General features: G+C 39.9%; 1 protein-coding gene across 1 annotated transcript; it reads left to right on the plus strand.

Moving 5' to 3' along the window:
* Positions 1-3,250: 3,250 nt before the first annotated feature.
* BMERB1 (bMERB domain containing 1) lies at positions 3,251-54,034 on the plus strand. The gene is made up of 6 exons (XM_030484322.1): positions 3,251-3,543; positions 27,694-27,817; positions 44,741-44,814; positions 47,577-47,691; positions 49,290-49,372; positions 50,574-54,034. The coding sequence occupies exons 1-6, from the start codon at positions 3,438-3,440 to the stop codon at positions 50,684-50,686; spliced, it is 615 nt and encodes a 204-aa protein (XP_030340182.1). The 5' UTR covers positions 3,251-3,437; the 3' UTR covers positions 50,687-54,034.
* The last annotated feature ends 5,584 nt before the right edge of the window (positions 54,035-59,618 follow it).

Raw genomic sequence — 59,618 nt, forward strand, 5'->3', positions numbered from 1 at the left:
CAAGCACTGTGCTGAGTGAAGCTTTGTCTGTTTACCCACAGTGCTCACCCTGACCATGTGGCCCACCAATATGTAGGGGGGATCCTGGCTGCAGCAGCCTCAGGCGAGCCCTATGCTACGTTATGACACTCTCATTTCTACCCATGCCATAGGATGAAGTAAGTTCCTTGAAAAAGTTGTTAGTTGGCTGAATTTCAAGCACAGATAAATCCCATTATTGCAGATATTATTTTATGTGAATGGTGCCCTAAAACAACACTATGTTAAGGGCTTGTGTAGATTCTTTAGTGTAATTGTGGCCCACTGTCTTCATCCCACAGCAACACTGCTGCATGGGATCCTGCAGGGGAAGAAGCATTACGAAGCTAAATGTGTGCCTTCTAAAATCTGGTTGACTATCAGGTTTGCCAGCAGACGGGCATTTTCCTTGAATGCTCTATCACAGCCTTTCATTTTTGTGCCATGGATATTTTTGTGCCATGCATATGCCTGACAACTGAGGTCTGGAGGTGGCAGAGAGGCTGTAGCACAGTGGTGTGAAGGTGTGGAGGCTGCAGCCCACCAGGCTCCTAATGCATTGCTGAAACACTTTCTGGGATGCAGGGTCAGAGGTACCACAGGGTACCAGGAGTAACTGGGGAAATTGTAAGGATCTGGAACTGGAGAACCCTAATGGGAGGTGAAGAATCAAGAGGAGGTATTGACATAGGAAGTAAGATTAGCCATGACATCACATATTAAGGAACGTGGTAATTCCTCCAACATAGAGATGTTCTGAAACAAGATTTGTTGCTTAAAAAAATATTATAGGACAGATTCACAGAAATCCCACAATTTATGTTATGCAAGCAGTCAACTTACATGAGCACAGTGCCCCTTATGGATCTGGGAATTAATGCATACAAAATGGAGTAACTGTGCATAATCCACTTAATCTCATTTTGTTTCATCAGCTGAGTTGCTTTTGTTGTAATGATAAATCCATGAAAACCCTGGGCAGAAGTTTAACGCTTTGTTATTTTTGGGTTAGAACGACTATACTGCCTGACAAAGAACGACCCTAACTCTTACCTTCACTGCAGTCGGGGGAAGTGACCACAAGAGCAAAGTGCACCTCTGTTTTCCTACCAGGCATTATCTTATGAGCAGTGAAGAGAGACCTGAATTTTTATATTTTCTTCCTTAACAGTGCTTTCAGCAGAAGAAAACCAACTTTTGTGAGTAAATGAATGCATATATATTGCTGAGGTACACTGAAGGGCATCATCAATAGGGGAGAAATTGAATTGCACTTGCAAATGCAGCAGTGACAATGCTCCAAAGTCACAACAGCAAAAATACTAATCTTAGAGCATTAGCAAAATAATTGGTACAGACTTAGGCCTTATTATTGCAAAAACAACAGTGCAAATGAACTCAGCAGGATGGCTTCCACATACCTGCTCTTATGTTTAACAGTGCAGGACTGGGCCCTTACTGGATTTTGTGACTTTTTCAAAATGGGCAGGTGAAAACTTCCTAGTTACAATAAATCACATTATACATTCATTACTTTATGTAAGTAAACTCTGCATTCAAGTTTCTAGCTAGTGGGTGTTTTTCTTCCATACTAACAAATGCAGAGGTTTAAATATTCCATTTCTAGGATCATTTCTCCATCTCCTAAACAATGCACTTGGATTATAATTACCTAAAAAACTTGAAGGGGTGGATCGAAGTTAAATAGTCTTCAGATCCACCAAAATTGGCCCTTCTCCCTAATCGTCCTGTTTCCCTTAGTCCAATTCTCATCCAGATCCCAGATGGGCTCTTATGTTCCTCCCACACTTGTGTTCCTCACTTCTACAAGTGAGTCAGTCCAGCCCACCCCAGCAGGCAGCCGCACTGTCACCCAAAATCAGCTGTGTAGAGTGCTGCCACCAGCTTTTCTGCTTGACTTAGAGCTCTCTTTGGTCTCCATCTCTAAAGGCTAAAAACAGTGAGGATGGAGCATTGCACAGTCAGAAAGTGCTCTTCCAGTATGTCTGGTGCTCAAATCATGGCATATCCCTGGGTGCACAGCTGATGGGGAAAAATCATTCCTAAATGACCTCCTAAAACATTGTCCAACTCATTTTGTTAGCCAATTCCAATTCTCTGGAAAGGCAGAGAAATTATTACAGAGATTTTCAGAGTTACAGTTTTAAAACCAATGTGGAGTTTTTCTGTTCTCCAACATGTCAAGTGCCCCCCAGACAAAATTGTTCATGGGTATAGCAGCAATGTCCAATTAGTAATCCCTGAATACAGAGATAGTACTTCTGAAGTGTTGATGACTGAAGGGCAAGACAAAGTTTATAGGCAAAGGTAGGTGATACACAAACAGCCTTTCATGCACCCATCATGTACTCAGCACTACCAGTACCCCATGCCTTCATAAATCAGGCAAGGAGTACTAAACCCCTGATTTGCTATAGGGCACTGGACAGCTTGCCCAACTCCTGCTTTGTTGTCTTTATGTCAGAAATGATACCACACACAGTAACGTGCAATGGGATTTCACTAGGAAAGATACTGTCCAACTCTAAGATGCTGTACAGGGATTTTATCCATATAACCTCCCCTACAGTAAAAGAAAAAATGAATAACAATTATCACCACATTTGTGCTTTCTGCATAGTCATTTCCTTCTCTTCTAACCCCAGCGGGCTGTGCAAGTAGCAAAGCTGCCTGCTTATGAAAAATACATCTGGTGATAAGAAATACAAAATCCCATTACTTGTTTGGGTGATGTCCTCTGGCTTTTGGCAACATGGTGCTGGAATGAGTGTTATTCCATTCAGTGTAGGACTTTCAGGAAAGCCAAAGGCTGCATGCACAGCAACCTGACATGTTAGCTGTGAGTGGCTGTGGATTTTAACCATTATTCCCCAGATGCTCAGGCCAGCAGCTGTGCTCAGTGCTGCACTGGCCACAAGAAGGACAGTCCTCCTGTGCCCTCGCAGCGGGCGTATTTACTAACTCTCGCTTGCCCGAGTAGCTTCGGCTATGCGATGGAAGTGCGCACGGCAGGTGCACGGATGGGCAGACAAAACCAGCTAGCCAGGGACTCTGAGCTGCATGGCAGCACAGCTGTGGAGGTCAGCCTACCCACCCAAGCAGTAGGGAGGGAACCGACCCGCCCAGAGCCCCCATCGGGCGGGAGGTGCGTGCAGCATGTGCCAGCCCCCCGCGGGGGTTTACAGCTCGCATTGTTTCCCTACCTCCCCCCGCCCCAGCCCCGCACTGAGCATGTGCGCAGCGCCCCTTTTTCCCCCCGCTCCTCCTTCCCTCCCTCCGCCTGTGGGTCCCCGTTCCGCTCAGAGGAGCGGTGAGCTCCGCGTCGCCTCCGCGGCAATCGGCCGGCGGCCGCACTGGCATGAAGTGAGCTGCGAAGCCCCGCGCCGTCCGGCCCGGCCATGGAGCTGAGGAGGTCCATCTCGGCCAGCGCGGAGGCCGAGAGACCGATGAGACGCTACGGAGCAGTGGAGGAGACGGAATGGAAGGCGGAGGCGTTGGGGAGAAGTGAGTGGGGGCGCGGACCCGGCTGGCCGAGGCAGCCCCGAGCGGCGGCGCTGTCCTCCGGCCTCGGTCAGGAGCACACGCTGGCGGTTCCTGTTAGCTAGGCGAAGCCGCAGTGGGCTTTTCGGAGAGAAAGGTTCGGGTGACCATTTTGCCCTCTGGGGCTGGTGCTTCCCGAGGGGGCTGTGTAGGACGCGAACGGCTTTTCTCTGTCGAGGGACCGGGAGGCACAGGGCTGGAGCCGGGCCGGCGCAGCTCCGGGCATCGCAGCGTTTCCTTGCGAAACGGGTTGCTCGCTCGCTCCGCGAAGTGAAGCGATGAGCGGGTGGCTGAGGCAGGGTGACCGGGAGGTTAGCTCGCCCTCGGTGTTGGGCGAGATTTAATGTATGGCTTGTAATAAATATCTGTAGTCTTTAATGTGCTTCACGTTTGAAAGGCACAGATGACAGTCTCCTTATTCCCTCTTGTTTCAGGCATAGTGCACGGAAAGACAGCACTTAGTTCACTTCAGGGGCTGCACTCTGTTTATGAGCTCAACAAATGCTCTGTGGCAGAAGAGCTTTCTTGAATTCATAATTTTCCAGAAAGCAGCAATTGACATAACCTTTCCAAAGTGCCAATGGGAAGAGTAGTTAAAAAGATGCATAGCTGCCAATTCCAATTATCCATGAGACCTCATCTCCCCCAAGATATCAGTTATTATTCTCTTACTGGCACAACTATCTTTTTTACAACCTAGTAAGCCTAAACCCCTTCTAATTTTCCTTGAGGCAAGAAGGCTTGAAAAGACTATTACAAAAAGCTCTCTACTAGTATAAAGAAAAATATTTTCCAAGTTTCATCAAGTGCTTGATTAGGCCACAGGAAAAAGAAGCTTTATGTGTACCTGTTATGACACCTTCACCTTGGCTGATGCTGGGGTTGCTGATGTTCTTGATTCACCATCTGTCTTTTGATGCTCATCCCGAAGCCTCACCTGGCTGCCTTTTGACATCCCGTGGCTTTGCAGCATCCTGCTAGCAGGTTTTGGCCAGCACTTTTGCTATGTTTAGACATTTTGGATACCGCTGTGTTCTGGAATCATACTTCACTTCTGGCTTCAGTTTTTCATGCCTGTGTTATTGTCTACTGCATGCTGATGGCAGGGGTGTAACTCCCACTCTGATGCTTCAGTTGCAGTGTTGGTTTTGTTGCAGTGCCTGGCAAAGGTTCAGGACTGAGTAACTCCACACTTTCTAAAATGGAATTGAAGACTGAATTTACTGTTGATTGGGTTGGTTGACTCAGACACATGCAACAGTTTTGCAGGTTCTCTGGCAAGATACAAACATGTGCTTTTCTTGTTCTCATAAATGTGTCTGGTTTTGTTCCAGAGCTCAGGAACTGAGTGCAGTGCAGCACTTGTAATAATAATAGTAACTGTAGCTCGAGGTGACAGAAGGGCTACTTCTTGCAAGCTTTGGACAAAAGATCATCTGCTTGGCAGAGGGCAGCACAGAGACCGAGTGGGAGACTCAATCTGCTCAAAAATATGTGCTCAGCATTGAGCTTCCACCCAAATCACAACTTGACCAGGTACCAGAATGAGCTGTTGGTAGGACTAGAACCAAGTGTGCAGATGTCTGTGCTCTGGCTCTGATGCTGAGCTATGAGATTCAGTTTAATGAGAATGTTTCTTTGTGTATAACAATTTAGATACAGAAGAGGAATAAATCTAGAGGCATGGTCTGTTCTTTGAAAAGTAGTAAATTATTGTATTAAGACTTTGCTATTTGAATAATTGGTGTGTTTTGTTGGGTCATGGTCTTCAACTTTCTTAAATTTTCTTAAAATGCTGTGGAAAATATTATTTATGGGAGCTTTTAGATGACCCCTGTATGTCTTTCCTATTTTAATACTAACTCTGACTTCTGGTAACACTTTTGCACTGATTAAAAAGAAATAGACCTTACTATTTAATGATTTCTTACAGCATAGGTTCTAAATGGCATGGCATGATGACAGTGGTCTCCAGAAGGTCTGGGAAGAAGCTGAAAAAGCATCATCCCCTTTTTTTTACTAATGTCAACAATTAGCCTTTGGTATTTGCATATTTATTTTAAATATGAAATGGTAAGTAATAGCATTAACAAAAGCAGAAGCCTATTACTGCATATGCATTTGCCTTTTCTTCACTCTGATGATTTGTTGTGTCTTAAATCAGGATCTGTTTGGAGGTAGAACTTGTGTATCTGTACAAGACTCTGCATGATGGAGTGCTGTTTCCTGGTCAGTGCTTTTTGATGTGGGTGTAGTCATACCACAAGATAATGTACATCCTGATTATGTCCATTACAAAAAGAATGTCATAGAAGTTATGTTGTTTCTGTGTAACTTCTTAAATGGAAAGGGAGCTTTGTGCTAACTTTTCTATCTGTGGTATAGAAAGCATTGCTGGTTATTGGTTGTAACCAACCAATTGGTTGTTACATTTCATAGCAATGAAATGTAACATCATGCGCATTTCTATTCTACAACAGCCTCTTTTAGGCAGATTATCAATGGAGTTAAGCTGCTTCACAGTAGCTGAGGATCTCATGCTCCACAATCTGAGGGTATAATCATCTCTAGTGGGTTTGTGTGCAAAAAATACAAAGTGGATCGTTTAAAGGTGTCTCTTTAAGGAGACACCGAAGACTTTCTCTTCACATACAGGAAGGAATTTCCAAGGACTGGAAAACATTAAAAATTGTTTGCCATGTACAGAGCAATTCGTGCATTTTCTAGCACACACATGTAAAAAAAGTTAGGCTTATAAATTGTCAGGCTTGTATAATAAGGACAATGTGGTTACAGCCTTCTCAGTAAATGATTTTTACAATATAGTCTTGGGGAGGCTGCTCTGAAGCAGAGCACTCGAGCATTTTGGTCAGTCCTCGTTACTAAGGGCACAGATTGATTTAGAATCATCTGTCTTGCTGTCGGCAGGGACTCATAATGCCCTGATTAAATAACTGTGTGCCACACCAGGGAAATAGCCACAAAGCAAGCAAGCAGTTTTTCAACATCCTTTTGAACACTGCGCTTCTTGGATACATTTCTGTTGATCTTTTCTTTCCTCTTTCAGTTGTACAAGATCTGGAAAATGCAAAATTCCTGATGAATGCCCCAGCTTAGTCACTATAAGGAAGCAGAAATGCCAAAAACATGCAAAGGTTATATTTTAATGCAAATTTGCTTATTGTTTTCATTTGAATGGCAACTCAGCACTGGAGGTAAGCTGCCACACTCCTGTATTGCAGAGGTCCGCCTTTTTAGCTGGTTTTGGGTACAAAGTGGGGATTAGAGGAATGGAGCCCAGTTACAGGCCAGCACTGAAGAGGAGGCTGGAGATTCCCAACATGAGACTCAGTAGTAGCACGAAGCCTTCGTAGCCAGCTTTACTTGCTCTCCCTTCATGCTGTGAATGTTGTGTCACAGTTTATGTCCAGGCAGGGTACTGTGAGATGGCACTGTGCTCCAGAACAGCACCAGTGGGGTGATTTTATCTAGTTCTGAAATTGCTCTGATTTATTCCAATAGCAGAAGGATACTACTGTTCCCAGGTTCACAGAGATCCTGGGCTGACGCATGTGAAAGCTTATTTCACCATAATGTGTCTCAAAAACCTTTCAAAGCTGGTTAGCCAGAAGGAGACTCTTGTGTATGTTCATATGCTCCACTGCTGAGTGCCGAGAGTGGTTCAAACACTGAAAATACATACTATTTAGTGTTTTGCCGTTGCATTTCTTGGCAGCATTGGAAGGTGGATGGCTTCTATCTATCGGAAACATTTCTGTTTCAAGACTACTTTGTTTTAGAAGTACTATTATGCGCAGAGATGGTCTTTCAGCTCGCAGAAGCTTGAAAAGATGAAAAGAAAATGACCACAGATTGCAGTAACATAGGTAGTGGTCCTGTAGCCAGGTAATCTTTTCTCTTTGGTGAACGAAGAATGAAGAAAAGGCATTTATACCCTGGTTATGGCTACTTGCTTTATCTAATCTACTGGGAATTGCTTGTGTCACCTTGAAGGCTTGATTTCATTGACAGAACAGAATGACTGCATTTTAGAACAGGATCTAGCTCATGATGTTTTAATGTTGCTTAGTAACATTTTATAATAATTTGAAAAATTTCTGTTGCAATATTAAAAAATCTCTCGAGTAGCAACAGAGAAACACATTTGTCTTGCACAGCAAAGCCTGCACAGTGTGTCCTGTGACACCTGTCATCCCAGTCACCATTCAGTAGTTAGGATGGGTTCGTATTAATCACAGCTATGTATTAACCATAAAGCAGGTAAATGTCAATTTGTTCTTGAATTTTGTGTCAGCTTTCTAAAATTCAGAGATTTAATAGCTCTTTATATATCTAGTATAGACAGTATGTTGGTTCCTGTAAGACATCAGTGCACTGCTGTGTATTCCTGCTGGATTGGTCCCATCTAACTGTAGAAAAGCAAACTTACTTGGATGCTAACAAAGGTTGACCCAGCCCTGGTACTTGGTGGGTGTCCTCATATTTCTCCCTCCTATATTGCTTCATGAGAGTGAAAGGTGACTTGTGTTGTCTCACAAGACAGGGAAGGAAAAGTGATTAGAAAGTTGCAGTGGTGCTCAGGGCTGCCAATTCAGAATCTACAAAGCAATGCTGGGAATTCAGGAGTTCTCAGCATGAGGGAAGAGTTGAGACTGACAAGGGGCTGAAGTTTACTCCACACTATCCACAGTTAAATCCAGACCTGTATCAGTTTTAGCTGTTTCTGTCATCTGGTAGTTAAATATTCAAACACACACCTTTGGGTCTTCTTCCGTAATACCCTGCATATTGCACAGACATCCACAGACCCACTTCAGTGCTTTGTGTAAAACCTCTCCTTTATTGTAACACCTCTCCAGTCAGTCAGGAATGCAGTATGACCCTGCCTATAGTGCTGTCATGATACTGTCCCCCAGTCTCATCGTGTCTCCACTCTGATTTACAAAAAAACCAAAATAGACAATTTATATTATTTATATAGCCCAACTACCACTGCTGTTCTTTCAGAGTGATGCCCTTGTGTTACTGTTAATTCCCCTAAACTGTCCATGGTATCTATTTCAGGCGATAAAGCAGACAAAACGGATAAGGCTTATTCAGACCATCTATTAAAATAGCTGGGAAAGAAGCTAACTGAAGGATAGACACAATTTCATTTATTTTTCTAAAAGCAGCAAGACTGCTGGTTTTATGGAAATCTGAAGACAGGCTTCAATAGAGAATGTAATTAATATTTGTTCCATGTCTCCATTAAAATAAAAACCTGTAAGAATTTTGTAGAGTGACCAAGAAATTCAGATGTGACAATAAAACACTAGTAGAGAACCTCACACCTTTTAAAAAAGTATTTGGCAAAACATTGTAATCAGTGAAGATAACTGATTCAAATGATAGTGCCCGTTCAGGATTTTTTCTTGTTAATAATTATTTATGTTAACATACTTATATTGTAGTTCAAGAGGAAAAGCAGCCTGTGTCTGATCTGTGCCCCCAAGACAGAACTCCCACACTGAAAACCAGAAAGAATTTCTAGAAAGGATTGAGGCTTTTTTCTACAGAACAGTTGTAAAATTCACCTGTTTCAACGGCAATCTGAGGGTTCTAAAACTCTTCTATGCAGCTTAGTGTTTCTGTAAGTCACTGGTGATTTTGGCTAGCAGGATACACATACAACTTATCTGCATTTTCATTGCTTATGTGCTTTTACACATACTACATCCTGATCCTTCTCCTTCTGCAAAATATGTCTTAAATACAGAACCTACCACTTAATAATCCCCACCTGGTCATTCCTGCATCACCTGTAACTCATAGAGGAAGGGTGTATCTTCACTTTGGTTTACTTCACAAACAGCTAGGAGAATGATGTAGATAGAGTGAGACTAATCCAGTTTATACTAGCTACACATTGTCTCATTTTTCTAATTCTTTCTCCTGCGGCTGGGTGCTCCAGGCAGCTGCTGAGGCAAAGGAAGAAGGAAAAGGGAGAACTGGAAATACTTTAGTGCCTCGAAGTACATTCCTGCTGAAATACTTGTCAACAATGGGAGGAACTGTGACCCTTAGAGCAGCATCTTCAGGTGCTGCTTCCTGTTGGTCTCTCAAGTCCACAGAATTCTGTAGCACAGATCCCCATAGAAATATACTTTTCTATCTGGTGACAGAAATAAAATCAGTTAATGGGCTACCATTGCCCCATCATCTCCCTGTCACATTTGATGATTTTTTGCCCTCCACTTCCTTCTCTAGCTGTGGCCTATGTGTGTCCATACAACACAAGTTTCCCAACAAAAAGTGCTGCTAATTTACTCCCTAACTTGTCCCATGGTTCTGAACATAATTGTCTACTGATTTTGTATCCTATGAAGTCCAACTGGTGCTACAAAACAAAGACAATTGAGAAAAACAACCACCAAGCCCACCCCAATCTAATCAAAGCCAGAGGGGCTGAGTGTAGCAGAAGTCTGGCTAATTCTAGGTAGGGGCTGTCTTGCAAAAAACATGGTTATTATGCATCAGGATCTTACTACTGCACATCTACTTGCATATGTCAGCAAAGACATTTCTCTTGGCTGAGATACTTGTAAATCAGAGGGTTAATGACTTCCAAAATCTCTGTGCCCAACTTTGTGTACTAGGCATGAAATAAACACTTAATGTGTAATGCAGTGTCTGCATTTAAACCAGTGCCAACCAATAATTGCTGGAAAAGTTACAGATGAGGCTAAAGTGTCATATTTGGGACTGCTGCTCATGAATTTTCCTATTTCCTTTAAAGATATTTTACAGAAGAAATGCATTAAACCTGGAAAGTAGGACACTTTGAACTACATACATCATCCCTGCTGCTGGTAGCCTGTGGGATTACGGGCTCAGTCTGTGTAATTTCTTTGACTGTGTTTGATAATTGATCCCTTAGTTGCACAGCGTGTTTTCATCACAGTAACTGCTTGTGAGAATGTGTGTGTGCCTGTATCAAGGGTGCGTTATAAAACAGGATTAAAAACTTACATTCAGGATTGGGCATGTGCTGCAAAATACTGTGTATCGTGAGTGAAGTTTATAGAGTTTTCTTGTAGTTACTGAGCACCAGAAGGGTTAGAACTCAGCACTCTGTAATCCTAAAATCCCAAAGTGCTCTTCCTTTGTAGCTGAATATGTTCTATTTTCATAGAAGCCTTACTTAGTAAAACAGTCCCAGAGACTCAATAAATAATCATAGAATCATATGCTAATTTATTTCCATGGAACATGTTCTGCTGTCTAACTACATGAAAGGCATAGTATAAATGCATTCAGAATTCAGAGATGAAAAATGTATGCTTGGAGGGCAAACTATGAGAAATCAGGAGGAGTACCCTTGGATAATTATCTTAGTTGCCCTTCAGGATCAGCAGAGAAACATGAATCAACATTGTGTCAGTTCATAAAGGGCAAAATATTTGAGAAAATAATTCGAAGAGAATTTGTCATTAAATGAGGATGAATGATTTTCAGTGAGACAAGATGCTCATTGCAGAAGCCTAATGATTGCAAACACTACTAAAATGCAAGAGGTGATTTGTTACTGTAAGAATATCAGCAGTGTTTAAGGATCTTTTTATTGCCCTGAACCCTCCCTCCACCCAAACCTTTACTGATTAGGGATTTAAGAGGTTTTGGACAGACACATTTGTGTTTTATATACTGATAAAACTGGAACAAAATATTCTCATTATAAAGTGATTTAATGGTTTTGTTCCTCTCTTAGAGAAAACAACTCCAAAACCAGAAAAGGAGGGAATTTGGGGGCTGTGTCAGTTCCATGAGGACTCTCCTGGGGATCTGTGTCAGGCTGCCCTGTGAGTTTGGTGTGTCTGCCCTCACTTCTAACTGGGCATGTCCTGCAGAGCCTTGGCAAACAGCAACAATCATCTGCTCCCTGGAGAGCCGTTTGCACTGGTACGGGTAATGCCGTTTCCATCTCTTTATCTCTGAGCAGTGAATCATTAGCTAATACGCTGGAGCCCCTACGGTGAATGGCTGTTCTCAAGCTATCCTGTTTCACAAGAGAAGAGGAAGTCACAGAAATGCAGTTATGTGTTTGTGCCCCCGCTCTCCTTATCCAATCTGTAGTTTCTCTCCTCTCATCTTCTACCATGGATTCCCATACAACTTCCTCTGGGCACTGTGCCTGGGAGGGGACTGAAGTTACTGTAGTTTGGCAGACTCTACAGACATTTTCCTTCAGGCTGATACTTGTCTGTAGCACAGAGAGAGTATGTGGGATGTGATAGTGAAGGGTACAGCCATGGAGTTTTGAAAGCCAGTAAAATCAAGATTCGTTTGTCTCTGGTAAGGTGTGAAACATCCTGCCATTACAAAATTTCTTTGTCATGCAAATAGAAGGTGACAGCCAGCTATCCACTTGTCCTGGGTATAGATCAAGACTGCTGTACTGGCTTCATTTCCTCGCCTTTGAGACCTCCAGGGAGGCAGTCAGTTCAGCCTAATGCCAGTTGTGAGGAAGAAAGTATTAGCCTATTTGAACAAAACTGAATCAAAATTAAGAATGCAAAAGCAATTACCTTGGTGAAAACAGAGGTTGCTAGAGAATGACTCCACATCCACAGATGAAAGGCAAGTGCTTTGTTTGCCAACTGTCATCACCATTTAGTGTGATTTGAAGAGATGGAACCCTGTGCTGTTTCACCTGAGCATACACTGAGAAAAAAACAGCTGGTTTTGGCTCTTTGGGCTCTGGCAATTTACTCTTTTAAGGAAGGGCACAGCTTTTGCCTGTGGCTCTGTGGAAGCACTGGATGCCTCATACATTGGAGGACAAGATCCCAGTATGATTCTCTGCTGCCTGGCCTTCCACTTTGCTGTCAGACTATACACATTGTGTACACAGGAATAGCAACATTCATCCCTCATGGAAATTACTAGTCTTTTCTCCTATGAAATGTGAAACACCTTTTTTCTTGGCCTCTGAAGAGCATCTTCTGAATATTTAATTACTTGCTGGAGTGGGAATCTGTTGAGTGAACCAATTTCTTTACTATCTGAAGCAATTCTCCATACCAGTATCACTTTGGCCTTTACTGGATTGGTCTCTTATATTTATAATATTCATCCAATGGTTTTAAAGTTGCCTAAAGTTACCTAGCAGCTGCTGGGAAGAGGTTTAGAGCACTGTTAGAACACTGTTATTAGAGAATCACACTGGGGGGGGAAGGAAGAGAAACAAGCTTTCTGGTATGTGATCGGATCATTTCAAAGGAGAGTATTTTAAAGGTATGAAATTTAGAAATGTCAGTGGCCGCTTGACTATTATTTCACTTGCAGCATATGCTGTTCTTTATCAATTAATGCTCATAGGAGAAACCATAAAACCACATATTCTTAAAAAGGTTTTGCAGAACTTTTTGAGACTGAACTTTTTGTTGACTTTTTTCTTTCTGAAACAAAAAAAATTAATGAAAATAGGAAAAGTCTTTTTAAAATACCAACCTAAATAAGCTTTCAAAACCTGAACATTAGCTGTAGCTGGCACTGTTACGGCATTCGAAACTTAAATGCTGAAGCTTTTTGTTAGTATTACAGGATTGGAATATGACTCTAGTGAGGAATAAAATGGAAAGCCACAGGCTGTTTCCTTTGACCACTGAGCAAAATGACAGAAATAAATGAACAAGTAATGCGTGTTTCTTAATATTGCTTTTTAATTCTCATCACATAAGGTGTAACTGATGAAGCATGAATTGCTTTCCTTGGAGTGTGGCTTAAACCCAGACTTGCTCCAGATGGGAATGTGCATTGACTTCAGTGGGAGCTCTGCACTAGGAAAGGTTCCACAGTAACTAACTGTACCAGTTTCTATTTACAGCCTTCTGATAGCACTGAATCTCATGCAGGGCTCTGGCAGGGCTGGGCATGGAAACCCCTTCCTGAGTTTTCCTGACTTCTGGCAGTTTTCCTGAGACAGACTACAATAGCTTCTTGCAGGTAAAGGTGAACCCAGTGCCACTGACTACAACTCATAATGATGACTTTTGGGTCAGACTTTGAAGGCAATTTTCCCTCATTTTTTGTGTCTCCTTTTGGATCCATTTTCTCATAGGAACAGCTGTCAGAGCATACACTGTGCAAACTTTCCCACCAGGCTGCATATAGCTGCATATTCTGCCTATTCTCTGAAGGACAGACTGCCTTAAAGTGCACGGGGCTGTATTTTCAATTCATAACATGATGGGCAAAAGATAAAAAGGAATATGCAAAACCAACGGTAACTACATTATCAGCATCATTATTTATTTGAATGTAAACCAGGTTTTCATCTCTCACAGATGTCTTTTTGTCCTGCACTGCCCCCACCCCCTTGAGGTGAAGGCATTAAAGAACAGGTACCAAGAGCTACATACTTTAGGTAGTAGCAACTTGTGTCTCTTTTGCACTAGCTTTAAGATAATCAGAGAGATGCTAAAAAAATATCCCTTGCTGTCACAAATCACACCTCTAGAAACAGATAACTAATGCAGTTTGACTGCAGGACACTAGAGAGAGGACAGAGGGACTGGTGCTTGTGGTGTGAGAAGCACTGAGGTACCTGGAGGCAGTCAGTGATGAGCATGGTCCTTTTTATTTCTGTACTTATCAAGTGAACAAAGTATTCAGTAGAGATGTAACAGTGGTACTAGGATGATAATCAGAGCAGGAGGGTAATATTAAGGCCTATTTCAAGGCTTGACTACATTTTATGAAATTATCTCTGTATACTACCATGGGGTTCTCATCAAGATGGATGCCAGAGGTCTTATACTGGCTCCAGCAACATTTTCCACTACATCAGTTATTGTCTTTGATAATACAGACATGGTGTGCTAGAATGAATGACTGAGCTGAATTTGTCTACTCTCCTCCATTCCTCCTCTCTTTACTGCAGCGCTCTCTGCCTCATCTCCTAAGTATGTTCATTCAAATTAAAGAAGAACACAACTATGACTCAAACCACAGCTCTCCTACTCTGGGGTTTGTGTATACAAAACTGCAGTGATTTGAGGACTGGACAGGCAATACCTAATGCATGTAAAGCACTCTGAGCTTGTGCAGTCCAAGTTATGTCTGTTCAGCAGAAGTATACTGCAGGGGTGCTGAAACTTCAGAGTAATTCGCTATCAGAAATAAAGAGCATGTATGGGAGCTCTTCCAACAGGAATCTTAGCTTGAAAAAGCATTTTTTTCAAGCATCTTCCTATTTTTATGTTGTTGCAGTGATTTCATAATTGCTGATGCAAGTTTTTTCCTCAGTAATTGTTAAGAAATTTTATCATTTTATGTAGAATAGTCTGGATATAAAATACCTTCATAATAATTTCTTACGGCGGATAAACTCATAGCACTTAGTTTCATCGTTCTAAAATTATGTGGCTAGTCACAACAGAGTAAATCTAATGTAACTATTTTCATGCGGTGAAGGCGTTGCACCACTCTGTTGCAAGCAGTTAAAAACTGTCTCCACATATATAGGTATTTACACCAAAGAAAACATTGTCCTTATAGTGTGTTTTCATTCACTCTGCACAAAGGAGAAAAGACATTTCTTAGAAGTGAAATAATTTGTGTGTTTATAAGCCATTCACTGCCCTTCACAGGAGTAAAATACACAAGGAGGGGGACACAGAACTCCTTCTCATAGAATAGTCTTTTGGTAATTTCTCCATGCTTCCTAATTCTGTGGTGGAAAGGCAAAATATTCCAGCTAGAAACCATTTTGTATCTCCTAGAACAGTCAGAATTCTCATGAGTTTCTAGGTTTGATGGAAAGTGCTCTGCTACAAACAGTAGAGAGAGTTTTATGTGTTATCCAAGAAGACTGGATAGCAACGATTTCTGTGGGCAAACCCAGGGCATTAGCAGGTGTTGGTGAGGATAAGATGATTGTTTGCTGGTGAGTCAGATAAAGAAACAGACAGCATTGAAGACAGTTGTTTTCTGATGTTTATATTTCTAAATGAATCAGTATTGCAGATGAGCTGAAAATTGTGCAAACGGATGCAAATAAAACAGCATGAATTGTTTGCAGCAATACTTGTGTATCAGTTTATACCCCAGTCTGCACCAATGCAAATTAGGTCAGAGATAATCAATTCAGAAAAAAAAGTTGATAAAAATGAGACTCATCAGCAAAGGCTTCTTTAATCCAGGAGGTGATTAACTTTGCATAGTGACTTCCAAGGAAATAACTAAAAAGACCTTATCCTTCCCCTCCTCCCAATAAATTCCTATTAAAAATGAAAATTTGTAAACAGAACCTAAAATTGCAAACAAAAGGTAAATTCATTACTTAATCCTGTAGAATTCATTTAAATCACACTTCTGTAAGATCTATTACTAGTCTGCTAATAGCAACATATATGAACACTGGTCTGAAACAGGTTATTGTGAGTGTGTTTTATATATTCAGTCTATCTGATAACACTTCCTGAATAGAATCAATATTTTTTTCTTTGTTGGGTGGAAGAAGGTTTCATATAGCAACAGGGGAGATGATACAAACAGCTAATGAAATAGGAAAATCTCATTGTAAGGCCAAAGAATTGAATAGGAAAGATTACCTGAGGGGTAAAGAGGAAGAAAAAAGGAAGCGATTTAGCTTAATTCATTTTTAAAAACAACAGATTTCATGCTGGTTGCATCCCAATATTTTACTGAATATGAAATCTGTTTCTAGCTTTTTTGATCTTATGTTTAATTCATATAGAGAATTTCCACTTAAGAAACACAGGAGTCTGGTCTGTTGGTTTTGTGGTGGCTCATTCCCAGAGATGTTTATGTTCAGCATATATCAGAGATCTAGACCTCAAGCTTTGTGGTGCGGAGTTGTAATAAAATCAGATTCTGATTAAAAAAACCAACACTATTAGCTTTTCTAAGATGTTCCTCATTAGAAAGCTTCTCATATAGAGATGTCCAACTTTGTACTGAGTATTTGTATCACACATTGATTTTTGGAGAACAAGGAGATTTCTCTTCCATTTCCTGCTGTGAGGGGATGAGGTCATGTATTACCTTGGTACTGAGAACTTCTCTGGGCAGCATTTTAAATGGGACACATTTGCAGGCTGGGTATATAATTAAGAAAATAATCTCTTAGGCTGTGATACAGCTGTGACTGTGATAAGAAGCAGCTGTTTGTTCAAGAAAGTAAGCATCTCCCTTTCCATCCCAAAGCTGCCCATGAATACAGCACAGCAGATTAGGGGCCTATATCTTCCCTAAAACAGGCAGGTGGGGAGGGGCGAGGAACTGGCATAGCCATTACTTTGTCCCTCTTGGCTGCTGGAAAGGTTTGGCAGGTGCAAGTAGAAATGGAAATACGTTCAGCAATTTACTACACACCTTCTCCTGAGTCAGGAGCAGAGAGCAGAGCTGGATGGATAGCCCCTTGGCTGATGCCCTCATTCTCAAGCTCAGAGGAAAACAACCTCTGTGCCAAAGCTGCTTGCCATTCCTCACAAAATCCAGGTCAGGCAGAGGCAGGCTGGACAGCAGTAATCACTTGTTATTCACAAACAAATGAGCTAAATCGCTGGGTTTTCTGCAAGCAGCAGCATACTTGAGTGCTGAAACAATATCATGCAAGTTCAGCTAACTTGTCTCATCTGCAGCGATTTATTTGTATATGTGTGTGTAGGGAGAAAGAGGAGAGAGAGAAACCAGAAGAACCAAGTATTAGAAGAATGTTTTGGTTTTAGACCTACTGGGATATTGAGGGCACCCTTCCATCAGGTTAGGTTAGTAGGAGAATCACCGATACGAAATCCATGGTGGTATATCTCCTAGAAAGAGGTGGAAAACTGCTACTATATTATTTCAGTTACAGCAAGACAAATTATGTTGCTTAGTTTCAGACTGACATGTAATGCAGTCTAGGGGAAATTGCTTTCACACCTTACCTAAAGCTACCAGCCAAATGTGTGAAAAATCCTGTTGTCAGAGCATCTGGCAACAAACAGTGTGGTACTGATACCCAAACTAGAGTTTATTTAAAATTAGAAACAACAGTAGGAAGTCTGGAAAACATTCTTGCACAATTCAATTACTGTGCTTTGTTAAGGCTATCATAATTCTCTGCAGACCTAATTATATGGACAGCTCTTCTTTAAATCCCACTCAAAACCACTTAATCCTTCTTTATACACAACAGAAATGGCTGGATGAGATACCAGAGGCTATTTTGCAAATGGATTGTATTAGTCTTGAAGAGAGTTTGTGGCTCAGTTCAGGCACTGGGGATGCTGGAAAATGATGTGTGAAATGGTCGCACCAGTCACAATCTTGCCCTTCCAGTGTGCTGTAATTGCTCTGAAAAATTTCTGTCTGTGAGCAAGTCCTTTTTCCACTCAGTGTGTCTGAGACACCAGTAACGCCACTCTGTGTCCCTACATTTTTATGTCTGATGTGTGGTAGGAACTGAGATGATCCTAAGCTGGCTACTGAGCAGTCACTTGCAGACCAGCTTCCATCTGAAGGCATGACCTGTAGGGACCTTATTACAGCCACCATAAGGAGGAAAGAAAGAAGAAGAAAAAAAAAAAATAGTTAAACCTGCCAAATTTAGAATCTGGGAATTTGAAAACTGTCTCTAGTCAGAGATGCAATTTCTATTGAAATAGAGGATTCAGTTTCAGCTGAGTGCAAAATCACATGTGAATCCACAAATACTGTCTCTGGGGTTTCTTAATTCAATGGCACTTGAGTTTAAAAGTGATTTTACAAAAAGACATTAATTCTAAACTCCCTTTGCTGTTTTCATAATTCAGTTTTTCCTCATTTTTATGCGTTTGCCCTCTAATAGGCTGAAGAGATCTGTGCAACCTTGTTATCATCAACTGTAATGGAAATTGGCTGGGGCTTGCAAATTGCCTAGACAGAGCCTTGGAATCAACCTCAAAGTAGTGAGGTTAAGCCCTATAATTGAAGTGTCAAAGCCCCTAAGGGTTTTCAAGACTCAATCTGTGAGTGTCATTAGGGTAATTTGTGGTAGTGGACATACTTCTGCTTACCAGAAGCACTTCCTGCAAATTTCAGTCACTAAAAAAAAAAAAAATCTTTATTTTTGACTGAATATTACGGCACAATCAAATCAGGCCTGGGGCTTTTACTTCATTGTTTATGGGAAGGCTTTCACAGGAAGTTGTATTTATTTCATATTTCCAAAGAAACATTTAGTTCAATATTAAGTTCTTGCTCCTTAGGCATTTATTGCTGGGAGTGCTGAAATTCTGTTTCCTGATCTGTAAATATGGTTTGTATTAGCTTTTAAACTGCTGCCAGAGGTGGTACACTGAGGAAAAGTCTTCCCTCTCCCCCTGAAGTTGACTATTAGGGGACTATCCAGGGTATTGTGAGTCACAGATCAAAGACATGATATAAAAATAGAGAAAGCTAGTAGAACTCTCAGCTGTGGAAAAGAGCTACATGTAAATTGTAATGATAGTGCTATAAACCAGCACCAAATCATATATGGATTTACAGCTAGAAAGAAATTATTATAGTTACAGATAAGTAGGTAGCAAGTTGTCCTGTCGTACTGAGTCAGTTCCTCACATAAGCAAACACCCTTAGTTGCAGATGGAAGCATGTGAAAGCAGAGATAGTGCACTATCTTGAAGTGATAGTTTAATTTAATGGGATGTATCCTTCGTACATGGAGAAAGAGTCTGGAATGTTTGTGTGGGCAATATCTGGCTGCAGAGGACACTGGACTCAAAAACCCTAAATCCTGCCTTTAAAAGTAAAGCCCCAGATAATGGTCAGATTAATCTTTTCTGCTTCCTGAGTCCATCCTCCTGCCATTGTAGACAATCATACAATACCTGAGCTTATTCACAGGACCTGTGTGGGTTTTTTACTCTGCAAAGTTATGCCAGGCCCTTTAAGGATCCATATGTTTAAAACAGCTTTGGTTCCTTTCCTCCAATATCTTACTCAAAAGACTGCGTCAGAATGTTATTGCTTTAGATAGTTTCCAGTCTAAGCTTATTCTTTACCTCTACTTAATTTGTCATTTAATATAAACAATGCTTTCCTCTTAGCTAACCAAAATTTCTATCTTCACAAGTAGATGAGTACCACAGTTTTGACAGCATTGAAAGTCAGGAGAATGGTGAAATCTGAAAGCTTAAGTGCAAGATAGAACACATGGAATTTATCATCCAAATACAGGTTGGCAGTATAGATTTTAAGATACATTAAGTCTGAATATCACATTAAGTCCTATGCATCACATTAGATTTCTACAGGAACTCCAGACTGGTGCAGATTCATTGTCGGAGAAGGATGAACAACCATCGAGAGATGAACTATTTTTTCAGGATATCATTACAACCTAAATTAAGTCTTCTATGCACTGAACAGTTTCTTAAGACTAGAGTGATCTTTTTCCTGGGGGAAGTGTAAGATTAAAGGGTTGCATAATTACCCACTTAGGAAATCGGGACTGTCATAAATTGACAAAAGACAAAGCCAAGAATAATTACTGCTCATAAATTTCACAGGACAACAAACATGACAATTTCATTGATGCTTTTTTTGAGAAGCAAGATCTTTGTAGATCTTACCATTAAGGACTTATGTTGATATATAATCTTTAAATAGGGAATAAGGGCAGAAAATAGTCCCTAAATTAAAAAGTTGGAACCATCATTTAGTCATAAAACTTCTACTTAGCAAAGTACTGAAGACTGTCCTTAATCAGCAATCACTTTTACTGCCTGAATGTCTATTTCTGCTTGGGAATATGTAGTTGAATTGAAAAACTCAAAGCAGGATCTCTTTCAGGTTCAGTTTTTATACCAGCCTTTCTTCAGTGCAATACTACTTAATCTCCAGAAGTATGGCATAAAAGATGCAAAGCCACTAAGAATCAATCTCATTTGGGCACTGGGCAGGTACAGGCACTTTCTTACATTAGACATGAAAGGAATCATTGTGTGCAATACTTTGAGTCTGATACCATAGAAACCAAAAGGACTTTGAAAGTTAGAGGAAGGAGTTAATTGTCAATGCTGTGAATCTGGCATTTATATTTCAAGAGAAATCTCAGAGTACCAAAGTCTGAAGCGGAAAAGAATAGACAGCTGCCAACAGGCTTTTTGCAAAGGTAAATAATGAACACTAGAAGGTCAAAGCTTGAAGATAAGAACATACAGGATAGGCAACTAGAAGAATCTTTTTAAGGTTTTAAGAGACCCTTCAATATAGAACAGGCCAAGCAGTGATTCTGGAAGTGCACCTGGCAATTGCACACAGTGCTTTCTGTATCCTCTGCTTACCTAATTTAAAAATGGTGTCATATGGTAGAGCGTTAGACATTTTTGAAGTGGAAACTTAGGTTGTAATATGTCTAGAGTGTAAATCTGTGATAATTAAAAAAAGTATTCATGACCTGAACAAAATAAATCCCAGTATTTTAATTGTGACCACAGCTGACTGACTGAACAGATCTCCAGTTACATCAGATGATTTAATATACCTTGGAAGGAAATGATATGGCAAATAGAATGATCTCTGGTGCACCTAGGAGTTTCACAACAGTTGAAACTTCTGCTTCCAGGCTTTTATGGAGAATTTAGCATCTTCGGAACTGCAAGGCTGCTCTGGATCCTCATGCGCTGATAGGAAACCAGGCTCTTTGTGCAGAGGCATTCCTTTTGGTTTCATAGTAAACATACTGAATCCAAGATGTTATTCCCCAATTACTCTGAATGCCACTTCTCTGGCATTTTCTAGCTGACTCAGTTTTGTCAGAAAGTTTCTGGCCACCATTACTTGCAGGGACAAAGCACATCTATCCACCTGTGATGGATATGGGCTCAGTTTGTGTCAGCTTAAAGTACATTTCATGGCACAACCTGCCAGTAATTCCAAAATAAATGTGTTGTTCAACCCATGGGCAAGTATTAATAAGGATTCAAAAGCTGTAACAGGCACAGTAGGAGAAGAAAAAAATTTGGCTTCCTGCTAGAAGCAAAATTCAGCTGTGTCATCTCCAGCATTCAGTGCTATTGATGGCAGTGGAAGCATATCTAAGGGGAAGAAAACATGATCTTTTGCTACTCCATTAATAGCCTCTGCACACTGCTATTGTCTTTAGAGATTACTTTTACCCCAGTGTTAAAACTCATCAGGTATGTGTGCTCCTGTTGCCTCAGCATAACCTACTACCTGGTTACTGAGGCCTAATAAAATCAGCAGCATGGTTCCCACTTTTACTAAATTGGCTGTCATCACCATGGCAGTCAGGTCACCTCCACACTGATGCAGTCCTATGCCAGTCTAGCCGTTTTAAATTGCACGATGTTCCCTGCCTGTTAGGGAAGTCAGGAGCAAAATACCTTGCAGCTGTTTGCACTGTGTTTAGCTATTGGCTATATTTATATGGTAATTCCAGCATAAAACATTGAATAAATACCATTCCACACACATGCCAAATTTAATCATTGTTAGGATTCACAGTAATAGAATGCCGCAGCAGCCTAGATTAGGAATAAGCAATTAGATGTAGTTTTTTTCTGCACAGGTTAGTTATTGACCATTGGCCACTGCATCCTGCTCCAGATGGGTTAAGTCAAAGAGGAAGAAAAACCAAACCCAAACAAAAAAACCTCCAAACCCAACTCTGGGCCTCTGAATACATTTGAGGCAACAGTAGAAGGTATAGTAGAGACCCTGGCTACAAGACTAATCATTCGTGCCTTCAGATGTCAATCTCGTGATAAATTACAGGAATCATCTAATTCTTCTCACGTGAACATTTTTTTATCTGGAATATTTTGCACTATAGCAATTTATTTCCCTGCATTATGCAACTGTTTCAGCTTCCACAAATATGCTGGTTTTAAGTTGCACCATCTGGTTCTCTCTCTATCCGTCTCTAACCTGTGTCTCTTGCTTACTTCTGCTTTGGCTCATCAACTAATAGTGGTCTTGAAAGTCTTGACTTTGATGTATGAAACAGCATAAAGAGTGCACTTGCTGCACCATGCTCTATCAGCATTTAACACATTTCAGTGAAAAAAGGATTAATTTGAGAATTTCACTGAATTCTTCAGAAAGCCCTAGAAGTGCTGACCCAGATTTGGAATAAAACTTAGCCATTAAGAGTATTTTAACAAGGATTATCTTATTATTGGACAATTTAAGAGAGTGGAAATAGGCCTCAAATTTCTCAGTTTAAATCCAATCCAGGACAACAATGACTTAAAATAATTTTCAATGGAAGCACTGTAATTGAGGGGGCTGAGCAGTCAGGTTTGTTGCTGAGTGGTGTCCACATTAGAGAAACCATGCACCTGATTCATACTGCAATCCTTTGAAGAGCTCTCAGCAGCCATGGGTTGAACAAACACAGAGTCTCATTTATGATGGTTCATCAATGCAAAAAAAAAAGTCAGAGTAGTTGTGCCATTACCCTTACCTTTGCTGGAGCTCTTCTGTTGCTAAATGTCTGAGATGGCTCTTGAAGGCTGAATGACTGATAGTTGCCAACAGCAACAGATTCACAAGCAAGAAAAAGGATAAACAACGTCCTGAAGAGACACTGTGATCCAACAGACCTTGTACTGGCTCTGCCACAGACTCACTGTGTCTCTGTAAGCAACTCGTCACTCAGCTCTTGCTGCCTTGAGACTGCACATTGCCTGCGCGCTGATGTAGGTGTTGGTGGACTAGAGGTCTGATCACTGTTCAACATGTGGATACCACCAGAATAACAATGACACAGTTTGGGTTCCTACAGCATAGGTTTGGGTCCCTTTGTGTTACTGGTACACCTCACCTTCTCCATGCCTTTGTCTTTCACAAAGATGATTATAATAAAACCTCCAAATTAGAATTAAAATAGTTAATGGTTTAATGTGTAGAGCACAGTGAGCTTCTTCGTGACCAATATGTTCACATCAAGTGACAGCAGCAGGATTTTTGCTGATAATTAGCTTTTCCTTACAGCATTCTTTACCAATTTGTCTGAAACTATTGACATATCATGCATTCTTCCATTTCTCATTGTATTGCTTCAGTCCTCTTTTAAAGTTTTCTTTATGCTTACTGACTTAATAGGCATTTTATTTTTAATTTTTTTTTGCTTTTCATCACAGGTGGCTGGTGTTTCTGGCTGGTACACTCAGGGTGAAATGTGATCATTAAATTAATACCCAGTTTAACTACACCAGTCTGCATTTAAATTGAAGCAAAAATATGCATAAGTAGCTTCAGGTTTACCTCTTCAGTCCCTCTCATTATATGTAATAGCTTGATAATTTTATTTCTATATAGTAACTATTTTCATGCCAGTACCTTTTTGTGCATACAGTAATAATGTTTTACATGTTTGTCATTGAAAATTATCCTGGAGATTGCAGAGCAGACACAATAGTTTCATCCTGTTACTGGCTGTGACTAATCTCAGTGTTGTCTCCACTTTTACTTTATGAATTTTAGCTCGTAAGCAGAAACAGAGCTTAATAACAATATATGCTAAAAAAAAAGTAAAAAAATAGTTGACTGATGCATCCCTCCTTTAAATAAAATTAAATATTTTGCCTTTCTTTAATGAAAAGGTAAGAGACTCCTGTGTGAAGCTGTTCAGAATCATGTCTCAAAGCACTAAAGGTGTCATTCATCACTGGAGCAGAGCTAGAGCTTTACTGAAAGGCTTACTAATGTTAATATATTCTTTTCCAAGTGGTTTACCTCCCAGGAGCTCAAACTATTTTATGAAAAATAATTAATTCTCCTTCAGCATAGCTTCTGTCAGGTAGGCCAAACAGTTATCCACAGTTACTAGAAGAGAAATTCAGACACAAACAGGTTGGTAATTTGTGAGGATCACAATGGTGAAAGTGTAAAGTGGGAATCCTGACCTGTGGCCTCTTCAGAGGCTTGTATTTCTGGCGTGTCCTCACACCTGTGCTCTACTCTTTCAGGATTTCTGGGAAATACAGTGTTTCAGTTGTGCCTTTTTCCTCAAAACCTCCCTTAAAAATGCATATGCTTCAGAAGGGGCCAAAGTAGGAGGCATACTGCAGCTGTGTTGGGTTTGTGAGACCTGTGGAGTCACCTATATGAAGGGAATTAGCAGCTGTCAAAGGAGCTTCCTTAGTCTTTACCTGTTAGGAAGGGAGGTTTAGAAAAGCTGGAGATGGGATGCAAAAATGATATCATTCCTCAGTAGTGCACAGGTGAACATGTATAAAGTATGGATTGAATTAAGTTCTTTCTCCTGGAAGACCATGCCTACCCCTCTAGAACTGGCTTTTAATATCTTCCAGCACCCCAGTGTCTCCATACTCAGTTCTCTGTATTGTTGCCTTCAAATTTCTTCCCATTTTAACTGCCCAGTCTGTTTTTTCCTCACAAAGTTCCCCCTTAGTCAAGCTTTGGCCAGTCCTCCCTCCAGTTTGAGATCTCCATGAGAATTAATCACCTCACAGTACGTTCACAGCACATGTACTGATAAACTATGCCACTCTTTATATCTCTGTTATTCTAGCTACATCTCTAAGTTTGCAGACAAGTTGTGAACTAATCTCTTATGGTTTCTATATTTATTTCTCTCCACTTCCAAACTTGTGGTGCCTTGCTTGTATTTTTGATTCTTTTGAAAACATTTCATAATTTTGGATAGCTTTTAAAAATATTTTCTGGTTCAAGCACACGTTGAGTGGGATGTGAAGGAGAATCTGTGACTGTTCTGCAAGAGGTCAGACTAGACTACTGCTTGTCACAGAAATTCTTGTGTTGACTCTAAGCACATATTTAGGATGTAAGGCTTGTACATGATTCGCCTCCTGAATTACTGAAATCACAGTATGATGGCTGATCTCATCCAAGGGTAACACTGGGGCATTTACAGCTAGAGTTGCAGATCGGAAATAAGATAGTTACTTTTTTTTCTCCCCTGTTTTCTGAGCTCAAGTACTGATTTTAGAATATGTATGTATGTGTAATATATTTGTGCCTTATTTTTCTAATTACCACCATCATTGGCTTTAATTCATGGTAGCATCAGAATGACTTCCTTCCTGCTGAATATTTTTAGAAAATAAATCTGCGCTGAAGCCAATTATGCTGCAAGCAGTTAAAATAACTCCAGAACCTCAGAAAGCAACAAGAGGCAAAACTATACTTACAGAATCTTTGTTTTAGTTTCTTTTAACTGGTGCCTGATAAACTTCTAGTGAATATCGGATTACAATTCTGCCATATGTTACTGGTAGCACAGCACCTTAGGTACTCTGCTACTAAGTTGAGGACTTTGCTATGGTTCCTCATGGGTGTGAGGGGAAAGGCGGGAGGGGTGGTGGTGTGTGTGTTGTCTGTGCTGGACACAGTCCCTAAAGCATTTTCGGTTGTGTTTAACCTTCCTCAAACAGATGTAGGATTTCAAAGGCTTTAAGGTTCTATTTCAGTGTCTAAGTTAGTGACTGGAATTTCGAAAGACCAATGTGCTTTTACACTGTGAAGTTAGCCATTGATGACAGCTGGAACAACACTTTTTAGGACATCCAGGCTATACCTCAACTAAATATACCCCAACAAACACAATTATTTCTAATAGGAGAATCCATCTCCTACAGGCAGCAGTTGTGTGTTCAGACACCCAAGATAAGCCTTATTTTACCAACCAGTTTTGCAATTTGAGTTTTAAAACAGCTACTGAGAAATGGTTGCTCTGTCATGAGAGACATTTCAAAATCTGTCTCACTTTTTTCCTCAAAACTCTGTTACTTTGAAAAAAAAATAGTGATTTTTAATATTTATTTGCTCACTTTCTTAGTTACAAAGTAAAGCCAAAACTTGCAGACAATGCTAGCAGGATAACTTTTTTTTTTTTTTTTAAAGCATATATTTTATATATATTTATAGAATTTCTTTATTTTGCTTCCATTTTGGGAGAACAGATCTTTGTGAACTAAGCTCATGCAGAGCCTGTGTTTGTTGAGATTTTGTAGTTTCAGTCCTACTCCAAGTTTCTGTCAGAAATTCTCAGCTGTTTGTGCTTAGTCTGTCAGGAGGGACTTCAGAATTTGTCTCCTCTTAATTAACTGAACAACTTTTTTTCTGATGCTTTTTCTCTCCTGTTTTCTGAATAATCATGCTGAGTATATTTTGACCTCTCTATTTTCCTTTTTTAAACCAGTACAGCTGAAAGAGGCCTGCTTTCAGGAATATGTCTCCATTTGGGTACCAAAACATGCAGGCACTCTATTTTTTTGTCTCTAAATCCTTGTTCAAAATGAAGGCCAGGTACAGGGAACCCTTGGAATAAGGTTTTCCAGAGGCCTGTTTGCTCCTTGCCAAATCCAGCTTCTATAAATTGGTTCCTTCTCCCTTCAGTGAACACAGTTCATAGCTGTGTTTCTCTCTGGATTAGAAGAGGTAATACATCAGTTACAGAGAAATAATCATAGAAGGACCCTGGCCTTACCAATTGCCGAGTAACTTCTACAAAGTGCTATTTGTCTTCTCAACTGATTTCAGTGCCATAGTGAGAAACATTCAGCCTCTCAAAGGATTAGGTCCTGTGTCACTTCTCATCACATCCTTGCCTCTTCTCTAGTGGGTTTAGCTGTAAGTCAGGCTCAGATGATAGAATGGCATGAAGAGTTTTAAGAATTAAAGATGGGAAACCCTCATCAGTTTACATTGCCTGCACTTGCACCAAGATAGGACTCTGAAGAGTTGCAAGTAATTGCTTTGAGCGGATTTTGTAGCCATCTATGGCTGTTCTTTCAAAGTTTGTAGTGATAGCAATTAAGAAACAGTAGCTGTAGTTATGTATTGAGGTGGGATTCCTTAGAGGTACATAAATTCTTACAAGATGAATGTCACTGGCTTACAGATTCTTTCACTTCAAAATGGTTAAATGGAAAGTAATAAGCAAGACAGTAGAGAAACCACTCAACGTAGCATTCAGCTAGAATATTCTTTACTACTTGCATTAATTACCCCATAGTCAGATAGCCCTCCGATTAAATTTAGACTCCTAAAAGAACCTATTAAGACAGTTAGGCTAGTTTAACTCAGTTTCTCTGCTTTCACACACAGGTCAACTTGACATCATTTCAATGGCTGAAACAACAATGATGCCCGAGGAAATTGAGCTTGAGATGGCAAAGATCCAGAGACTTCGGGAAGTCTTAGTCAGAAGAGAATCAGAACTCAGGTTTATGTAAGTATCAATACTTCTGGGAAAACACTATGCAAAATTAATCAAAAGAGGAAAGAATACTATTTAGAAGACTTTTATCTGCTTGACATTTTAAAAGGAAGAAAGATAAAGAGCATTCCTGTTAGGTGAATGCTTGCAAAATGCCATTGGGAAATTATTTTTGTAGTTGCAAAGGAAATTACCTTTTTTATTTGGCACCTTTTTTATTCAGTATGATTTGCAGAAGACATAAAAGGGATCTATTACTTACAAAAGGAAACTTTAGCAAAGCACATGTCTACAGAGCGTATTTTTATACCTGACTTCAATCTTTACGGGAAGGATGTTTGTCTGAAGAAAATATCAACAGGTAGGAGATTTGGAGCTTCCACAGTCTGACCTAATTCAGGCTTTATTCCTCACTTCATTAGTGGTCTTAGATGTTCGTGTCACAAGAGAGCACACTGTGTTCTGGACTAATAGCATCCACGATTTGACATTTGTTAAATGGAAGCCATTAAGTTATGAACACAGAACACATTTTGATGTATCGAATTAAGTAGCAATACTCCAAGAGAGATTTTCAAAACTGGCAAAAGGGCCAGACAAAGGAGCCTCATGAATATTAATCTAGTTCTGATGATGAAGTCAATAGGGTTTATATTCCTAAATCACTGAATTTAGAAGACCAGGACTATTAATAAGGAGTATATTATTTTGAAGCCCCATCTATCTGTGAGTGCCTGGGGTCAGAAACTAATGCCTTTGCGGACAGGCTAAGAACCTCAGCAGATCTAAAACCTGCTGAGCCCAGACCCTTGGCATTATGAAGTAGTCTGAAAAAAACTTGCTCTCTTCTCTCTTTAAAATACAAAGATAGGACTGGTACTTTAGCGCTTGCATCTGGAGATTAATTTCAATGCCCTGACTTGCACTGCTAGAGGTTGAAAATCTCACCCTCAAACAAGCACAGATACCCAGAGACTTCGGGAAGTCTTAGTCAGAAGAGAATCAGAACTCAGGTTTATGTAAGTATTATCTGTTATCTGAGAAGACTTCTAGCCCAGAATCACTGCTTAGATACCTTTGGAAATAAGGACTGGTAACAGTGATACTGGCCTTTAACAATGCTGTGGTGGTACAAATAAAGTAAATAGGAAAGGTTTTGTCACACCTGCCCCGGTAGTCAAATACTACTTGGTTATTGGCTTGTACATAGATTTAATCCGGAAGAAGCCTCATCATTGAACCCTGTGCTTTTCTTGACATTTTCTGCATCAAATAAAAGACTGAAACTGTCCCATGTGAATGAGAAGCCATGGTGGGCATCTGCTTGTCATCATTTTGCATGTTCTTCACTTGTTCTGTATGTTCTTGTATCCAGTCTGTTCTTTTCATTTTCCCCATGCTCACACTCATGACACTCTTTACTATGTATTGCCTAGCAGGTGTTCGAGGGAGGAATTTAACACAGAGGAGCTTGCTTATTGAAAAGGGACTATAACTGACATTTGTACTGTGCGACAGTACTCTTCCTGCATTAGATGTTGTCCAAATGCACTCTGCCTAGAGCTACCTGGGAGCACTCCCCAGCTGTTCACTGGCTGAGTGAGGAAAGCTCTTCTGAGCATCACAATCTCCCCTAGGTTTGGCCCTTGTTATTAGCAAAGCAGACAAGTGACAGACAGCAAATGCCAGAGGTGGCCCTACTTGTTTGTCTTTTTTAAGTCATGGAAAGCCAAGCTTGTTGCTGCTGCCGCTGTCTTCAGCAAGAGGAACTGAGGTCTGTGCCACTGCCATAGACCCTCTCATTTCTTCAGTGCATAGGGCCAAATGACTACTTTTCTAGGGATAGCCACACAGATTTCTAGTCTGACTTCTCCCTTTTCTGTGGCAGAATATCCTGACACTGCTCATTAATCCTTGAGGGAGTTTTTTAGCACCACTGACTGAAATGGTGGTATGGCATCTGTCTCTGCACTGGGATGCTACTTGCAAACCAAGACTGCACTGATCATGAGTTTTCAAGCTTCCCATCTTTCTAAGCCCATTTACAACAGGCAGGTTCTTCATACTGGCTCAAGTGTGAAAGAAAAAGCAGCCTCTTTCACCAACAGTGGCTTCCAGAATTAGAACATGTTTCCATTAATAGCTTTAGGAGTCCAATAGATTGTCTGTTTGACATTATCTCATTTTTAAAAATGTTTCTATATTTTATTCCTGACAAGTGAGAAGCATGTTGCTAGTGATGCCCAAGTAATAGAGCAGCGCCTGTTCTTTACTGCCTTTCATTAAGGGTGGTTTATGCTGACAGAGGGGCTCAATTGCTTTTGTCTTCAATGACAAATGTCTTTTAATGAGCTCTTGCTGAGGTTAACAGCACAACTCATGGTTATATCAGTGGTACAAGTTTTGTGTCTGTTTAAGCAAATTACATAAAGTAATTCACATACATATTGTAAAAAACTTTATATGTGGCCATATTTTTTTCAGTTGTTTCCTGAAGTAATGCATTGCCAGTGTCTCAAGGCCAGAAGTCTATATGTAGGTCATGAATTTTAGTAATTGTTTCCTCCTGACAGGATTAGATTCCCCTATGAATGACCTATACAGCCAACAACATGAAACTGAGCCACCTCAGACAGGCTTAAGGCAGACTCGACTTTGAACATGTATCTGCTAACTAGCAGTACTCCTGTGCTCAGACCACTGAGTTCAAGACCAGCTTTAATGAGAGCCAGATCTCTTTAGTTCTTGTACCTGCTTTAGCTTGTCATTCAACTGTAACAAAAGGATAAAACATACCTATAGTAGTGGAAAAAATACGTATGTTTCTATTCTCTTTCTTTCCCCCTCATGCTGTTGGCAACAGAGTAGAAATTCTCTTGAGTTAAATTTGTCTTCCTTTAGTTCTTTAGTTCTTATAAACATGATGAAATAATTCTGTATCATTACACATCCAGCTATAGCTTACATCTCTAGCTACGATTTTTAAAAGTAATGGTTCATTCTTCTCACTGTCTCTCTGTATGACTTTTTTATTTATGCACATGTAGCCAGATCCTGAAGCTAGGATCTGGCTGTGCTTTAAAAAAAAACCCCTAAAACTAAAAATAAAGGAAATAAGCTGTAGGGTTTGTTCTCGAGTGTATCACCAGCCCTCATGGTGGCCAGGGCTCCCTCCTGTTAGAGGCATACAGTCTGTCAGCTTTACTTACACAAACCAGCAACTACCGCAACTCTTCACAGCACAGACACCGTATTTTAACAGTATTCACACTAAAGAACAAGAAAAAACCCCACACTGCAAGCTGGACCTGTTGCTGATAGAAATCGGAGCAAACTCTTTCCCTGTCAGAGCAATGCAGGTTTCATCTATGAAAGGAACTTGCTCTAAGACTGCTAATTTGAAATTACTGTTTTCCTTGAATAAGACATACAAAGATTGAGATGGGATAATAAAAATCACTCTTACTGATGTTCGGAACAGCTCTGTAACAAAATCTCTTGTCTTATATGTTACGTCAACATTTTGCCCAAACAAATGCAGTAGTCAGAAAATAAGGGCATTTGGCAGAGAACTGCTCTAGGTTAGCGTTCAGCCAGAACCCCAAAAAACGAACCAGAACACACGTGCCCCCACAAAACAACCAACAAAAACCTAGCAAGGATTGGATGCTCAGCAGACCTGAAGTTGGTTTGCATTTTTTGCGCTTCTGTGCATGAACCAGTAAAAACTTTTCCAGCTCATATGCAACATCATTGATAATGTAGTAGTCTTTCAGGTAGTTCCTCAGCTGTGATCTATATAGCATGTGTCTCTGCAAGCAACATGAACTCAACGTGAGAGTCTTTAGCAAAACATACAGACAGCTTTCCTTGCTTTGAAAGTTATCGAGGATATTGTTTTTAACATAGTAATACTATGAGGTCCATATTCCCCTCTCCCCACTGAGCAAATTAACACCGATGACTAACAAAGGCTCTAATGCAACAAATAGGATAAAATGAAGTATGTTGCTCCTACGTCCTTACTCAAATGTTACATTACAGTACTCCCAGTTGGTAACACTTCAGTATCTAAATAAAGTCTTTACTGAACAGTTCATCGTCACTAAAAGCTTTAGAAGAGTCACCCTGCAGAGGTGAAAGAACGAGTGGGACGGTGAAGAAATAGAAGTGAGATACTTAATCATCATTGTTTCAAAGCAAGTCCTAAAGTATTTGAGAATCAAGCAGTGGGATTAAACTCAAAAATAAAATTATTTAATAGTATTAGACTAAAGAAGTGGTACAGAATACTGTTCAACATCCATACAAAACTATATGGGGTTTTTCTCCTGCATATCCAAGAGGCTCAGTCTCTCATGGTTTAGCCTATGAATATCAATCACGTTATTAGTTCAACAGACCCAGATTTTCAGTTTTCAGAATTTAAGTGAGGAAAATTTCAATTATATTTGAACAAATTTCACATACATTTCTATGATTAAATATTGAATTAAAATACCAAAGTTTGGGTTTTTTGGAGTTTTTTTTTTTAGTTTATGACTTTCCCCCCACCTCTTTGCATCAGTCACACTGTGAATAATCAAGTTGCTTTGTGCTATACTGGATATTAAAATTACTCACGATCTTCACTCTGCATAATCATCAGAAAGGTTAGTCTTCTCAGGAAGAAGTTTTCTACCTTTAGAAAGAGATTTGGGCACTCGGTCAGGAACAGTAGCTCACGTGATACTGAATTCAGTCACCAGATAAGAGACCTCACCTGTCTGAAGTTTTATATTCCTGGTTAAAAAAGGGCAGCAGAAATTCCTTTAATAAGGGGCACACTTTATTTTTAAAGTTTAGGGGAAGTCCTTCATAGGGGCCCTTCCACTGCAGAGCCACGCAAGGCAGTGCTAACTGCTTGCCCTCACAGGTGAAATGAGCTCTGCAGCTGCATGAGGCAAAATGGCCACCATTTCATGGCAGCTCAACCATGCTGTACAAAATGGTCACCCTGTCTGTGGGGCCTCTGCAGCAACCCTTCCTCTGACACCCACCTTCCTCTTGAAACAGCTGTGAGGAGCTTTTCTCCTTCCTCACAAACTCTGTTCACTCCCCTTACTGTCTGCTGGGCTGTGTGGCACGGAGGGCCATAGGCTGCCAGTGAAGGCCCTCAAAAAGTATGTTTTCCCAGTGACCACCTCCAGTGCCTCTGGCTCTGGTGGCAGGCAGTGGATGGCCACAAGTACAGCACCCAAGGCAGCCATGTACCCCTGTCCAAACCTGAACTCAGCACAGTTTACAGGGCACAGCTTTGAAAATTAAACTGTCTGGCAGACATTGCATCATTCCTGACAGGTGAACAAGTCAGGTATGTAGTAATATCCCTCAAAATTATTCTAAAATTCAGAAGATTTCTTTAAGAAGGTGTTGCAATTTGTCTGCATCTCTGTACCGGGCACACAGAGCAATATATGCTGGGGTTTAGTGGCAGACCAATAATTGGCGGTTGAAGGAGAATACCTGTGTTTGCTCTTAGACAAATATAGGTATTTATGTATCACTGTGTTAAATAAAAACTTCCCTAAAATACAGAAAATGTGAACATTCAGTGAAAACAGTGGAAAGAGCATTTACCCTGTTTAAAAATGAAACACCAAAAATTTTTAAGCAAAGACCACAAATAACTGTACAGTTTCAATCTATGTGATTTTTCTCTCTTTTTGTACTGCTTTGTAGTCCGTTGATAGTGTTTTGTCTCTGCCTTGCAGAGAGAAATGGAAATTCCTTCCTAGTGTACTAAACATAACGTAAGACCTTATTTCAGTAATTAAAAACTAAAGCACCTAAAGACAAAGATACATCTGAACAATGTAACTTTGTGGAACTCTGAAGTGAAGCAAAAGCATTGAGTACGGGAAACTCCAACTGACATCTCTGATTTTCAATTTGTGAGGCTTCTTTATTGCAAAACACAGCTTTTTAATTTTGCTGAGTGAAGCGCAGTAAAATTAGATGTCTGGCAGCATGTTCTTAGTGTATCCCCTGAATTTTTTTAATTTGAAAACCAAGGAAAGCAGCTGAACTATTTTGTCTCTAACAGATTACATGCTATACCACAGTGAAATAGTTCATCTTGTAGCGTATACTTTAAAAGAGACCAGCTTTCTAATAATTCTAAAAATACTTCTTGGTTTTCTTTTTACTGTTACAGAAAAATAAAGAAAGCAAAATCAGCTGAAGCAATTAACAGGTTATGTTTTGCAGACCTTGGTATGAATTGAAAGTCATATATGCTATTAGCCTTTGTAAGCCGGTCCTTTGCTTTGCTCCATGCTGTTATTTCCTCCTTTAAAAAGAAAGGGAGGGCAGCTGAAGACAGCTATACTATTCATATGCAGGAAGTCTGTACTATTTCCAGTTGAATACCTGCTTGCTATGAAGAATTACTTAAAGTTTACATGGAACTGATTTTCAGATTATAAAATCAAACCTTCCTCAATTAGGTAATGCCACGATTTACGTTGTGCAATTATATTTTAGCTCAGGCAGCCGTAGTCACAGCAGAGCAGATGCACTGTCATTTGCTCTGTAATTACATTATCGAACCTTATTTTTGTCTCAAGGCCTCATCTTACTTAGTGCCCAGGATCGACCACCTCAGGATACGTCAAGGTTACGTAGCAATTGTGGCTGTTTGTAGCATCTCTCCTTCTATGCTACTGATACTGTGAAATTTCATAAAATTATGCCAGGAGCTGTTGTGACCATCTCCAGCCAGCCCAGGAAATGAAAATACAGCTTAAGGCCATCGTATGCTATCTGCAGCTCTTCTGGGTTTATTTTCAGAAAGTTGAGGACTCAGCCCATATTGGTATGAAGGAGACAATATGTATGGAAAAGCATAATTTTACAGCTAGCCAGTATTCCCCCTTATTCACCTCTGAGGCTTCTCTCAGCTTATTTCTTAAAATGTTCTCTATAAAAAAAAAGTTTTGGGTCAAACTGTAAATTTTCAATCTGTCTTTGCTGTTAAGGAAAGCAAACACACCACTTCAGAAAATGCATGCTCTCTCTCCCTTTCTAATTTTCCTATCCCACTTCCTTTTTTTCTTTTTTTGTGAGATAGCAGACCCAAAAGCTGAGGGAGCTGCTCAGGCAGCATCCTTCTTGTTGCACATACAATGCGTTACTGCTATGGATAGTTGTGTGTGGCTTCAGAAGCAGGTTAGGATTTGTATCACTGGGGGGCATGGAAATCTACCGTAATGAAAAACGCAAGTGTAAAAAATGGATATTGCATGTGTTAACTCAGTTTAACTGCCAGAGGAGACAGGCAGCAAAACCTCAGACCTCTATATGATACAGGAACAGATCAAAACTGAACCTTAAAATAATTTGTAGTGCAAAATTCATGCATTTTAAAATGTATTATCATATTCTGACCCAGTAAATATTAATAGTATAGGTGAGATCTTACCACCCACAGTTACTGCCTATGCCTGTGAATAGAAGAGGCATGGAGTTCTTATAAAATAGCATTCACTGTCACCATGAAACATACTCCTTAGGAAATCTGTCAGTGCCTGATACTGCTGGCTTTCCAGATGGAAAGCAAAGCTTGAAGCCAGCTATATTGGATGACCTTGAACTAAAACTGTGGAAGCTGCTTCCACCTGTGATAGCTGTCTTCAGAGTGGTTATTTCTGCCACGTAGGTGATACTGAGTGGTAATTTCTAAATTTATAGGGAAGATATTAAACAATAGCCCTATTAGGTTGCTTTAGGCGGTTATTGAAAACAGTTTTACCTCATTAAACTTGTTTTATCTGTAAAAATATCATAATACTCAATATTTGCTTAATGTCTGTGTGGTTATTACACTACTAAACTAATACTGCGAAAAAGCCAAATTCACCTCCACATTGACTTAGGAGAATTAAAATTGGTCATTGTCTTTGTACACTTTCACTACACACTTAGATGACTCCCTCTTCTCCAGAGTGCTCGTAATAGCTACATCGTCCAAATTCTCCATAGATCTGTTCAGGTTTTTAGACCATTTCATACTGTTATGTTTGTTTACTTGTAATCCCAGGAACAATTACCTTTTATGTAGGTATGCTTGCTGCAATTTGACTTCGCCCTGGTAATAAACTCATCCTAGCAGTCCCACATCTTAATTAGCTGTCCAGAGTACATAATTAATCCCTGTTTTGTCAGGTTTGCTTTTTCTTCCTTCCAATTAGGCTTACTTTCCTTACATTTTTAAATGTTATCCTTTTCCCACTTTGCAAAAACAACCCCATAAATCTCAATTTGCTGTGACATTGATGTATCCATTTCTTGTAGTAGCAGAGGTAGGATCTTCAGTAATGGTCATTCTATAGGGAATTGGACATAATGGTAGAATCTCAAATTTAGGGCAGATCTATCATGGAGAAAAATTTATTGTCCATATTCCTCGTAAGAAGAGTAACACATCAGATAGGATTCTCACCTTTGTCTGTTGCAGTATGCATAGCACAGTGGTATTTTATGGCATAAAAGAGTGTGTCTACTGATTGCCTGGCTTTATGCAACCACTGCAAAGTGAAACAACGTTAAGCTACACAAGAACTGCAGAAGTGAGGTGTTAAATCCTTTGGTGATGATAACTTCAATAAATCAACTTAAAAATCATATGTTTTAATTTAGAATGAGTGCAGTAAATCCACTAGACTCACACGAAGTGGGAACATGAAACGGTCTCATTACTAGCTAAACTCAAAAAGTAATAGTGTACTACGAAGCCTGCTTATGTGGAGTGTTTCCATTCTGAAGTGAGAAAAGGTAGCAAGGATTGCTGTCTTTTAAGTTCATTTCAAATTTTAATTACTTTTTCAACCAAATACTTTATTTCTAGTGCCTCACTGATGTAGCATCAACTGTGACTTCCCAGTGGCAACAGTGACACACACTAAGCATCACCCTGGCTAAGTGTGAGTGTAAAAAGATAAACAGACCGTCAAGAGTGTGAATAGCACTGGTAACTTACAGGTTATATATTGCTAAGCAGGTGTTTTGACTTTTGCTTTCTTGCTTCCTCTGCTACTTTTTGTCTTTGTACTGTATATTATCTATTTTCTCTCCTCTGAAGTTAAGCATGGAATTGTTAGGACTGTTTACTTACATGTGCAATATCTAGTACTTTTCTCTGAGTTTTGGCACCTAGCTGTTACTATAGAGCAAAGAAATAACACCAACAAACCCAGTTTGGTTTGTTTGTGGTTTTGGGTTTTGGTTGGGTTTTTTTTTTTGTTGTTGTTGTTGTTGGGGTTTTTTTCTTAATAGAGTAGTTGTTCTTAGTGTTTTCTGGTAAGATCTGTCTTTTCCTGGAAAGGAGTAACAAATCTTTTCTCCTTCACAGTTCTATAATCTTAACAACATATCACTTACTGTGAATTCCCTTTTTTTTTTCCCGATTGTATCTTGCTCTAGGAACATAGGCTGCACTTTGGGATGCTGGGCAGTTGTGTCATGATATATATTTTTCAATAAATATACATGTCAGATTGGCAGCTTCAGAAGATAAGGCACTGTTAGGTAAAATATCAAGCCCAGCTTTATGAGGGGTACCGTGGCTGTCCCATTGATACAGCCTGGTGTGTCACACACTCTTCTGCAAGATAGGATTAATTTATGGCTGTGACTGTATGTCCCCATTCGCCTTTCCCATCCCAAGCACACTGCAGTGGTGTCTCACCTGCAAATACCCAGAAGCCTTGAGGAAATAATCAGGAAACTGTAAGATGACAAATGGCACAATCTGGTTTTTGTAATGAAAGTTGTCAAATACTCAAAGCTTGAGGCTTCTGAGATTAGGGACAACATTTCTAGGGGAGTGCGCCATGGATCGGGGAGCCTCAAGGATGTCAGCATGCCATCTGTAGAACTGGGAATTCCTGAAAGGTCCAGCTCTGGTGAGAGTCTCCCACCTTTTCACATGGGAGCCTGGAAGCCACAGGAACATGAGTTCAGGACTGAATTGCAAAGTTCCAGACTGTGCACTTTAAGCTGAACAAGTCAGCTCTCAAAAGAGGAAAGAAAAATGCCTTTGTTCAGTCTGATCTCTCTGCAGAGCCACCTCCCTTGCCCTTTTTGACAGCAAACAGTCAACCCCAGAGGAAAATATGACATTACATTTTCAACTGTGTGGCAGTAAAACTGCTATGTTAAAATGCTCAGAAAGGAAAAGCATTTTTTAGTGGTGTATAATGTTAAACATATAATTAGCAAAGTATTTAATGAATTGTAGACTTAGTACCTATTAGTTGAGATGTTTGTGGCTTAAAAGAGAAAAGAATTAAATGGAGGGATTTTCATTATCATCTCTGTTGGACAGCTAGGAAAATAATTATTTCATAGAAAATTTTCTTTAAATAGCATTTTCTACATCGAATATATGTCATGGGTGTCACAAATTGCTGTTAATAGAAGAGGGAGCAGCTCTGGGTATCTTTAGTCTTTTGATTTAGTCATTTTTAGGTTTAGTTTTAGTAATTCAGCACTGTATATCCAAATGTAACATTTAATCCCAAACTTGTTTTGACTTCCCACTGCAAAGCTACCTGTGGTCTGGTTTGCATAAGTGGGTCGTAGAATGAATTGTCTGCCATGAGACCATGCATCCAAGATAATGCATTCATAATGCATCATACACATATAGTACTCACAATTACTGTGGGCCACCGTATTGTACAGTTGATCTTCCTATAAGGCAAGGATACCCTGTGATAATGTGTAATTCTTGACCCATGGTATTTCAGTGGCCTCTTTCACTTGCCTTCTGCTATAAATAGGAGACCATAGATCAGTGGTGATTCAACAGTGAATTGAAAAGTCCTGAAATGGACTGACTGTCGACGTTTCATTTTATACCAGATACCTTTATATTCTTTCCAGCTTTGATACCAAATAGTTGCTCTTCTGGTTTAAAAGCAAAGATCAAATATGTGAAAAGGTCAAATACAGAGGCAAATTAAGAAGGAAATGTGTCATTGATTCTGCTAGGGCCAACACATAACACATAGCCAAACACAGAACTTCCCCCTTCTGCTGCCTAATAACAAAAAATAAAACTATCAGACCAATTTAAATGAACCATGCACATAAGTTGGCCCTATGCTTTTACGTGTATGCTTCTGCAGTGGGGTTGTGCTTCTGGATTTAAATCTGACTTCTTTTGTGTATTTGTATTGTGTATTTGTAGACAAATAAACTTAGTCAATTTTTGCCATGTAGAGAAATATTCCCCTTCACTGTGGGGCTCCTCTTGTTACTAGTGAAGTTGACAGTAAAACTTCATAACTGGCACAGGAGATGGCCAAGCTCAAGAGAATTTAACCATGTCAATGAGAATGAAATACAGACAGCTCCTTTAGACACTGTTCTGAATTTCTGTGAAATATGCCTCAAATATGACCTCCAGGGACTCAGATTTTCAAGTCCTGCCATCTTCAATTGTTTCAAGCGACAGCTGAATTACAATGTTACTTTGCAAGTTGCGGTCCAGTGCTTCTACCGACTGTTCCTCCATCGGAGAGCACTTCTAACAAGAAAAGACAGACACACTTTTTTTAATAGTTAAAGTTAATCATAGAACTTTTGATTCGTAGCCTGACCTGCCAAGCAGGCTGGTCAGCAATCTGTTATCTTAATTGCCAGCTCTGTGTCTTCCAGCCTGAGCAGCACCAGGTGCTAAGCTAAATAACAAGGTGATAAACACACACCATAAATGACTCAGACAACTCATTAAATGTTGCCTGTGATTTCACAGATTTGTAATTAGAAGTTTTAAGAAGCTAAAATTAGTTGACAGGAACAAAATGGAGTCAAATGTAGAAGAGGGGTATACATGAACTCCTTGGTTTTTTTGTATTCCCAGGATACTTTCACCATTCCACATTTGCCACTGCTTTGGCAAGGCCTTCAACACCTGCAGTGCCCAAAGGCAGTCTCCACTGATGTCCCTCCTCCCCACCTCAGTCCTTATTTTAACAAATCTGTAGCTTGACAACACATCACCATCTGTCTGTAGCAATTCTCGTATTTTTCTACGCTGCTCTTTATTTCAGTCACCCAAATTTCTCCATCACTACTGGCTGCTCTTGGCTGATGTTCAGCATGTTCATTTGTGACACCACCAAGAAGACAATCTTATCCTTGTATTGAGACCTTCTCCAGATATATGTAATCATGACTTAGCGTGACGTTAGATTCTTAGACTTTGATATTGCCAGTATAGGATGTGGCCTTCAGAAACTAACAGTTACAAGCACATTGCTTCTGGGACAGGAGTATATTAAAACAGAACTAAAAATGACCTAAGCGCCTGCAAACCCTCTTGGAAGAGAGGGCAGGAAACCAACAAATCCACTCTACGTTCACTTTTTAAATTCAAGCACTTTAATGCAATAACAGAAAACAAAAGAATCTCAGACCTCCTCTTATACACATGCTAGAGGGAGCACAGATCTATTTCTAGCTTTGAAAGTCATTCAGCAAAGACAGCAGCTCTCTAGACACATTGCTCTGCTCCTCCTAAAAATCAATGAAAAAGGTACTTGATGCTTACGTAGCTGCTATTAATAGTTCTTACTCTCAGATCTTAATCATTTGACAAACTTGTTGGCCATCTCTTTTTCTTTGGCTGACCGTTAACGTGTTTAGTGATTTTCCTACTGCTTGTTACTATCATGTTTGCTTTTTTAACATCCATAGCTCTAGATAGTAACTAGGTCTTATACTAGGGAATTTTGTTTTCTTCCTCAGCTGCAGACAGAAAAATCATGTCTAACAAACGCTTCTGTGTCCAGTACAGAATGTTTCCTTTTTAAATCCTGCCTGCCATTATCTTCCATAGCCTCAGAGACCTGCCAGACCACAGCTGAATAGGGGGTCTCCTCTGTTTCTGTGTCCAGATGGTGCACAGCAGAGGTGACTCATGCTGTCACCTCATTGCGAATCTTACGGGAATGACAGCGCTCAGAGCATTCTTCTCCTGGTAACTGGACCACAGAAACACGTACTGAGGCTGAGTCACTGTGCCAGATCACTGCGGACTCTTCCGACCCACTTATTTTCCTGTCATTTTGTAACATGTTTAGAAAATCTTTTGCTCATGCTGTTTATTCATTATGAGTTACCTTTTTGGGGGGCAGAGAGTCTGCTTTTAGGTTTTTATGGTGCAGCTTGAGATACCAAGAGAGAAAAGAATAATACATGCTTATGTGATATCTCCAAGCATACAGAGGGTTTCTTCTAATAAGCCATCAAGAAACAGAAAATCAGAATTGCAGACAGTTTCAGGAATACATGAAAGCACACTGAGAATTTATCCCTAGTTCAATACTATTGCAATTACTCTAGGAATGGATTTGGGCTCTTAATAAGAGAAATGTTTTATCATACTCATAACTCATGTGTTTAAGATTACTGGGCAGACATTTAAAGCTCAGCCCTAGGGGAAAAACTGACGTATTATGACTGCCGCTTGCTTTACTGCTGTTTTTTCTACAACATCAAAATGATTTCACAGGGACTGGCAGGAATGTACTATCTATTCCAGAGTTCAGCAAAGGTTGTTTGTATATTGCAAATTTTATGCAAATGTCTCAAGCAGCTTTGCAGATAACTTACACAGGCCTTGGGGGTGTCATTTCAGTACCCTATGCCATGCTGTATCTACAGGTTAAAAACCATTGCATTCTGCACAGACCAACAACCTGACTGTGCTGCCCTCCTTCAAGGAAAACACCAGGTGCACAGGGAGCATAACAGTGCTCTTAAATAAGCTGGACAATAGTCTAAGTTCTCCTCTTGCCTGTCTTGCACTCTGGTAGATTTGACTTACAGCAGAGAGTGCTGCAGAATTAGGCTCAGCGTGTTTCTCCAGCTTCTCTATAGAAGGTTAAGGGACCCAAAGGAGTTTTGTTTTCTCTACTCTGCAGATTACTGCTCTCTTTAAGATTCCCCAAAGCTCTTTTTACTTCCTAAAGAGGCCTGACAGTAATACAAATATGCTCTCAGTCAAACCCTGCTGACTATCCAGCTTTCAAATGAGAAATCCACTGGAATTTGAATTTTTTTTTTTTTTTTTTTTATTATTTGCCAGAAGCAATATTAACTTCTCCTGGGCTTCCTGTACTGCTCACATCCAAGCATCAGGGCATAAGGGGGAAAAAAAGGAAGGTCCATAGTACCAGTACAGATTGAACAGCATTCCAAGAGCTTTCTTTCCCAGGAGTTCCTCTTCCCTTTTCTTTGTGTGGCAACAGTGTGACTCTTGCTCAGGACAAGAATTGTAGCCCCATGTTCAGTATTACTAACTAGCAGATGTGTGATGTGCTTTATAGTTACAAGCAACTATACCTCCTGCTTTCATTAAGTCAGATGGATGAAGCCTTCACATGGTGGTTGTTAGTATGTTCCATACCCCTCCTTTAACCATAGCTTTTTTTTTTTCACCCTAACCAGCACTATGGAGTGGATGAAACACAAAGGCTCTTTGACACAGATGGGAGGAAAGATGTGCCACATGCTTAAGGGGATTGGTACAGATGGTGGGTTTAGTCTTCGTCCATCATCAGAATGCACTAGCCTACAGAGCTGGGACTCTGGAGAGATCATCTGGTTTATGAGTTTTGGAATTCAGATTATCACAGAGCTGTTACAGCCACCAAGTGCCCGGCCACATCTCTCCTGTGAGTTACAAGGCAGGAACAAATTTAGGTCTCTTGAAAAAGAGGTGCCAAGAATATACATGGAGAGTGCTAGCTATATGCTCTGCAGTCAGATTTTGAAAGAGCCAAAATGATGGGAGGAATTGCAACAACAACTGCAATATGAGGCCGGTACCTTTGCCACAAATTGAGCATAGGGACTGTAGGGACAACTGAACATCAATGATCTGGCTCACTTGCAACGTACTGCCAGTAACATTTTAAATTCCTGAAAATCCTGATAGTAGAACAGTGGCCTTGGCTTTGGGGAGTTCCTTAAGGAGGGCAGGCAGCCAAACTGATAGGAGCGAAGTATTATAATTAGTATCTTTCACATCTTCCCAGATTGAATCCCAGTCCGCCCAGTACAGAAAAAAGAATATCCTCTCTCTGTATGTCACAAAGATGGCTTTTGTAGAAACTCACTGTTCTCTTCACTAGTTGAGGATCTGGCCCCTAAATATCATTTGAATACAGCAGCTCAATATTGAACGTTTCTCACCAAGAAACTGTCATCTTTGTTAACCACAGTAATTTCCCTCAAATGCATTAACACTCATTATATTAATGACACACAAACTGCATGAACATTGAACAGATAAGGAGCTGTAAGGCTTGCTCATATCCCAGCATGTTTTGAATATTGATTCTCCTGAGGGATGGTGTTTAAGATTCTTAATTGATAAAAGTAATTTCAGTACCATTTAGCACGATGGATCTCAAGAGTAAAACTGGCTTTGCTTGTGATCAGCATAAATAATATGGGGAGCACAAGAATAATCATCAGTATAAATGTCTCTGCCTCCAAGTGTCCTAACACATACAACAGTGAGCCATGGAGTAGCCCTGAGGCTAGCATGCCAATCTTCCCAATAAAAGTAAGACTTACAAGACAGATGTATGGTGGGAGAGCTGATCCGCAGCTGAGGTGACAATGGCACGTAAACAAGAAAAAGAGGTCAGCAATAAAGATTATTATCAGAGATATTTCACTGTCATATTTTGGGAAGAAAGAAGTAAAAAGGCAGCAGGAATAGCTGTCAGAGCACAGTGAAAGTATCAGGACAGGCAAGGTGGAGTTAACCAAAGCAGCAAATAATAAAAGGATCAACATGTTTTAATAACATGAGCAAAGCAGCTGAAGGACAGACAACTCCCTGCGGAGACCTGCGCTCCATGCACAGGCAGCAGGGAGAATAAAAGATTTTGTGTTGTGATTAAAACCTTATTTGTGCCAGAAATACCTATTTTTTCCACTTCTCACTTAATTCAGTTATTTGACCATATTATCCTTTGTGTGCTCACTCTCACAAACACACACAAATCTCTCAGGTTTCTTCTCTTAAAATACCACTGTAACAACCCATGTTCTGAGAGCACTTCAGCTTACCTTTGGTGCTTAGCCAACAGGCAATCCACCCTTCAGGCACAGGGTTATGAAATGAGGACTTAGATCTGTGGGCAAGGATAGCGCTGGCAACATGAGTTGAAGAATGCTCAATCAATCACAAAGGCCATTTCTTGTATTCTTCAGGGCATAATTTCAAAATGGAAGGCCCTGATGCAGCCCTTGGAACCAACACCTGAGCCTTAGCTGCCAGTGTGGTCTGGACTCTAAACCAAAACATTTGCCAGGAGGCTAATGCTGCAGTTTGCTACCTGCCAGGGGAATAATTCGGTATAGCAGCTCTCAGGAAAAGTACCAATTTCAGTAAGAAATAAAGGTGCAGTTTCTGCTAATGTTAGATTTTTATTTTTTTAAGATGTCTTCTGTGTCTTCACATTAATGGACTTTCTGCACACATCAAGGATGTGAAGCACTCATGTCAACCATGGAAGACATTCACCCAAGGCATAAGACCTCAAAATAGATGCCAAATTATGACAGTTTCCAGATCTTTGGTATCAGGGCTAAATTATTAGTAAGCTCACAAAGGAAGTTGGAAGTGGAATATAAATCTTGTCTTGAATTAGTAACTCCCCAGAACCTTTCCACCTATTACTAGCTGCTCAGCTAATTTGCTATCTGTTAAAATTGGTGAATGAACAGTATCAGTATCCCAAGGTTAAACCTCTGCATTTCTAGCTGATGCACAGGTCCCAGCAAGGGACAATATTCAGATGAGATCTGGACGATCGCATCAATACGGGATGGAGTTTGCATCTGACCATGCTTTTTCTGTTTCTGCAGGATGGATGACATCCAGCTGTGCAAAGACATTATGAACCTTAAGAGCGAGCTGCAGAATTTGGTAGCAATCCCAGGTAATGGCTATTTCCAACCCAGTATTAGGATAATGCTTGGGTGATGCACAGGTGGGGATGGTGTCAGGAACACACCTCTGCCCCTAACAATCAGCAATCTACCCCCAAGGTTGAGTTTCATATCTCTTTCTTCTAGTCCTTATATCTGTTTCCCATTTTCCTTCCCATCTTTAATTTCCTGGTCTCCAAATTTCTTTTTATGATGTATTTCACTGCTGCCTTGGCAGCAACCCTGCAATATCGCTCCAGGTGCACATTCCTTGTACTCCCTTGGCAATCTCAAGGGAAACAAGTGGCATAGAAATTGTCAGGTAGAAAAGACAGAGTGCTGACACACCCAAGATAAAAGGCAGAAAGGAAAGGGATTTATAACCATCACTGTGGATGTGATTGATTTTTTTTTTCTCTAGATACACCAATTCGTTGTCACACATGTAGTTAAACCTACCATATAGAATAAAGTGAAAGGTTTCTACAAAAAGCAAGGGGCAAGTCTTTGTGTTTTGCCTTAATTCTCTGCAAATTCACTGCTATAGACAGTTTTGCAGTCTTTAACTCCAAACTCCAACTGAAATCATTGACGAATTTTGTTTCACTGCAGCTTTGCCGTTCTAGATCATCCACAACAATCCTACTCTGTTCAAGAAAAGTACAGACAAATCCTGCAAAGCATTCAGCAACTGCAGTGGGCCATTTACAGTAGAGCATAGAGAATTCTCGCAGAGGCATTACTGCATGGCCTCTAGCACCCTTAAGAAATAATTTGCTGCTGCCTAAGTATTAAGGATAAGCTTTGACTGTCCTTTGGTTATCCTCATTTCTTCCCCCATATTTTATTCTGCAACTTTAAAGGACAACTATCTCCCCAGAAAGGAGAAGGTCACTCATGAAGTGGGAAATGGGACTACTCTGAGGCCACATATTCTTAGTTGTATAAGAACCTTTTCCACTTTTCTTTGCACTCAACAGAAGTGGATTCATGATCTTTTTGTTTCTTTATACTTCAGTTACTTATAGGTCACATTTTAACACTGTTGGTACATTATGGGTTTAAATGGTATTGGGAAGGATTATGAATCCTAGAAAATACCTGTGAATGATTCCCCTTGTCTCGCCTCTTCTAATCTGCAGCTTTCCTACCCACACTTTTAACTTACAGTTAGGGTTGATCACGAAGTCTTAAGCAGAGATCCACAGACAGCAGTTTCTCCTTAGCACAATTCAGGATGCATATATTTGGCAGGCAGTTTCCTGAAGGATATTATGGGAGAGTACATCTCATGCTGGGGGAAGGATGGATTGAAAGGAAATAGGAAGTAGTTTCTACCTTCAGTAGTGAGAGGAGGAGATCCCTTGCTCCATAGACATAAAAGCCAAAGCAAAACCAAACCAAAACCAAACCAACAGTGATTTCAAAGCATTCTTCTTTTTTCTCTACTGCAAATTCAGATTAATCACAGGAATTCTCCATAGGAAACAAAGCCAAAGTCTTGAAATCTTCAGAGCAGTCAACAACTTTCCTTTATCATTTCTAAAAGATAAAACACAGACAATACATCCCAGACAAAGCAGCCTTATGTTATATTACAAATTATTTCCTCTGCTATTGGCAGACCATAACTTAAAATTGTGCAAGGAATATGACTTTGAGACTTACAGAATTTGTCTTGAAAATATATTCAAGGTGCGTTTATCTAAAGGAATGGATTTATTGACTTTCCCAGTGATAAGCATCCTGAAGCCCATGACGCAAAACTAAGCTGTATGAAACAATTATTTTCAAGTATGTGATTTAGTTAGCTGTTTAAAATATAAGTTCAATCAGCAGACATATAGCTCAGATGCAGCAGACTGCAGGCAGCTTGCACTTCTTCCCACATCTCTTACTATACTTAATTTTATGGTTCTCTAAACAGAGTTCTACTGCTCAAAACCAGAATTCTTGGTTTAATGCAAAGTGTCTTCACAGCTAATCAAAATTTTCAGCTTTTTGAGGAAATATGTGGGTTAGGATTTGCCTCTGGCTTTCTTATCTCAGCTCCATTTGCTATGTTTGAAGATTTCTGTCTTAACTACATTTGCTTTATAACCTTAAACTTCAGCTCTGTGATCCCTAACATTCATGAGTGTTAGTTTGTGACAGGCACATCTTTTATGTCACAAAAAAATCAGTGTTTATAGACAACCTAGTCATTACAGACTGGCCAGTTAAGAATGACATATATATTACTCATTTTTGAAATATGGGGAAAATAAACACTTTTCATTTATTTTTCCACATTTTACAATTGATGCTATTCATGTGGATTTGTTGCTCACCTGCCTTACCAGAGTAGGAAAAAAAGTGTTGTAGTCGACAGCCAAAGCTGTCATGAAGTACAGAGAAATGGTCCCTTTTGGTATGGTCTCATTTCCCCTGAGGTCAAAGGGAGTTTGTACCTTGGATTTTAATGAAGCATCCTAGACTATTTTCTCACCAAAGCTCCTTAAAAAATTCAAAGCAGTGTTTTGCAGAGTAATTTAATATTAAAAGGACACTTGGCAAGCCCCACAGTCTCCAGACCATTAAGCTGATCAAACAAAAGAGCAGCAAGAAGAGAGCAAAGAGGCAGTGACCAGAACGTGTCAGGTTTTTGGTGACTTGGCTCTGAGGAACCATTGACTTCAATCAGCAATTCATTCTTAGACACCTGCAATGTCCACCCTCCCACTCTGCTCCCTGGAATCTCAAGTAATAATCTCTTTTCTCTGTTTTTGACCAGAAAAAAAAAAAACTAAGATGGACAAACAAAGAGAGGATGAACTGATTCAGAAGATCCACAGACTGGTACAAAAAAGAGACTTTCTTGTAGATGATGCAGAGGTGGAGAGATTACGGTAAGAACTAAAAGCAACTGAATTTAGTGAGGTTTCAGAAGTCTGGTACTAAACTGGAGTGACAAAATTTACATTGACATTAATAGCAGAGAAGTGGTCCTTTAAAACAACTTACCAAGTTAAAAGCCTCCTCCTAGTTCCATAGGAAAAACATTGAAACTAGAATTACTCCACTTCTGTGGCTCTTTAATCATGAGATGACTGAATCATTAATGAGATAGAGCAGGGTTTGGTCTCTCACTTTCCTACCAGAAAGCGTCTGGGCATTACCATTAAAAAGAAAAGGATTTTTGCTGCTACCCCAGGATCCTCTTGGCATGAGTAGACATGAAATGGAATTCTACAAGGGGCATATTTGTAGATAGCTAAAATTTGCCTTTTTCTATTTTTAAACAAATTATTAATATGGTCAGTTTTTATTGTTACTATCATCGCCCTGTGATTGATGATTAAAAAAAGTGAGAATGCAATTGCTAGCACAGGTCTACCTAACCTAAAGCATAAGCAAGTTCAGAATGATTTCATCTCAGTATCTTAGCCTAAAGTTGCTGAGAAACCTGTTGTCTTCCTCAAAAGTTCATTTCCAGCTGTTGCACCAAGATCCTACTCTACGGTCACAGTTTTGCTATTACTTTCCCTGCCTCTTTCAACAGTAAAGATTCAAGGCTCATCAATCCATTTATCCTAAACAACAGTATCTCTTCCAACACATTTAAATTCTAAGCAAGCAAAGGACAGAAGAAAAGAAACCTTGACAGAGTCCTGCAGCTGATCAAAGAGCTGGCCAAAGTTGGCAGCTGACAAGGAGCCTGAGCTAGTAATGTAATCCAGAGTTCTCAACTGCTAGTTTGATGTGCAAATCACAGAAATGTCATCAGCAGCCACACAATGCAGAAGCATAATTGTAGGCTACTGAGAATGTACTGCTATGCACTATGCAGATGCGAATACATTAATGTCAATTCACATTTGGAGCAAAACTGGAGGCTTTTCTTTAAAGCTCTTGATAATAAAATCTGGTTTTCCTCTAAACTGAGATGTTCAATCAGTGCACTCAATGTTTAAGTAACAAAATAGCAAAGAAACTAATATGGAAATACCCTCAACAGATACAATTAAGGTTAGCAACGCCACCTTTTTATTTTGGGCCTAGTGCTGTCAGCTTCAGGCAAAGAGAAATATATACTAACAGCAGAAGACCATGAGATCCAGCCTTTAAAAATAAGCACTATAATCACAGCAATATATATCCTCTGCTTCATTTTGTAGAGGAAGTATCATGAAGTACTTGTGAGGCCAGCTTAAAATAGGTTATACATTATGGTTTAAATCCACTGAGTAGGGAATATAATGAGTCCAACAGTATCAAGAGACAAGTAAAGAATCTTGGTGAAAATTCTGCATTCTACAAGAAGTTTGTTACTCTTTTTGTTTAGGCAAATATTTTGCTCTTTAATAAGCAGCAAAATTAGGAGTTTCTAAAAAGAACAAAATGAATTGTTTACTAGCGATTTGATCCTAGCTACTCTAGCTTTTACTGTCCCATTTACGGAAAAAACATTGTTATTTGTGACATTTATTTTTCTTTTTTCCATCAGAGAGAAAGAAGAAGACAGAGAGATGGCTGAATTCCTTCGCACCAAGTTAAAACCCATAGATAAAGCAACACAATCTCCTACCAGTGAGTTCTTAGACATTATAAGAAACAAGAACAGTGGAAAAAACACTTTAAAATGGTTTTGTGTGTTTTAAATGTGAAAAGTATATTTGAATACCCGCTGCCACAACCTGCTTTTGTAAAGCAACTAGATTTATTTTTGCCAATCTTTTTCCCATCTAGTTCTGCAGAAATAGCTGGGTGAAAAACCTCTTTATATATACGCTAGGATATCTGAAGCAAAGTTTACCCGTTTACAACAGGCAAGATGGAAACTAGAGAAAAGACTGCCGACTTCCACAGCTGCCCCAAATTTCTCACATTTACCACAATAAATAGGCTTTTCAATCACCTCAACCCAAATTTATGGAACTGCAAACATTTCTCAGAAACTAAGCGGATTATATGATCCCTGGGAAGCTTTTAGCTGCAACTTTCAAACCAATATAGTCACAGCATGAGCTCTAAAAGTTAACAGATTCTGACCTGTCACAAACTGAGCTCTTAAGCAGGGAGAGTCAAGTGCAAGTGGTGCCCTTCTTAGACAGTGGATTTGGTCCACCAGCTGAAGAGGTTTATATCCAAACACACTGCCATTTTGCACAGATGATCTTCTTAAAGAGTTTCTAGAGAGATGTGGAATGACCGTGAAGTTCAAGTACCAGCTTGATAAAGACATTTTAAGATGCATCACTAATTGTTTATACCCTTTTAGTCACAGGGAGCATGTGTCTCACCTCCCTTGTTAATTTCCCTATGTTGCTGTTTTAAATACAACGTTAAAGATTCTTTTCACCCTGAAAAATTAACACCTACCTTTATCTTGCTCTCCTCATGACAGCATCCAAGGTGATGAAAGAATAAACTGTAGCAATATTTTTGTTCAACTCCTTAGTTGTTGGGCTTTAAGCATAGTAAGATGACTTTCTGTGGAAGGACCCATTATCTGACCCTAAGGCTGTGAAAAGGGACAGCTGGATTGAACAAGGGGCAAGAAGTTTACGCCCACACTGAGATGTCTGGATCCTTCAGCCAGTTGGACTCCACATACGAGCCTGGTTACTAACAAGTGTTAGAAGTATTGTTCTAACAATTTAAGATATTTGGGGAAGAGGGGGTTGGAGGTGCAGAGGGCAGGAACGGCTTGCATTCTTTAAGCCAGAAGTAAGAAGAAAGAGTTTGACCAGCTCTTGGTTTTAATGGTGTCCTGTTTTGAACATTGCAGGCAGCCCAGCAGAAAAGAAGGCAGAACCTCCTCCAAGCAAGCCCACCATTGCCAAGGCAGGATTGGCTATTATTAAAGATTGTTGTGGGGCCACACAATGCAACATCATGTAGCTGTGGGCTTTCTACCGTGTTTGTCTTTTAAAATGTTTTCGTTGAATGAAACTGTGTAGAGTGAGGGGAACGAACACCGTCCTGCTAACAGAATCAAGAGCAACTGGTACAAGTTATGTATGGAATGTACAATGGCAGGTTCTTCACTGTTGCATGGATCACTCAACACGCATGCCTAAAAACAAAAGAAATCTATATAGTGGCTGTCCAGTGACCAGAAAAGATCTGTAGTAAAGTCAACAAAAACACCCCAGTGATAGAAGTGAATGGAAAGAGGGTATATTTCATCCAGTAAGGTGTAAAATGGCAATTTTAATAGGTCAACGCTTGGTAAGAATGTTGTACACTTTTCCCCTTGACAAACAGCACTCAAAAATTGCTTAAGTACCCATTTTGGCTACTTTTCAAAACAAAAGCCACAGTAGTATATGCTGTATATAGCACAACTGATAGATGAAGCAATTTCAGGATAACTGATGCTGCATACAGAATCTTTATCAAACTACTATGATCTTCAACTACTTTGCTGTGGAGTTTCACTTCAAATTCTTTCTAAAGAATGAGGATCAATGACAAGGATGTTGCAAGTAGAGGTAGATTCTTATATCCCATGATTCCTAAATTACTCAAGTCAGATTAATATTGTTTGCACCAAAAATAAATTGATGAAGCTTTAACAAGCACAGCTACAGTAACTGCAAATAGATGTAGTCCAGAGTTGTACCATTTCTCTTTTAGATTTCCACCTCACATGGAGTCACAGAAATATTTACCCAGAGAGTTTTGTCTGCTATTAGAAGTTACAGGCAGTATGACATTATGTATCACTGGTAGGTTGCTGGGAAAAGAGTGGAAGACAAACAGAATTTAATATTTAAACAATGCTTAAAACAACTATTAATTGCATATTTCATGACCACAAGAAATACAGACTTTCAAGCATAGGAGGACAGTAGTCACCCAAGACAAATTGGCCACAAGACAAATATACAAATACAGAAGTAGGTATTTGTGGTAGCGAGATCACATTCTACACAAAATGGGTTTAAAATTAAGGGAAATACAGAAGGACTTACCTGTGTTTCACTACTAAATGTGTTTCTGGTCTCTATGCAGATTAAGCCTTGTGGAATCTAATATATTAGCTGTCAGTAGCTGGTTTGTCTGTGTGATGGTACTCCATATAAATGTACTGTGATAGGTGTAAATAGTAAAATAAACGTACATGGATCTAATGTGAAAATCTCAGGCTTAGAAATAACAAACAGATAGCAAAAAGTTCCTAAAATAAAGTTCTTCAAGAGGAACTTCCATTTTTTGAAGCCAGCTAAGTGACATCTGCACTTCTATACAAAGGAACCACAGCTATAGGAAAGGAAAAAAAAATTAACAGCAGTTACCCAAAAAAGTTAGACAGTAATATTTTTTTAAAAAGAGAAAGTACCCTTAAAATCAACAAGATAGACATCATCTAAAGTAACTCAGACTGTTCTTGTACAAATAAAATCTAACCCCTAGCATCAGACTGATCCAATGAAGATTTGTGTTTTCAGAATAATTTGTTTCAGTATTGCAGACTCACTCAAGACAAAGAATCTACATCACTAAGTTCCTCAAGGTTCAAGAATCAAGGATAAAAAGAACCACAAAAGGATTCCACTAAGACATGACACACTTGTCATTACTTTGACCAAAGACACAGGAAAAAGGACAAAACCTATCCAAAGGCTGAACAGTCATATACAGTTATTGCATCCTTGTTGATACACACAACATCACATAAGCTCTGTAGCTGTTAATAGCTATTGTATCAGGTATGGGTTAGACTCTGTACAGCACCTGTGTACATTAACAGAGTTAGGGGCAAAACTGCTTTCAAGGGAGAGTACACACTGGAGGGGAGGAAACACCCACTGGCTTCTGGAAAATTCAACAGCCTCTTGAATTTGCTGGTACCCAATTAAAACATCAGGAATTATCAATATCCTAAGACAAGATGCAGATGTTCAATGCCAGTAATAAAGGCAAATGGAAGTTCAGAAAAAACCTGTAGTGAAGCACCAAACTTAAAGCCTTAGGATCAACTGTTACAACCAAGTGTTGTCAATGCTGGTAAGTAAAGGGACCTGAAGGACTTCACACACAGTTTTTGTAAGGCAAGAGGTGACTTATGCACATCAGTGTTTAAACCAGGCTGTGCTGATGACTGGGGTGATCCCTGCGTGCTACACAGAATCTGTTCCTTTGGGAAGAAAAGTGAAATCGGTAGAACGTAGGTTTGTATGAAAAAACTTTATTAACAGGAAACAGAGCTGGTCATTTCTAGGATGCAACACTCATGACTAGGCTACAGAGCTCCCTTTTAATTAAAATGAAGAAGAGAAAGCGCAGCAAGTATGAATATGTTATATTCATATCCAGTTAGCACTGGTAGCCAGTGCCCCAAAGGGACCTACCTACAGCAGTATTAGTGAGAGTGAACTTCATTTTCAGAAGTTCTAGCTTGGCTCAGCTGAAAGGTTTTCTTTGTATGAGTTTGTTTTGCTTTTAATTAGCAAATGCTTCAGTTCTCTTTCTGTTTGGGTGGGTTTGAACAGCTTGCCTGCAGTGCACTGGTGGTTCCTTTAGATTGGGAGTCAGTGATGCTGCTTAGTGATAAAGTCCTGGATTTTTTCAGACTGTGAGGTCAGACTCTCAGCTATGTTCAGCAGTGGCTTACTGTTGTCCATCCAGAACGCAGCAGAGTTCTAATGGCTTACTTTTACACATAACTGTTGTAATTAAACAAATTAAACTTAGGAAGGAACTATGTGTGCAAGAATCTTGGTCCTTGTTTTTAAAAGTCAGACTAATCCCCTGAGTACTCCCAAGAACAATGAAGGGCTTTGTAACTTCCATGATCCTGTGAACATAGCACATTATTACAGCAATCCCCATATGTAAAATCAGCAGAAAGTATTGGACAAGGATCTTCAGGTGACTACATCGAGTAACAGTCGTCATTTCAGAGCTGATTTTCAGATATCTGTTACTTCCTGCAAAGAGGGACATCGGATGATCCAAAATCTCTTCTGGATATCCTGGCTGTTTATCACTTCAGAAAGAAGGCAAGGCATCAGAAAATGAAGAAAATGTAAGGTGGATTCAACACACTTTTCCTCTATAAACATGGCTGTATTCAGGAAAGGATCCTGGCCTACTGAGAAAAACAAAATGCTGAAGTGCTATTTGTACTAATCACTAATTCTACCAGCAAACGGTTCTCTTGTACCTTCCCCATGGCCTACTGAATCTCTTCAGCAAAGTTAAACCTATTTCCAAATAAACTAAGCTGCTGTGTTATACTAAGCATATGTTTATTCCTGTTACTGAAGGAAATAAGTGGTTATGGAGTAGAGTGGGATGCACTTATTGTGCGGCTACACTTTTCAAAAATAATAGGATTATTATTCTGCAAGAAAGGAATCATTTGGTGAGTTAGTGATGCTACTGAAACACAAATAAAAGCATTTTGTCTCACTGAAAAAAACCCCAAAAACCCTAAACCCAAAACAGTTTCTCCAACTCCACAAACAAAACCACCAAAAAACCAATCCCATTATACTTCTAGGCGACTTTGAAACCTCATTACATACAGCCCAGAGCACTGCACGGATTAGAAGATAGTTTTCAGCCCTGCATTGAGGAGATAAAGGTCCCAAAATATTTGAGTATGAAAACCATTGCCAAGGCAGAAGGGTGAACAGCAGTTGAAAAAAATAACAACCAGCACTGCCTGGTCTGCTCACCAGAGTGGTTTTACACATACTAGTGTAGGGCTCTGGAGATCTCAGTGACCAGAGACTATGTGGGAATAAGATGTAACCAAGTGCATTGAGGCGTGGATCTCATGCTGCTGCTTTGCTCTCACTGCCCCAACCTTCCTCCTGTGGGAAGCAAACAAAATGAAATCAAAACTTACATTAACTGTTGGTGTTAACTAAGGAATATCTAACAGCAAATTGTATTATATCATCTGAACAAGAGGCATGGAAGACAAGTTTCTCTTCCCCTCTCCCCCCCCCCCCCCCCCCCATCTCCAAGCATAAAATAAGTCAGGTCAACAAAAAGCTTTTAACATAACATCGCCAACTGAGGAATCCCAAGTCAAAAATCAGCAAGACACAAGGAAGAAATTGCCTCATCCAGACTTTCTCTGCCTAATTGTACCATGGTGACAAGTTACCCATGTCTTGTTAACCAAGACCCAGTTAACAAGCACTTTCATATGTACAGACCCTCCACCCTCCAGAAAGAATAGTACTTTACCTAAAAGAAAAAAGTATTAAGTTGCATTTGACTGCAGGCTAAAATATGGGACTGCAAAAGGTGACTAGGGCATGCTTTCATCTTTGTGGCTGGTGACAATAAGTTCATGTGTGCTTGAGGCTTTGTCATACTCTGTCTTCCTAACAGAGGCATAAAAGCATGTTTTCATCTGCAACTAAGCAGGTGGTTGAGGAGAAGTTTTCCCAATATCCTGTTCAGCTTGATCTCAAATCATGCCACTTGGAAGTACATTTACAGCAGACTGAAATCAATGACCTCAGATTATGAAGTTCTATGTAAGGTGTGTAGAATACACATATTCTACCCACGTCCATACTTCCTGTCTCTGAAGCAGTTAAGATCTTCACTGGCATTTCAGAGGCAGCTCTTGGAAAGTAAGAGTTTGACTACTGGCTACAAAACCAAGGAGATCTCAGACTCCTTTTACAGTTAAGAGTGATGTGTATGCTTGGTTTTCTTAAATCCAAGAGTTCCACTGAACAGGCCTTTCAACTCAGCCACATGATTGTATTTGAAATACAGAAAAAAATTGTGCTTTATGACACCACTAGTATTGAAGCTTTTGTAAACATACTTATATTGCATTATTATTTGCCTGCGCACCTTCAGACCAGAAAACTCCTCTGATGAACTAGCTTTGTTTCAGTGGGCAATCAAAGCTGCTCTAATAAAATGCCATAAACACAAAAGCTCCTTAGCTACTTGACAGCATGGAAGACTGGCACTGTAATCTTATCTTCTGTAACTAGCGCAAAATAAACCTGACTGACAAAGTCTTACAGCCTTCAATCAACTTACATTGAGCAAATGCAGGTCTATGGAGAAATTATACCTGGGACACAAGATTATCTAGTGAACCGCAACTACTACAGTACTGTTGAACATACTCCTCCTGAAGCACAAGATCACAGCGTTTCTATTAGCAAAATCAAAGAGACAAACCACAAGAAAGCAGCAGAGCAATCATTACCTCTATTTACAACTGCTTATTTTAAACCTAAGTGTATCAACTGAATGAAAGATTCAGCTTCCTCCTGGGAGTCATGAATGTGACTATAGATTTGAAATTAAAATAATCCACTTGTTTCTCAGGCAAGTTCATGCTGTTAGATAGTGACTGATGCCCAAGACAACCCACACAAGTACATCTTCCCTGCAGGCAAACAAGTGACAGATTCTTTCCTACAAACACTTTCCCTTTTAGGATCCAAGTAAGAGCATCTTGAGTAAGACTCTGCTGTCTCATTAATTGTGCCACAGGAGCCTCTGTACCAAGACCATACCAAACTGTAATGAGATTCTATGCAAGCTAAAAGTGAAATGTTTCAAGAAGTTTCAGCAGGAGATTTACTTTTAAGAGATCATTTATACATCTGAAGAAAGTTAACAAGTAGAAATACATGTCCTTAGAAAGCAATGGCAGAGTCAAGAGTCAAACTGAGGGTGGGTGGTCTTGACAACAGTGCAGTCCAGAAAGTACCTCAACCCAGACAGTAATGGAGCTCACCCTACATCCCTAGTGTTCTTTCCCCCCCATCAACATATGCACTGTGCCCAGGACACCCAGTTGCCGTAAGATTTCAAAGCTGGAACATCCGAGAACTCCACCCATGCCCAAAGTGGTTCAGCAGCGCACAGCTGCAGCGCTAGGATCAAGACTCATCTTATGCTGCTCCCAGCCTGTTTGCTAAAGCTGCACGTAACAGACCTCCAGAGTCTATGTCAGAGCTACTTAAATTACTGCTGCCCTGTTGAACATTCAATTTTATGGCTTGGGCTTCTACCAAAAATTGCTTCAGGTAAGTGGCAGAGTAGTTTAAGAAAGCTCAAAACCAGCAGAAATGACTGTCACTAATTCAGTTTCTTGGAACCAATTACCTCATCCCATCTACACCAAAGCAGTCTTAGGGTTCTTTGTTTTTAACCAGTAGTCTTCATCCCAATATGTTTTCTGGTAGAACATCCTTTTTATTACTTTTGAATCCAGTAACTGAAAGGCTGCCTTCAGACTCGTACCCACAGCATGACATACAGTAGTGCTTTGACATCCATGTAACCATCTGACCTGCTGGAATGCCTGAGGCTTTATCACATCCTGTACGCCAGCATCACAGAGTAAGGCTGAAGGCAAGTCTGCTCAGCATTACTGTCTGTGCCATGTACCAAGTAGAACAGCATCTGGCAGTAATACAGGTTCCAAATTTCAAGGTGGAATAAATGTCAACTCAAAATAAGTCTGCAGCAGCTGATGTTCCTCACCTGAATTAGTACAAACTTACTTCTGGCACAACGTCATAGCTCACAAATTGCTATGGCAAAGGCTGCTCTACAGCCTCCTTAGACAGGCATACAAGGCTGGGTTATAATCACTCCAAAGCCTTGTTTGGCACAGATATATTTTAAAGGAAATATTTTGAAGGCTTTTGCTTTAGGACTGTAAAGCTCAGCAGATTTTAGTTTCCAAAGGGATCACCTGTATCCTCATGAGTCATAGGAACACTCCAGTTTCTACCATTTGTCTTGGGACTAAAAACAGTCCCTTCTAACACAAAATACAGAGCTAAGGACCAAAAGCATAAGTCAAATATTTTTATGCCTTGTCTGTACCAACAGGGGCCATCTGTAAAAACAGGAAGATCTTAGTGCAGGAACATCTCGCTCAACTTTTCAGGTGACAAACTGCCTTAGTGAGGGCAAGGAATTTCTGTATCTATCATGTTGCTACAGCACCATTATTTTTCCTTGCAGGCATTACCTATGCTTTGGACAAAGCCCAGATTATCTTGGAAGACCTGCAGTATATGGATCCTTCAAGATATTGACCACAAGCTTTTAGAAATACCATTTTCAGGAAGTTTTCCTATTCTTCCCCTAATCCATTTATGATTATTTCATCCTAGTGCTCTCTCCTCCAAAAGCACCTTGGAAGTTTCCACATATTTGTCACATTCCACCCTCACATTCCCCTCCCACACCTTTAAGAAAACCAAAAAACCCACAAAATATGAAAGAATCTCTGGTTACAGGACTGTAATGTGAACTGTTCCTCTCCCTCCCTTTGCATAACTTTATGGTTTTTCTCCAAATTCCCTTCACATATTAAATATTTATCCTATTCTTCAGGTACAATGAAATTACCTACCTGCAGTCTGATCAGGTGCTTAGGTCTCACTGCATAATATCTGTACTATCCTTTTTATTTGAAGTCTGTTGGCAACAACCTTCAATCATGATTCTATGATCACTTAAGAATCCTGTCCTAATATATCTGAGACGCCTTCAAACACACTTCAAACAGCTCTCCCTCTCAGTGCAACCACAGCATGGTCAGGTTTCTTCTGTCAAGCCTGTCGCTAAACTGTGTAAATGCTTAGGAAAAACAAATGCAAAACTGTCAGTGGCTATTAGCAAAAAAAACCCAAACAAAATCTCTTTCTTAGTCAGCTATTCTAGACAGAAGGCAGCTGAGGGTGAGATAGGACTACTGGAACACCTAAAAGAGGCCTTAAAACTGATCTATCCTAGAGAAGCCTTTTTTACTCTACAGAAGCCTTTTACTCTACAGAAAAGCCAAGGTATTTACTCCTCATAAATACCTTGAAGGGGCATCTCAAATTTCCTGTAAAATGGTATTCGCTATATCAATCCGTTTCCTGTAGCATATGTATAGCACTACAAACCATTTTAATAATCACTTGAATTAATATTTTTTCTGATTTTCTGCATCTAGGTAATATTAAACATAAAACAGTTGCTACAAGAAGGAATACTAGATTAGAAGCAATGCATGCTGGAAGAGTATCACAGAATGTTTTGAGCTGGAAGGGACCTTAAAGATCATCTAGAGACATTGTGCCTTGTCCTCTGAACAAATACCAGCTAAACTGGGGGAAAATACCAGAAAGATCTCTAGGTATCTCAGTTGTTCCATAGGACACACTCACTGTAAGAGATCACACTATACATTAATGAAATGCTAACTGTAAAGTACCTCAGCATCTGACTTTCTATTGCCACACAGACTGAAGAGGTATCAAGGTAAAGCTCTGAATGAGAAGTCACTTAAACGTTTTCAAACTCTAGTTTTCAAAGGCACAAAAGAGATGCAATATTCAAATGGCAAAAAAAGATTAGCTGCAAAGACACTTAACACATTTCAAGTGTCAGAGGCAAGAAATTAAGCGACAAGATTAAAAGGAAGGGTTACTCCCAGATCAATAAGCAGGCTTCCTAACACTCAGCTTTCAGTTGCTTGCTTTCTGTAAACAGCTCTCTATCTAAGCAAAGTAAAGCCAGGCCATATTTTTTTTCTCTAAGCAGTTTTTCTTTCCCTGCCAAAATCCTGAGACTGTCCAGAATACAGAAAGCAATCTGTCCTTTGTGGCCAAAGCCCTCAGCCTATCCTATAAGGAAGATTGCTCGCTTTCTTACTTTTTCACACCCAAAAGCTTACCTTTGTCCAAAGGAAAAGCCTTTTATCAGCTTCCCTGTTCAGAAACTTCAAAAGGTTAAGAAACAGCCTGATGTTCTCTGTTCTTAGTCAGTCATGCTTCCTATCAGCATTACTCCGCATTACACCTGAAATGTCAGCTAAGTACATCAC

This window comes from Strigops habroptila, chromosome 4, assembly GCF_004027225.2.
Source record: "Strigops habroptila isolate Jane chromosome 4, bStrHab1.2.pri, whole genome shotgun sequence".
Lineage (NCBI taxonomy): Eukaryota > Metazoa > Chordata > Aves > Psittaciformes > Psittacidae > Strigops > Strigops habroptila.

Bases quoted from the DNA above. Each gene is read 5' to 3' on its own strand.
- BMERB1 (XM_030484322.1), top strand. From the start codon at position 3,438: ATGGAGCTGAGGAGGTCCATCTCGGCCAGCGCGGAGGCCGAGAGACCG. The intron at 44,815-47,576 runs GTAATGGCTATT...GTTTTTGACCAG, and splicing joins GAATTTGGTAGCAATCCCAG to AAAAAAAAAAAACTAAGATG. The intron at 47,692-49,289 runs GTAAGAACTAAA...TTTTTCCATCAG, and splicing joins GCAGAGGTGGAGAGATTACG to AGAGAAAGAAGAAGACAGAG.